General features: G+C 49.9%; 1 protein-coding gene across 1 annotated transcript; it reads right to left on the reverse strand.

Annotated features, from left to right (window-relative positions):
* Positions 1–6068: 6068 nt before the first annotated feature.
* On the reverse strand, positions 6069–41039 carry FGD3 (FYVE, RhoGEF and PH domain containing 3). The gene is made up of 17 exons (XM_082656582.1): positions 40972–41039; positions 39559–40078; positions 29616–29705; positions 28771–28907; positions 27016–27172; positions 25452–25590; positions 24821–24879; positions 21912–22058; positions 21475–21567; positions 20189–20268; positions 18807–18837; positions 17775–17882; positions 16655–16717; positions 8508–8630; positions 8069–8209; positions 7270–7416; positions 6069–7003 (listed from the first exon to the last, which is right to left on the reverse strand). Exons 2-17 carry the CDS (start codon positions 40027–40029, stop codon positions 6761–6763), a joined length of 2229 nt encoding a protein of 742 aa, XP_082512708.1. The 5' UTR covers positions 40030–40078; positions 40972–41039; the 3' UTR covers positions 6069–6760.
* Between the last annotated feature and the right edge of the window lie 30705 nt (positions 41040–71744).

A 71744-nucleotide genomic window follows, 5' to 3' on the forward strand; every position in this document is an offset into this window, starting at 1 on the left:
CTACCGAAGACACAGGGCCCCCTGCTGTGAGCCAATGGGGACCCACCTAAGACATGCCCGCCCCCACCCTGTGAGCTACTGGCAACCCATTTAAGACATAACTCCTGGTGCTGAGCTACAATGTCCCCCTCTGTGAGTGGAGTGAAGATAATGGCCCTTTCCTCTGAGGTTTCGGGAGCACAGAGGAGAGAATGCCGTAGGGCTCTGGGTTTAGGACCACACACAGGGAATGGCCACTCCCTACTTCTGGGAAGCGGGGTGCTTTGGGAATGACCCCAATATTTTTCCTTGCAGTGGATGGGCTACTCTTTTGTCAGTTTTCCAGTGCCCCTTGGGGGCAGATGTCGTTCTGGGGGGCTATAATGTGCTTTCTGAGTTCTGATAGAGCACAAGGAAGTGGAGCTCCCTCTCCAAGATGGAGATTCATGGGATGGTGGCATGTGCATTGTGAGCGGGCAGAACTGGAGTGCTTAGGACCAGGCTCCCGGGGCAGGCCTGGCCCTGGCAGGAAATGGAAGATTTTTGTCCCTCTCAGGGATACTGCCAGCCTGGATTCTGCTGGGGAGAGAGGGTCAAGGCAGGACTTTTTGGAGGGTGCAGGCTGGTCCCTGCAGATGGGGTCTGCGGGGTGGGGCAGGGCCATAGAAGAAATCAGACTCCAAAAGAACTGTATTCTCTCATGGCTGCTTCAGGTGAAGTCAGAGGTGGGTTTCTTCCTGCCTCTGTTCTCCCATCCTGGTTTGGGCTCCCCGGGAGGCCCTTCCATCCCATTCCAGGATGGCCCCCTCCACCCTCAAGCGGGGGACTATCTTAGGTCACATGGCCATCTTGGACCAACCCCAGCAGAGGGAGCGGGAGAGCTGGTCAGTGAGCCTGTGCCACAGGAGGGCTAGCTGGAATCCTTCCCCTGTAACCTTCACTTTCTAGGATCTTGGGGCCAGATGGCCCACCCAAGCCACCAGCTCTTCTCCTTGGCAGGAAATTCCCTAGGCACTACCTGGTATTTGCCATCCTGCTGGTCAGAGAGGACCAAGTCCAGTTTGGGGACAGCACAGAGGGGCCATCAGGAAGGTAAGACAAGGCTGAGAGAGCAATGTGGGTGTGCCACTATCCTCAGGGATCCCTGGTATGCTCCCATCAGTGGGGGGGCCACTGAGGCCCAGCAGACAGCGACTTGAGCACACCTGGGCTTTGAGGGAGATGGCGCGGGTGCCATGGGACAATGGCTTCCAGGGGCTGCAAGGACCTCCATCAGAGCTTTGCACCTGTGAGCAGGGCACCAAGCCCAGAAATTTGTTGGGTCAGCAAGACCAGGCCTGGTGGGCCTTGTGGCCAGGAGGGAGGGGGAGGCCAGCTTTCTAGGACGGAATGTGCAGAATGTAGGGTGGGAACCTGGCTGCTCCCCCATGGCCTGCCCTAGCCCCAGTTATTTCTCTGGCCCTTTTTCTCTCTGTTTTCTCTCTTGTAAATGGGGGGGCAGTGGTGGGTGTGGGAGGGTATGTGACCAGGGAGCAGCCTGGCCTCTTGTCACAGCTGGTTGCCTTGGGACCATCTGGAGCTCCTCAGATCACTTGGAGGACTTAGGAATACCTGGAGCCCCCAGGGGACACCTGGAGCCTCACAAGGACCATCTGGAGCCCCTGGCGACCATCCGGGGCCCCCTGAGACAAACCGGAGACCGTTAAGGATCCCTGGGGCCCTCAGAAACACCTGGAACCCCTCAGGACCACCTGGGGCCCTCAAGACCACCTGGAACACCTTGTGACCACCTGGAGCCCTCTGGGACCACGAAGAGCCCCTTGGAGACCCCGCGAGGAGGGGGAGGTGACTGAAAGGAATGGGCGGTGGGGGGTCCATAGTGCAGCCACCCTCTGTTGCCAGCTGGGCCTCCCAGAAGGATCATTCAGAGAGAGCTCGTCTGTAGAAACATTGCAGTGGCTCTTGGGGAGGTGAGCCCACCCTCTTTCCTAGATGCCAAGCACCTGGACTAGCTGCTCACAGGGGCTTGGATTCTAGGGCCCTGTCAGACCCCAGGAGGTGGGGAGGCCCTTTGAGCATCTGGGGTATGAGGGCTAGAGCCCCCCAAGGCCTGGGCTCTGAGGTTTGGGGTAAGCAGGGACTTCAGGGGCTGATCCTGCCCCTTCCATGTGCACAGTGGTCCGCTGTCCCCTTGGAGGGTGGTGACGGATGGGCACAGGTGTACGGCGGACCCACCTGGGTCCAAATGCCCCTCTGCTGATTTCCTGGGGCATGGCAGCCCCTTTGGGTCTTGTGTGCTGGTTTCTGCAACGGGACCAGACATCTGAGGAGGAATTGGCTGTATGTCCTGGAGACCTGGGGACTTCAGAGGAGGCAGGAGAGCACTGGGCCTTTATGATCTCAGACAGCCTCTGTCTCTCTCTGAGCCTCGATTTCCCCATCTGTTAAAAGAAGATTCCAGACCCAAAGTGCTCTGGGGCTGCATGGCAAGAACAAAGTCTCTGAGCTTTCACCCAAGCTGTTGGCAAATATTAACTGAGCACATACTCTGTGACAGGCACTATTGTAGGTACTTCATTCTGCTCTCAGAACTTCTGTTCTAGATGAGGAGACAAAGGTTAAACAAGAGAGCAAATACCCCAACAAAAAGTAGAAAGACTGGGGCAAGGGCTCTTTGTTGAGGTTCACGGAGCAGACTCTTGCAAAGTCCTGCAGGAAGAAACCCCAGACAGACAGAACAGCATGTGCAAAGTCCCTGAGATGGGAAGGAGACTGGTGTGTTCTGAAGGTCCAGTGGCTGGAGCCTGGTGACCTGGGGTGGGAAAGGAGCAGTGCGGGGGCGCCGGACAGGAGAAAATGAGGCTGGAAGTGTGACAGGGCCAGAGGCTACAGGGCCTGAGTCCAACCCCTGAGTCCCAGAAATCCAAGTGGCCGGCACACAGGAGGTATGCCAGCAGTGCCTGCTGCATGAAGAAATGGACAAAGAGTGAATGAGTGACTCCTGGCTGGGTCCCTAACTCACTGTGTGACCTTGGGCAAGTGTATTTCCCTCCCTGGGGCTTAGTTTCACTGCTACTAAGACACCCTGAGTTGTCATTATTTTCAGTGAATGGCTGGGCTGGGTGCCTGGCTGCAGCAGACCCTTGTGTATGTTGGCTCCTTCCTCTTCCCAGGACTGTGAGGGACATGGCCAGCATCCCCCCTGGGCCTAGTGGGGAATGTGTGTTCCCCAGGCTGAAGAGGAGCAGCCCCTGGGGGCACAGAAGACCCTCAGCTCAGGCCTTTGACTCCTGTGACAGTTGGGTACTTCAGACCCTTTTCCTGCCCCGTCTGGCATTCTTTAGGACCCCAGAGGCCCCAGGGCCCACCTCCTGCTCCGCCCACTGGCCTCCCTTCTCCCTCTGTTCAAGGGATGGCCTCCTGTCCTGCAGGGTTGGGGTCTGGACTTGGGGAGGAGGAGGAGGAGGGACAGAAAAGGAAGGTCAGTGGAGAGGCTGAAAGCCAGTGTGCGTCCAGCCTCCACCCTCTGTGGGTGGGCAGTGCAGAGTGCCCAGGCCTCAGGCTATGGGAGCAAGATGAAGGTAGACAGAGGTGGGCAATGTGCAGGTAGGAAGAAGCCCAGGCCCAAGGGTCACCCAAACACATGGTGTGGAGACTCCAGGCAGGCAGCCTGCTTCTCAAGTCCTTACTGGGGCATCCAGAGGGCCAGGCCAGATGCCCCAGCCGGAAGGGTCCCTGGGGACAGACCTGCCTTCTGGGGCCATGCACCGGCCACCCACCCCATGACTTCAGACTCCACAATAGTTATTAACATTTATCAGGATATTTCACACGAACACCTGAGTTTCTTTCATCTCCTGAAAAGCTGGAAGCTCTGGCCACACAGGTCCATGCCTGCGTGGGGACAGCTGGCAGAGGCTCCCCTATATCACCATGCCTGCTGGCCTCCAGCATGCCCGTCATGGGGGTCTGTGTTGAGACTTGCTGGAGACACAAGGCCCTGTCTCCAGCTCTGCCCTGGTTGCCCCCATCGCAGCCAACTGGATCTGTTAAGACCCCCAAGCCTGCCCCGTGGCTCTTGCCTCCTGGAGCATCACCAAATGAGACCCCGTGGAGACCCCATGACCAGGCCTTGTCTCCCCCATGCTCCCTCTGCTCCTTGCTGTGTGTCACTGGCTCCTCCAGGCCTTGGTGGCCCTGCACTCAACTTAGGCACCCTTCCTGCAACCCCTCCCCCAGGGTGTCCTGGCTGGGAGTGGGGCTCCTAGGGAACTCCTGCCACACCCCCTGCCATGCCCACTCCCCTTCCCTGCTTCTGTTGCTCCCCTGTGGCTGCACACCTTCTCAATGTCTCAGTGGGAATAGCCACTCCAAACAGAGGGATTTCCTTTCCTCTGTGTTCTCAGGGCCCAGCACTGTCCAAAATGGACAGCGAGGACATTTTTCCGGGTCCTGCTGCAGCCACAGCCTTTGGGACGCCTCCTGTTTTCACCCTTGTAGCTGGCCCCAGGACATATGGACTGTGATGGAATATAATGTCCTGGTGTACCCCGAGCTGCTAGGGACAGAATGCCCACCTCGCCAGCCTTCCGATGTGCTGACTGAGGACAGGACCCTCCTGAAATTACTGTGGAAGCTTGCGTGCCGGGCCCCCCACGCTGTTGGCTGGGAGAGGATAGGGCTCAGGTCTGCCCTGGGGCACAGAGAGCTCACTGGGAACCGGCCACGGGGACCCTGGGCAGGAACCCACAGTGGGGGCTGCGGGTGAGGACCCTGGATGGGGGGCCCAGTCTTGCCCCCTCAGACCCCAGCAGAGTGGCACCATGTCCAGCAGGTCAATTCCAGCTGCCCACTAGGTCTGGAACTGTGGGACTCTTGGGGGCATCCTTTCTGTGACTGTTTCCTCAACTGTCAAGTGGGAACATCCTGGGGTTTAGGTGAGACTGGAGTATTACAGAGTTGACCCTGAGAAGGAGCCCCACTAGGCCCATGCTCAGTCAGTGCATGAGGCAGAGAGCAGAGCTCCGAGGGAGAAGGGGCAGGACCAGCGGGAAGAGGCCGGCTGGGATCCAGGTCCCTTCAATGCCTCTGACATCTGCTGTCCCTGCCTTGGCTCCATGGGCAGGGACTTTGCTGTATTTTCTTGAGTAAGAGCACAGTTGGAAGGGCCTGGCCTCCCCTTCCCAGTGGGCAAGTTGCCGGTATCAAGCAGCTTCAGAACACCCACTGCAGGTGGTGAGCTCTCACAGGTGCAGGATTGAGGCCCAGGTATGCAGCAGGTATACAGCTGCAGCAGCATCCAAGCATAGCAGGGTGGGTATGTGGGAGACAGCGCTGACTCACGCCTAAGCTCACCTGTGCCCTGCCCACCTCACCTGGGTCTCTACTTTACCCGTGTCCTGTCCTACTTCACCTGGACCCTGACCACCTCACCTGGGCCCTGCCCACTTCACCTGGGTCCCAGCTCACCTGTGCCCTGAGCACCTCCCCTGTGCCCTGTCACTCCTTGCCTGGGCCCCACCCCTGCCTCACCCATGACCAGTCATCCATTTCTGGCTCCCACAATGACCCTCTCAGCCCACAGGTATGTGCCCTGCAAGTCTGCCCATGGCTGGGCAGTGACAGGCATCCCCGCAGGGTGCCTTGCGGACGTTAGAGGGATGGGGGTCCCAAGGGACTGGACACCCCTCAGTCATCAGTTCCTAGGTCCCTCTGCTCTCCTTCAAGGCCCTCGGGGCTCTGGTGCATATAGACCTTCCCGACATCTTTGTGAGTAGCCAGCACTCCCACGATCCCGTATCTAAGTCTGGCTCCACTTGCTACAGGGGCAAATGGCCCTGTCTACCTCACTAGCATGACCAGGGACACAGAGCAGGTCTCCAGGCATGGTACCTTGTCTGAGGCCCCGCTGTCTAATGCCGCTGCATCCTGGGGCAACCACAGGGGTGTTACTTGCACCCTGCAGGCCTGGATTGGGGTCCAGGGCGTCACTACCGGCTGTGCCCAGCTGTTACCCTCATTCTCCAGCCAACCAGGCCCACTGTGGGGAGACCCTGCCCCAAGGCTGTGTCCACCTGTTGGCTGCCAGCATTTATTTATGTAGATAAGCACTGTCCACCACCGACCAGGGGAGGCAGGCACAAATCTCAGGCCACAGATCACGACGCCTGTGTGGTCCCCCTGTAGTTTCACAGCATGGCTATTCAGGAACCCACCACTCGCTCCCTTAGGCATCTCCAAATGGGGTGGCGAGCTACGAGGTGGCACAGGGTGTGCCCAGTCCCCGGGAGAGGAAAGAGGAGAGAGGTGGAGTCCGGGGGGCCAGTATGGTTCAGCTCACATGGATGTAGATGGTATAGATGGGTGGGCAACCATCAGGAGGGGTGGCACGACTGCAGACATCCACCAGGTGTCCTGGGCACCACCCATGAGCTTCTTCTGTCTTCTGGCGCAGATGACCCCTCACTGCCCACTCAGATGGAGTTTTCTTGACAGTCACCCCACGCCCCGCTCTGGGCCACACTGCTGGGCCTGCAGGCAGAGGCCCGGGTCTTTGAGGGACGTGCTGGGTGACCCTGGGCAATTGGCTGCCCCTGTTTGGGCCTCATTTTTCTCCTCTCTGACGTGGAGGAACCCTCCAGGGCCAAGTGCTATGTGGCCTGTTGGTCCCTCAGCAATCCAGGCTCCCTTCATGCCTGCATGTGGCCTGATGCCACCTCTCAGATGAGTACAGGCCCTGCCACGGTGGCTGTACAGCTAGGAGACACGGCAGAGACTCAGCTCATGGGGCAGCTGGGGCCTGGGGCTGCTGGGCCCCTGGGCTGGCCTGGGCCAGGTGCCCGTGGGCTGCTGAGCTCAGGGCCTCCAACCACTGCTGCTGCAGCTCGGCGGACGGGGCACTCAGGTACAAAGACTGCTGGGCCTGCTGCAGCTGCCACATGTGTCCAGCATCCAGCCTCTCTGCGGGCTCTGGCACACTCACCCTGCAGCCAGAGAGGGGGATGGCATGCAGCAGCTGGCCATCCTGCAGGAAAGGAGAGGAGCGTCAGCACCCCGGCCTCTGGAGTCCTGGCATCACTAAATACCATCTCCCACAAGTGGGCAGCAGAAGAGTGATTCTGGACAGCCGGGGAAACTGAGGCCCTAGGGTCACATGAGCCACCCACCACGTGGGGTTGGGCCCAGGCTGCATGGCCCAGGCCTATCTGGGCGCCTCGGGCTTGAGGCTGTGGGCTGCCGGAGCAGGGTGGACCCCCACCCCCAGTGTGGCCCAGCGGACAGAGGACACACCTGGCTGCCTCCTCGAAGGTGCAGCACCAACTCCAGGGAGTCCGACTCAGAGATGGCAGCCCACACCTTGCTCCAGGCTGTGCCGCCATCCGACACCAGCAGGGGGCCACAGAGCAGGCTGGGCGGGGGGTCCACAGTGGCTGGCTTCTGAGGACACAGAGGACAAGTCAGGTGGAGTCTCCCTTGTAAGAGCCACTCTCCAGGAAGCACCAAGGCTGAAGCTCTTGGGGGAGAGAGGAGGGGGAGACAGACTGGACAAGGCCTGGGCCAGCCTGAGCTTCCCCAGGGTCACTGCAAGGCCACTTGGGATTGGGCTGGACCTTCTAGGCAGTGAGACCACAAGAAGGGTCAGGACAGAAATAAAGATAAGGTAGGAAAAAATGGAACAGCAGGGAACCAGAATGTGGCGGCTGTTGATGATTTCCCTGTACACACACACACCTCTCACACGTAACATCACACACCCCACACACATTCACATCCTCCAGGACCAGGAAGAAATAAGTTTCTGTTGTTTAAGCTGTCCATCCTATGGTATTTGTTATACAGCCTGAGCTGACTAATGCACCATCTAACCCCTGAGTGCAAACGGTTCCCAAGCTCTCGGCCATGACTGGATCCTAAGAGCCCAACACGCACACACATGATATTTGGCATTCAACTGCTAGCTGCTCTCAGTGGCCTATGGACCCAACTGAGCCCTACCAGTCCTGGTCCCAGGGAAGGCGACAGCACTAGGAGCACAGTCTATCAAGGCTTCTGGGGTCTTGTGTCTGGAAGGCTCACCCAGCCCACCCACCTCTGTGCTCTGCTTGGGCTCCAAGGGCTCCTCGAGGCCGGGGCTCGAGGGGGACACCGGCTGGGTCAGGAAACACTCTCCGCAGACACGGCTCTGCCTGCCGTTCTCAGCCTTGAACTCGGAGCACTTCCCACAGATGACCTGCAAGACAAGGGCACCTGTGACCCCAATGCCCAGGGACAGAAGACTATCCAGAAGGAGGCTGGAAGGAGAGGTGTAACGGCATGTGGAGGGGAAGGGCTTGTCTGTGAGACATGGGAGTCGGGAGCCTTGTCCACAGGGCAGAGACCCCAAGTCTGGCCCCTGCTGGGCCTCCAGAGCCTGCCTTCTTGCTCAGAAGTTCCAGGATCCAGGGGTCTGTGTGCATGGAAAGAAGATTTGGAGGAGGAACTAAGCACATGGAGGTCCCAGCAGCTGGCCTCCTTCCACCTGGACTCACCGCCCCGCACAGCTTGCAGTGGCGCTTCCTTTTGGTGATGGAGTTGAAGGTCTCGCCGCAGCTGCTGCAGCCCTGCTTCTCCTTGTCACGTCTGGTCTTAGAGGACCCTCTCCTGGGCTCAAGCTGTGGGAGGCAAACGGCTGCAGTCAGCTTCCCAGCACATGTGGAGTGGCAGCTGTGCGATACACAGGCAATGCACATGCAGGGCAAGAAAGCTGGACGTGCAGAAGGGAATTAAGCAGGAGCCACACTGGCCATGGCCCCCTGCCCAGCCTCACTCCCCAGAAGCTGCCCTGCTGTCACACGGGGTGAGATTCCAAGGGGAACAGGAACTCTATGCTTGGAATGACTTGTCCCACCACGGAGGTCAGTGACTTTGCGTGTCTGCAAAGATAACCACCGGAACCCACACTGGGGGGAACGGTGGCTGCTCTGCACAGGAGCCCAGACGCCAAGGACTGGGGTGTCTGCACCCAGCATCCAGCCAGGTGGCCCTTGCTTCCATGCTCTGCCCTTTATTGGACCCCAGAGCATGGTCCCTGCTCCATGCCAGGCACTCAGAGGTGTGCAGTTGCCCGCCCAACACGTGTGAGAGCACTCTCCAGGGGTGGGAGCAGGGTCAGGGGCTGGACTCCCCTCTCTATCTCCTCCGATGCTGCCTGAATTTCCCACAAAAGAGGGCAGTGATGAGTCCTTTCAGCAAGACAACGGGAAGTCATGAAACATGGTGTGTGTTCAGAGAGGTTAGAAGATCTTTAAGACTAGTCACAAGAACACACTATAAAATGCTTTTACTTCTTTTTTGTTTGTTTGTTTTCTTTTACGTTTAAACAAGCTGTTTTGTGTAAGGTTTCTCAAAAAGTTTTACAAGAACCACATCAAACTCCTTGGAGCAAAGAGGAATTGGAGAGTGGCAGGCAGCAGTGGGAGAGAAGTTTTCATTTTATTCTATCACTTTACTTTTTTTTTTAAAAAAAGTATTTATTCCTTTTTTAGTTAAACATATTTACAAATTTTAAAAAATCTAATGCAGTCTAAAACTAAGGAACAGGTATATAAATCATACATGGGAGGTAGATGTCAAGGCGACATGTTGGAAGACTGTTTAAAGGTGTCAAGTTATATTGCTAAGGGAAACAAGCAAGTTGCAAAATAATGTACAGTAGCGTATAATGTTTATACCAAAAAGAGTACGTGCATGAAAAAAAGACTGGAAGGAAGCACACCTGATGATCTTATTGGCTGTTTGGGGTAGAGTAACTCTTATCTGACTCTCTTATCTGGATTTTCTCAAGTGTTCACCGAGAACAGCTTGTGAAAGAGGAAGAAAACCAATAGACACGTAGAAAAGCAAACCAGCCACTCACTGACCAGCCCCCCTAACCCCCCCACCTCCTGCCTCACATTCCCATTGAGGACTGTGTTCCCTCTGCACTGTGGACAGTGGTTTGAGAGCTGAGTGAGGGAACCTATGTGGTCCACTCTGACTGCCTACCCCTGGCCATAGTGACATCAGTCGTGTCCAGGACCCCAGCCCCACCAGATGCAAGGGCTTGGGAGGTGAGCAGGAGGCAGGAGGGAGTGAAGGTGGGAGTGGGCACCGACCATGCAGGGTGAGGCTGGCGTGGGGGCTCAGTAGCGCTGTCTGATTAGGTTTCCCCATATGATTAGGAGTGGTGCAATTTGGGGGACAGCTCCCAGGCCCTTGCCCTGCCCCTCATCAGCCATGAGACCCTGCACGAGTCACTTCTCCTCTCCAAGCTTGGTTTCCTCATCTGTAAAGTGGGGTGAGGAACCGCCCCTGGCCCTGAACCCCGTCACAGCACAAGAATCCTGACTGGTTTTGCTGATCGCCCTTATGTTACCATGGCTCTCAGGAAATGCCCCGTCCCAGCCCCTTAGCATTTCCTCTCTGTGTGGGTAGGGGGCGCTGGGGTCCCAGCAGAAAACACAGTCAATTCACCACAAACTTAAGATTTTAAGAAATGTCACATATATGTATCAAATTTCCCAGGATGTCAGAACTAGAATGGCTACTGGAAGTGCTTGTCTCAACCTCTCCCTTGCACAGATGGGGAAACTGAGGCCCAGAGACACTTTTTCTGTTTAAAAGAGAAACACTTAAAATAAGTTTAACATTAGTGTTTCTGAGCAGAATAAAATGACGTCTGAGATTTGTTTTAAAATATTCCAGAAGAAGGAAGAGTATGTGGGGGTGGGGTGAGGATAGGGGTGGAAAGACAGATAAAACAGGAACAGCACAAAGCTGAAGTTGCTCCAGGCTGGTGTGGGGGTCTCGCTGTCTGTTAGTTCTACTTGTGTGTGTCCAAAGCTTCCCTAATAAAAATTTGAACAAAATAAGCTAAAAATATGTTTAATATAAACTCTGCAAGTTTAAGGAGAAAGAGATGCACTGGTTGGGGGTAAGGGAGACAGAAGGGAGGGGCTTGGGCATTGGAGGCTGTTACGGGCTGAATTGTGTCCCCCAAAAGTCATAGCTTGCAGTTCTAACCCCCAGCACCTCAAACGGTGACTGTGTTTGGAGAGAGGGCCTTTAAAGAGGTGATTAAGGTAAAATGAGGTCACTAGGGTGGGGCTTAATCCAATATAACTGGTGTCCTTATAAGAAGAGGAGATTAGGACATGGTCACACACAGAGGCAAGACTATGTGAGGACACAGGGAGAAGATGGCTATCTACATGCCAAGGAGAGAGGTCTGTGAACAAAAAAAGAACAAAGAGTGCCACTCATCATCCAGTTATATAAGGGTTAAGATGCACCCACTGCAGTCACCCACGACAGTGCACCCGGGAGGGAATTCAGGATGAAAAAAACAAGATGAGGCATTCTGTGTGTTGGAGAAACAGGCCCCAAGATAGAGGCACATCTCAGAAAGAATTTCAGTGACCCCAGATTCTTGCATCTTCCCATGCAGAGAAAATCACTTAAAAGTATTAACTTAAGATATCTGTTCTTTGTGATATAGCAGGAATCTTTTACCAAAATGTATGCTTGACTACATGTATTTCCTAGCCAAAAAATTCGTACATATACTGGCTCCTCCCCTCCCTCTTACAAGCAGTTCCTCAGAGCTGTCTCCCAGGCTATAGTCCTCAGTAAGATCCTGAGTAAAACTTAAACCCAACTCTAAGTTGAGTGTTTTTCTTTAAGTCGACAGGCCTCAGGAGAAACCAGCCCTACCAACACCTTGATCCTGGACTTCCAGCCTTCAGAACTGTTAGAGAATAAGTGTCTGTGGCACTTTGTTAAGTAGCCTGAGCACACTAATTCTGGCCTGTGCTTCCAAGCTCTGCTGCCTCTGCTCATAGACCCCAGTGCTGGCCCCCTGGTACGAGGAGCCCTGGGACCAGCTGGTGCCTCTGAGGGTGATAGGGACGCTCGCTCTACCCAAGACCCCATCACCCTCCTCCTCCATCTCATGACCCCTGACCCCATGGACACTGGGTGTAAGAAAACCTTGGGCCCCCTCTCAGTTTATTCCATGCAGCTCAGGACCACAGAGCCCTGTGGGTGGAAAATGGGTGGCACAGACCCGACAAGCAATACTGACGCTCCCCACAGCCACATGCCTTACTGGAGGCCACCCCTGTCACCCGGCCTTGGCTGCCAGCCACACTCTAGCCCTGAGGCACATCTGTCTGCCCCACTCAGGGCTCCTTCCCTTGAGACCATCTCTCAGGACTGCTGGGGCTCAGACATGAGAAGAGAGAGGAGGGGCCATCCCTGGGTCTGCTGTGGCCCAGGAGCCTCAGCCCTCTACCAACCTTCATGGTGACCCTGCCATGCCTGTTTTCCAGGTGAGGACACCAAGGGCACTCGAGGTGGGAGTGGTCAGTGGCAGGTGGCTGGATCCGCGTCTTGCCTTCAAGCACTTACATGTGCTGCAGAACCTGGGCTCTCCAGACCCTGCGAACAGCGCTGCACAACTGCTGAGAACACAGGGAGGCCACGGGGGCAACTGGGGCATCCCTGAGGGGCAGGGCTGCCCACAAGATGGAGGAGAGGCTGTAGCGGGTCAGGGGTATGTGGCCAAGAGCTCAGGTGCTGAAGGTCAGCAGGGACCCCGTCCTGGCCAGAGGGACCAGAGAGCAGTTCCTAGAGACGGGCATCTTGGGGCTGGGGCTTGGAAGAGCGACCCATCCTGGCTTCCTTTTTTTAGGCTGCAGTTCGGTGATCAGACAGGGTCTGAGTACCAGCTTTCTTGGCTGGGTACCAGCTTCCTCGGTGCTGAAGACCGTAAGCCACCATGGCCCATGCTTGATGCGGCTCCCCCAGGCAGTTCCCGACACCGAGGGCTGGTGACCAGGTGGCTGAGGTGAGCCCACCTGCATCATTGAGGACAGGTCTTCCTGGGCAACCATACTTCCTTTTTGGATGAGGATATAGAATAAGTCCACCAAAGGGAGGGGCTCAGATTTTCTTTTTGGATGTGGAGACATTGGAAAGGCCTGGGCCAAGTCTAACCAGGGAGGTGTGGCACCGTGGCTTCCCTAGTAACAGCCAAGCGACTTCACCCAAAGCGCTCCAAATGCACAGGCGTGGCCCTGGGAGGCCTGTGCCGAGGGCCTGTTTTACTCAACGTCTTCTCTTCAGCAGATTCACTGACAAAGCAGGGAAGCAGGAGGAAAATTCAGGGAAGAATTGGGTCCCAAACAGTGGCCCTGCCAACCAGCGTCAGAAGATGGAGCCACAGTTATCATCGGTCCTAAAGGGTGTGGACATAGGCCCGGGTCTTAGGCCTGGCCCTGTGGTGGGTGCAGCCCAGGCCCTCTGCCCTTCACAGGCAGCCCTGTCCTGGGCTTGGGGTGGAAGGGCGGCACTAAGTTTGTGCATGCTGAACGACGGGTGGCAGGGATGGGGCCTTTCACGACATCGTGGAAGGGTCCATATGTTGCCATGGTGGCTCTGGAGCCCAGGGAGGCCTTGACAGTTCTGTGCTTCCGTGAAGAGAGACGCAACTTTTGCAGAACGGGGAAGTCTTTGTATTCTGCAAGACTCCCTTGCAAAACTTCCTGGTTTGGGTTTAGCTTTTCTTAGGAAAGAGGGCCTAGTGGGAACTGTGTGTCTGAGGACAACACCAGGAAATCAAATGAGCACACCAAGAGTGAGTTTACATTTCCTCTCCAAAAGCTTACATCTGGCATGTTGTAGCAAAGATCACTCTTTCTAGTGCCAGAATTAAAACCCACTTTGGGGTACTTTCCACAAATATCCACTGAGCACATCTCGGACTTGCCCTGTATGGCAGGAGCTTCACGGAGCTGCCCTCCTGGGTCCACCAAAACCTGTGCTCATCAGAAACACAAATGAGAAAAACCATGGCCGGGCCATCTGTGCTGGGGCCGGAGCTGCAAGTCTGTTGCTGACGAGCGTTTGTCTGTTGTAGGGCCTGGGCCTGGCTTGGGGTGGATAAAGGGACTGGGACAAGGAGACCTGAACTTGAATTGTGATCCCAAGCATTTGGCAAGTCAATGGTGCTGCAGAGCCCTTGGAAGGCTGAGCCCCTGTGTAGAAGAAGGTGGGGTGGCCCGCATATCCACTGGCTGGGCGTCGCCATCGATGTGCAGCAAGTCTGCAGCCTGGCCTGGGCAGACCCCTGGACCGCGCTGAGGCCCTGAGCCTCAGGGGCTCTCAGCTACCTTTTCACCTGTCAAAGGAGTTGGGCAACTAATCGGAGGGGCACCCGAGTGGCCAACAGACACCTGACACAGCTCCTCTCTCTCTTCTCCCCACCCAAGGGAAGGTGAGGGCAGAGGGGGAGGAGTTGCCCAAGGCCTCATGTCAGGACCCACTCCACGTGTTAAAACATTAAACATGGGACCTTCAGGTCCCTTCCAGCTAGAACATTCTCCGATGGGCACTGCCCGTCGTGTGTGCCAGCCCCACCTCCTGCTCCTCTGTCTCTGCCTGGGCACTGGATCTTCCTCAGCCCTGTCTCCCTGACCACACAGCCCACAGCCACTTCTACTTTACCCCGCATCCACGGACTGAGGCCTGCCCGTGGACTCACCCTACAAAGAGTGGGGGTTGCTCACGGCCCTTGATGCCTTCCGGCATGCCCCAGGCCAAGGGTCGGATAGCAGAGGGCCCTGCAGGGGGTCCAGCTCAGCTCCCCTGCAGAGACAGGGAGAAGCAGTGCTTCATGCAAAGGGCCATCATGGAGGTTGTCAGAGACCCTGGCCAAGGGACCCTGGAGCTGATTGGAAAGCTGAAGAGTCCCCATGTGTCATTCTTCTCTGGGCAGTTAGTTACACAGATGAAGCTTGAGTGTGCAAGCTGCTTTTCATGATGTTCCTAGACGTTCCAGAAAGGAGCCCAATAGCACACTGCCAGCCTCACACGCACAGTTTGGTGATTCAGAAAGCTGATGGTGGGTTGCTTCATGTGAGAAACACTTGTCAGTGACTCTGGGGTCAGCTGCGAGGGCTTCACAGATGAGGCCTTGGGGCACAGCAGGCATAATTGAGGCATTCTGCACAGAGGGGATAGCAGGTGCAAAGGCCCTGGGACATGGCCAGGTGAGGTAGGCCAGGGCATGGTGGGGGAGGGTGGGCTGAAAGGAAGGCAGGGCCAGACAGAGCCACAATGCAGGAAGCCCCTCAGGGAGTTTGAGGGGCTGTGACAAGACCATCTCTCCCCTGCTGGTAATGCTGCTTTCAGATTTCCTGACTGAGTTCAAACAAATTAGCACAGGCTCCCTCTGGTTCTCGCAGTGCCACCCTGTGGCAGCAGTAGCACTCAAATAAGGGGGTTCCCTCCTCTCACTTTGTCCCTGAAGCCCATCATGCCCTAGAAATGCTCCATCCCTCCATGGGAGCCCAAAAACTCCTCAAGGTTTTCCCAGTGCCTGGCAGTCAGAGACACTTCGGGTCAGGGGTCGTGTGGTGACCTGGCAAAGCTTCTGCTCTTGTAACAGAGCAGGGGACTGGAGCATCTGGGCACACCTGTTCTGGGGCCTCAGCTGGGGCCCAATGCTACCCAGCAGCATGGATTGTGTGGGAGGAGGGGACTAGTTTTCTTACTAAAAATCTAAGCCAGGACAGGGACATTTACTCCCCGTGAGGAGCTAGACATCCGTCCCTCCCTCTGCTGCTGTCCCAGGAAAGTCAAGTCCCACCACAAGGCCTTTGAGGCAAAGGCCAGGTCTCCTCACCTATCAAGCCCGTTTCCTGTTCCTAAAATGGGTTGACCCTAACAGGTGCCAACCCAGAATGGCTGTGATGACCAGCAGGGTGGCCCTCGTAGCCAGAAAAGAAGGAGCTCTGCAAGTTGGTGCGAAATTCAGGCAGACTTTGCTGTCCAACTGGGGAGCACCTGCCACCAAGGGAGTGCTGGCCCAGATGAGGGATGTGAGAAAGAGAAGTCAGGGGGAGGGAAGGAGAGGCAGGCCCAGTGGAGAGAATGTGGGGGCTGGACCAACCTACCCATGGAAGAAGTTCCGCTTTAGGAGCAAAGCCCCTGTTAGGGGTCAGGCTGGGGCTCAGGCCTCCACTCATTCCTTCTGAGCCTGGAAAACTGAGGGATAGGGCAAAGCGAAGATGCCCAGGAGAATCCCCTCTCAGGATGCAGGGTACAGCACCTCCTTGGTAGTCTAGGCTTATAACTGTCATCAGACTTCACGACTATTAGGCCCAGTGGTTAATAATGATGCTTCCCTGTACTGGATATTCACTGCATGCGAGGCGTACATATTTACCCTGTTACTAATCTCCCAAACTGACAGAGCAGGAGGGACTCCTGCATAGTCCCGGGTCCTGGCCCTGTCGGGGTGGGGACATGCACACAGGCTATCTGACCCTGGACCACGCCTTCTCCGCCCACATTGACTGAGCCTCCTGAGGGCCAGGTACCGCCTTGATCCACATTTCATCCAGGCATACTTTACCTGTGGTAAAGAGCACAAGTCTTCAGAAGAACTCAGCTGTGTAACCTTCACCCACCCAAGGAAATGGACATTTGGGTCCCAGCGGGTTTGCCCCAGCCCTCCACCAACAGGCCCCAGAGGCCATCACTGTGAGGACCCAGGTCACATGGAAGGGGGAGGCTAAACCCTCACCCTCAGGTCACCCTGGTCTGACCCCACCTTCCACCTCCCGCCCCTGTCAAAGCTGGGGGGGTCACTCACCCCTGCAGCACCCCCTCCACCAGTGGGTACCGCTGCAGTCACCTCTGGGTTGGCGCTCACCATCTGGAGGGGACAAGACAGCTGGCATGAGCAGAGGTCTGTGGCCACATGCTGACATCCAGGGCAGTGCTGGAATGCCACCATTCCTTCTGTCTGGTCACAGGGTCAGGAGGAAGACTGTCGGGGCCTGGTGTTTGCTGTGACTTTGGGAATCTGTCCTCCCTGGCCTGAAGGCATCTCAGAAGAGTTATCATTTCCCAGCTGGGGTGGAGGGCGGTGGGCAGGTATGAACCTCCTTGAGGCCCACCAGGCCTAACCAGCTGCATCACACCATGTGAGGTGGCCCTGGCCTCTAGCTGTCCTCAGGCATCTGTGGAGAGCTCGGTGCCCTGCCTTCTACGGTCAGGCTCTGTCTCTGCACCAACTTTAACGGCAGGTATGGGGTGGGGTGGGGGGTTCTGTTTCCAGGTCACCTCTTTTCAAGGTAGGGGACAGTACTTGCCCTGCCCGGGGACAGCACAAAGTTTTCTTCTAAAATAGTCCAGAAAGCAGACAAAATGAAGATTTGATGCAAATATTAAATGGATAATGAGGTGGCCTGTGGCCCACAGACCAGTGAGACCACAGGGAGGGCCACCCCGGCCTGGTGTCTGGGACTCAGGGCTGCTCAACCAGGCTGGGCTGGGTATCTCTTAGCTTCAGGGATGTCCCTGAGGCATGGAGTGAGGGACCCTCACTGTGAAGTCATGTTTGGTTGTACCTAGACAGAGGGGATGGCCAAGGCCTAGGGTGGACCCATCTGGCCCTGGGGGGGGATCCTGCTTCCTGGCTCCCCCCAGGCCTGGGGACAGCTTCGCATGGGGAGCAAGCTACCCCTGCTGACAAGATCACAGCCCCTAGGTGCATGTGATAGGACAATGCCCTCATGTAGCAGCTGTATCCAGGCCTGTCCTTCCCTCCCTCCTGTCCAAGCACTGACCATCCCAGCTATAAGGTACAGGCGTCCCCACATGGATGCCCAATAAAGGTGGGCATGAGGAGAGCATGGGGACCAGCTTCCCCCCCAAGCACCAGTCCTTGTGCAAAGGGCCTGGGTTGCCCCAGGGACACTGGCACTCACAGGCGGGTCTGGAGTGAGAGAGGAATCCTCATCCTGGCCGAAGGAGCCACTGAAGGCCTTGAAAGTCTGGCTGTTCTGCTTGTGCTTCTCAATGGTGGCCTCAATGACCTGAAACAAAACCATAGAGAACAAGGGCCCTCAGAGAGCATTCCAGGAGGGTGAGGACAAGGGTCCCGTGGTCATTGCGTTCTCCCCTGACCAACAGCCTCACATGTCCTCTGAGATGAGGAAACAAGGCTCAGGGATGTGATCAGTGACTGACCGGGTCCCCACTCCAATCTCCATGGCTCCCAGTTCCACCCCACATGCAGTTCTCCAAGCCAAGGGCAGATGCTCTTGGAACATTTTATATGGATTCAAGGCCATGTTTCCACTTCCTGCAACAGCATTCCAAATCTAATATCTGTTTGAATTTCCTTTTTCTCTTCTCACTCAGATTTCTGTCTTATGAATTTTGGGAGCCACTAATGGTGGCTAACCATCACTAATGGTTAGCGTTTGGCCTGGTGGTGGTCTGCCAACCCCGGTCACTGCCTTGGCCTCTGCTCTGATGTGGCCCTCCTGACCTGTGTCCCTACCATGGCTGGTTCTGAGCTGAGCCTGCTCTGGCTGCCCCAGGACACTGCCTGGCCTGTCTTTGGAAGCACAGGCTCCGTTCTGGAAGTCAAGCTGCTCGTCCTGCAAGACCCACCTCTCCTGCCAGCCACGGAGAGAAAGGACAACACGGACCTACCTTGGAGCTGCCAGACAGTGGAGATCCTCCCCAGGATGAGGGCACCTCCCTGCATGTCCACCTCCAGGCCTTTATGTTTATTTGTTTACTGGGGAGCCCCAAATAAGAGAATGGATTCAAAGGTTTGTGGAGTCTGAAGGTGCTTATAAACTTGGTCACCCCATCACTTCAAGGTGGATAGATGGGTGGGTAATACCTGGGGGGCACACGGGGCCATCCCATCCCTTGCTCCAACATGAAATGGCCATACCACTCAAGAATTTGGTCATTGGGTTACTTTAAAACTTTAGGAGCTTCACCTGAATCCATTCTTTCTTTTCCTCTTCTGTCCTATAAAAGCCAAAAGAGTATTTTATTCATTTAGTCTTGGATACTGACTCTAAACCACCTGATTCCTCTCAGCCCTGAAGTACATGCCTGTGCTGCTCACTGCCTGGAAGTGCAACTCACGGCTTGGGAGAGTGGCCCCAAAGGCTCTGGAACACTGTGGCCAGTATCCCCAGGTGCAGTCAGGCGAGGTCAATTGTGGCCAGGTGGAGTTAAGTGTGGCCTTGTGGGTGCAGGTAGGGTCAGGTGTGGCCAGATGAAGTCAGATGTGGCTAGATGTGGTAAGCTTGGTATGCAGAGCCCTCTGCAGTGGATGTAAACCAACACTTCGGTGGGCCACAATGGGTCATTGCAAAGATCTCACGTCATTGGCGGAAGTGAGAGATGGGCTCTCCCAAGCCCCGCCACAAGTCATGCACCATCTTACAGGGTAGTGTGACAACAGCCACCAAAATTTAAAGTGGACATGCTACCCTTTGGCCAGCAATTTTACTTCAGGAATCTACCAGATGGACGTAACGACACATATGTACAAAACTTGGTTCATGGACACTGCTTGCAGCACCATTTGCGACAGCAAGACCCCAGAGGACCTAGGTGCCCGTCAATGGGAACCAGCCAACGATCATACTGGAAAATTATGCTGCTTTAGAAAATGGTGCTCATATATGGGATGATTTCTGATAAATTAAATGAAAAAAGCAAGATGCAGAACAGACTAGATAGAAAATGGTCATCTGTGCTTTAAAAAATAGATACAGGGCTTCCCTGGTGGCACAGTGGTTAACAATCCACCTGCCAATGCAGGAGACAAGGGTTCGAGCCCTGGTCTGGGAAGATCCCACATGCCGTGGAGCAGCTAAGCCCACGCGCCACAACTACTGAGCCTGCATTCTAGAGCCCGCGTGCCACAACTACTGAAGCCCATGCGCCCTAGAGCCCGTGCTCTGCAACAAGAGAAGCCACCGCAATGAGAAGCCTGCGCACCACAACGAAGAGTAGCCCTTGCTCGCTGCAACTAGAGAAAGCCTGCGCACAGCAACAAAGACCCAACACAGCCAAAAATAAATAAATAAAATTAAAAATAGATACATATGTATGGGGACAGAAATTCCGGAAGGATACTTCAGAGATGGTTAAGAATGTCTGCTGGGGGTGGGGAACAGGGGGTGGGCAGAGGCTTAATTTTCATTGACTTCCCCTTAGTACTGTTACATTTTAAACCACAGATAAGCGAGTAAAATGAACACAAACACATCGAAAGTTTATGCAGTTTAGAAAAGGAAGCCATCTGCTAAAATTTCAGGTCAAACATATTCACACAGCGGCAGACACCAAGGCAGCTGAAACCTACCGAGTTTGTAGCTCCAGGGACCTTTTCTTTCCAGTTATGATGAATGTGTAGGCTGCATTTGACTTGACGACATCCTGCACCTGAAGGCATACAACAAAGGACAAAACAAAAACAGTAGGTCACTTTTAGCAGGTCCTGAACTGTGGACTCACACTCTCAGACTTGGAGGTCTTTCCCTGAGAAGGGGGGGCAGAGGTGACCCAGTGAGTCTGCAGGGGAGTGCTCAGCTTAGGGTCATGGTTGCTGCGGGCCACTCCGTGAGTCAGTCCATGGTGGAGGGTGGACCACCGACCTGCTCAGGCAGGGCTGGGACCACTCATTCACTGTTCTTGGAACTGTGCCGGCCAAATCTGCCTGCTCTCAGGGCTTCCCAGGAAGTCAGCCCCAGTGCCTTTCCCCACAAAGGTACCCACAGGCACTCCCGACACAGGGATGGGAATCTTAGGAGAAGAGCCAGGAGGATCTCCACTACTCTGCCGGGGTTTCTGAGGCCCCATGGGCAGGTACCTTCTATCTGCAGGTGTCTGCAACAGGGAGCCTTCCCTCATCCCCTCAACACTCTACTCCCACAGCCCTTGGGAGTAGATGTGGCCCACAGGCTGGCCACTGTCAGAAGGGATTTTTTTTGCATCACTAATGCAACCCTTCACTTTTTAGAATAAAGAAATACTTTGATTTAGCCAGTATTTTTGGAGTGCCCGTTAATTCAAAGCACTCTCCCACAGAAGAGGGGGACTGACTCCAGCTCCAGCAGCCCCACAGCACGAGACATCAATGGACGCAAGGAATAGGGACAGCAGGGACAACAGGTCATCTGGACCTTGGGTACAAGTGCCTGCAGAACCTCATCTGGGCTCCAAATTGGTGCAGGAGTGGAGAGAGCATGGACCAAGGACCAGGGAACAGGCAGGACGGGCACCCCATCTGCATTCACCCCAAGTTTCCCTTAGAGTCTGTAAGTGGGGCCCTTAGGGCTAACTTCACAGGGGACAGGAGATGGCCCAGGTCCTGGCATTGCCCTTCATCCTGCCAACATGAAGCCGGCAGCGCACTGGCCGGTACCCAAGTGGAGGGACAGGGGATCCTGCCCATTCAGCCCAGGATGCTAGGCCAAGGCGCCCTCAGAGATGTTCCCCCATGCCTGGGTCAGGATAGAAGTAAGGCTCAGAGAAGTAGTCAGGCAACCAGTTGCACAGCAGTGAGTACTTTGGTGGCTAAAGCGCTGTGTCCCTACACCTGCTCTGTGCTTTCTCAGGGGAACAGATCGGTGGGAGGGGCTCACCCACCTGGAGGTCGGAAATGTCCATCTTCTCCCGGACACTGAACTTCTGGCCCATGAGCCGCAGTTTGGGCACGCAGTAAAGGATCATGCTGTTGAACTGCGATAGTGACGGGCACGTATGGGGTGAGGGGCGGTTGACTCCACAGAGGAGCACCCCAAGGAGGAGGTGGGGCGTGGCTCTGGCAAGAGTGGGCAGGGCTAGGCGGGGCTGGGCTGGATGTGGGAGTGGTGAGGGCATGCTGGGGGTTGGACTGGGGGAGTGGCTTAGTGGTGGGGAGGGTCTCTGCAACTGGTTGGGCCTGGGTTGGGTGAGGGTGTGGCTGAGTGGCTGGGTAGGCCCAGGCTCTGCCGCTGGGCTGGGTGTGGCGTGGCAGGGGCGTGGTTCTGCAGCTGGGCTGGGCAGGACTGGGCAGGGCTGGGTGTGACCGGTTGGGGGCTCACCAGGAAGAGGTGGCGGTCCTGGGTCGTGCCATTCTTGGCTGATAGCTTCTGGATGTGGCCCTCCTTGATCAGCTCGTTCGCAGGGTTGACGATGTCCTCCTCCCCACCTAGTCTCTCGTATACCTCCAAGAGCTTGTGCATTTTCTCCTGAGAGAGACACGGGGCTCAGGCAGCTGCACAACCACAGGGATTGGAGGCCTGCCAGGGCTGGGGACCCAGAGGTGTGTGGAACCCTGCCCTGCAAGTGTGGTCCAGAACCAAGGAGGGACCACGATCCTGCTGACAACGGTGGGAGGGAAAACACGGGCCTTGTAGAACAGAGGTTCAACTTGCAGAGAGTAATAAATAATAACAACAGTTAGCACCACTGCTATGTGCCACACCCTGTTCTAAACACAATGTGGGTATTAATTAATTTAATTCTAGCACCGGCCTTAAGAGGCAGATGCCATTACTATCCTCAATCTATAGACAGAGAAACTGAGGCACAGAAAAATCAAGTGAGTTGCTGGAGATGTTTCAGCTAGAGAACTGGGACTGGCTCTCTTAGCCTCCACAGTGAAGGGCATTGGGTCAGAGGAGATACGTTGGGCAGCTGCAGCTTTTGCCCTGGACAGTCATCCCTTCCTGTGGTAGCCTTACCTGGTTTCCTGCTCCACCCTCAGATGGCCCAGGGCCATGATGAGACCAGACCTCTGCCTACCCGCAGGTCATCGCCCTCTGTTCTCGAGACTGGTTGTGTGGTCATATGGCCAACCCCCACCCTTGTGGTGTGAGGGGAGAGGGTAGGCAGCTCATTGCTCCAGCTCTGGGCCAAGAGGCCATAGGCCCTGACCAGGGGCTTGAGCCAAGAGTGAAGGAGTGAACTCAGCAAAAGGCAGAGCTGAGCCCACAGGAACCTTAACCCAGCAACAAGGAGCATGGATCCACCATGCTACAGCACCACTGCCCTTGGACCTGACCAATCTTAGCCTGCACTCCCTGGAAGCAGGCTGGTTTGGTAGCTCTTCTGCCTCTGGTATGGAAACAGGTGGTAGATGTGGGCATGGGAGCAGGAGGGGGAGCCAGCACGGAGAGTGAGGAAGAGCAGGCTAGGCAGGGCCAAAGGGCCTTGTGTGTACTGGGGGCTGGGCGTGCAGTGGACATGTAGGAGAGCTTATGTGTGTACCTGTGAGGCAGTGGCAGGCCAGGAGGCTTCTGGACAGGGAGTGACAAAATAAGCAACCCATAGAAAGCTCTTAGTAGAGAAGTACAGACCGGAGACCAGGGAGATTGGAGGTGGGGAGGTTGGGGTGTCGGTCCAGGTTGAGGGGATTAGGGATGGACAGGTGGAAGCATGAAGAGGGTCCCATGAGCCCACATTGATAAGCCTTCCCCCACACCTGACCAGAGCCCCCTGCCGGTCACAGAGGCCTCACCAGACTTGGAGCGAGAACTGCCACACAGTGGACATGCTACTGTGGGACAGGAGTCCACCCCAAGCCCCTCAGAGATGTAGGCGCATGGGGGCTCCTCCATGGGCTCTGTGTGAGCTCATGACCACAGAGTTCCATGAAGCAGCTCTTTCTCCTCCATTAGATTTAGTCTTGGGGAGGAAGAAAAGGGGAGATTAGATAAAAAGTATCTAGAGTGAAATGTCACCTGTTTAGGTTGCCATGGGTGCCCCACTGTGGGCCTGACCTCAGGCGCATCTGGTCTGGGGCCTCCAGACCCAATCCCGGGGACAGGCAGGTAATGAGGACACAGGACGTGGACGACACATAGCAAGAGCTGCCCCAAAACAGGCGGCCCGTCTCTCATTTCTCCTTTTTGAGAGATGTGGGGTCAAAGAAATATTTCACTTTCTTTTTCCTCTCAAACAACAGCAGTGCCCATGTGAAAGTAAATAGGTCTCAGGACTGAGGCAACCAGGGCTGGGTAGGGACTGTGGCGGCCTGGAGAGCCGGCCCACTTAGGGGGCACCTCGCCTCGTCCCAGGTTTTAGTGTGGGCCTGGGGTTTTCAGAGTTTTCCAGTAAAGCCAGGAATTTGGATTCTCCTGTGAAATGACCTGATCTCTAATTCTGGGCAAGGATTTAGAAATTCTTACACCATGTCCAGGCAGTGTGCAGGCCAAACAAGGGCCTCTGAAGACAGAGCCCACTGGGTCAAAAGGCATTGGTATGGGCTAGGAGGCCTCCCCATCGGCAGAGCCTATTACTTGGGGGCGTTAGATCAACAAGAGGACACCATCTCCTCCACCTTCAGGCTGTATTTGGAGGTGAGGCCTTTGGTAGGTGATTAAGTTTAGATGAGGTCATGGTCATGGGATGGGGGAGGGGTGGGGCATGATGAGATTAGAGCCCTATTAAGAGAGACACCAGAGAGCTTGCTCTTTTTTTTTGCCATGTGAGGACACAGCGAGAAGGTGGCTGTCTACAAGCCAGGAACCAAATCCGCCAGCACCTTGGTCTTGAACTTCCAGCCTCCGGAATGGTGAGAGTAAATGTCTGCTGTTTAAGCTGTCCAGTCTACAATACTTTGTTAGAGCAGCCCCAGCTGACAGAGCTTCAGTGAGTGAATGAACGAACAAATGAATGATACTAACACCAAAAGCTAACACTAAGTTATGCCAGGTCCTGTTCTGACCACTTCACGTAGAGTGAATTAATCCCCACAACAGCCCAATGAGACAGATTCTGTCAGTGACCTCATTTTACAGATGGGGAAACTGAGGCATGGAGCGCTATATAACTTACCAGCAATCACCAAGCTAGTAAGGGACAGGCCTGTCTGGCTCTCAGTGGAGTCTCTGTCTTCCTGGGGGACAGGTGGGTGAGTATGCATGCTGACAGTACCTGGCCCACCCTGTGCCCTCCCTGCCCCAAACTACTGGTCCCTTGGGCATCTTCCAGGGTCGCCCACACTCACCATTTTCCGAATGGCAGCGTTGGAGTGGTTGGCAGCTGTGGAGATGAGCTCCAAGGACCCTGCAGGAAGAAGACAGAGTCAAGCTGCAGGGCGCCTGGTGGCTCCTCGCCCCACGAGGCTTAGTGTCAGGTTCTGCCCTGCTCCTGCCCTTTCCCACGGTTGTACCAGGCTGCTCATGAGACCTGGCCCTGGGTGTGGGGGTGTGACCCTGCAGAGGCATCCCATTTGCTGGGGGTCCGCTGGGGCTGGCATGCCACTCCCCTGTGCAGACCTTGCCCCATGCTGCCTGCCAGCTGCTGCCCATGCACCAGGAGCAGCCTTGCCAGCCCCATAAGGTCCTCCGTGAGGGCTAAGCTCTGCCAACACTTAGCAGCCCCCTCCACAGAACCATCATCCACCCCTTGCACTGCAATGGGGGCAGGGGCGGTTTTCCCTTACACTCAGACTCTCAGTCACCTCCTTGTTTAGGGGTCACTTGGAGCTCTCTCCGTCTCTCTGTCTCTGTCTCTCTCTATCTCTCTGTCTCTCTCTTTCTGTCTCTGACTCTCTGTCTCTCTCAATGTGGGTTTTCAGCAGGGGCCCCAGCTCCCACTGCCCAGGAGCCCCTCAGCCTGTGGCCGGCTTGGCTCACTCTCTGCATCCTTCCAGTCTGGGGCATCCTCTGGGAGCCTCTTCAGATAGTCCTTGAGCAGCAGCTCATAGCGGGGGACCCTCTGCACGGGCTCCAGCATATGGTGCTGCAGTGTCAGGTTTCCGCACATCTCCTGCTTCTGTGGGGGAGATAGAGGCAGTGTGGGGCACCCATGGACACACATGTTGATCCCCCAGGAGGCTGCCTGGAGTACTGTACCCAACTGACTGCAGACCACATCTTACAGCAGAGGAAACTGAAGTTTGGAGAGGTTGAACGATGGAGTAAGGAGCTGGACCCCAGGCAGGCCTGCTCTAGACCCAGCACTGGCCTTTTTATACACATCCCCATTGAAGACTGTTCTGTGGGGACAGCTGGGAGGGCCCAGACATAAGTGAGGGGGTGAGCGTGCAAGGAGTGCAGGCAAAAGGGGAGAAGGAAACACTCTGATAGTATCAGAGCTATCCTCTCTGGGGAGGGACAGGGATGCTGAGAGATGCAGGAGGATCTAGGACCCTACGCTGAGAAATCATGGGTGACCTGATTACAGTGGGATCTGGGGAAAACACAGAAAGTTATCAAGGGGCCACCCCAAATCCGAGCCTGGCCTCCAAATCCTCAGCACAGAGGGACTCTGTGCCCATTAACCCTTCAGGGTACAGTGAGGAATGTAGGTGCACGTACGCATGTGTGAACACATGTATGTACACATATTCACATGTGCCTATGTATTACGTGTGCACATGTATGCATGTATGTGCATGTGGCATATACTTGAAATATTTTTTAAAGAATTACTTTATTTAAAATTGGTGAATGTGGCTAATTAAAACCCCAAAATTTTGTATGGAAAACAAAATCATACATAAAGTTAAAAAATAAAACATCAGTGGAGAAAATAATTTGCAACACATTTGACAGTTAACAGCTGACATTCTTAACATATAAAAACCTCATGAATCAGTGAGAAAAAGACCAACATGGCAGTAGACAACAGCAACCAGAGGTGTGAACAGGCTGTTTGCAGAAAAAGAAAAAGAAAAGATCAATGCAACATTTTCCTAAGTGCTTCCACTAGCCATTGAGAGATGCTGTGGAGGGAGACCAGCATGTTTGGATCCAGGTCCTATTGAATAATAGTTTCTGATGACATAGATCGCACAAACTTTTTTTTTTTTTTTTTTGCGGTACGTGAGCCTCTCACTGTTGTGGTCTCTCCCGTTGCGGAGCACAGGCTCCGGACGCGCAGGCTCAGCGGCCATGGCTCACGGGCCTAGCCGCTCCGTGGCATGTGGGATCTTCCCGGACCGGGGCACGAACCCGTGTCCCCTGAATCGGCAGGCGGACTCTCAACCACTGCGCCACCAGGGAAGCCCCGCACAAACTTTTTGAGCCACGATTTTCTCACCCATGAAATGAGAATGATGATTTGTCCCTGGAAGTTATTTTAAGGATCAAAGCATCAATAGAGCATCTGGACACATCCCACAATTTTACTGATTTTCTCCATGTTGAAACACAAAGCCAGCACTGTGCCGGTGAAGCAGAGATGGGACCGCCCTACCTGGATGCCTTGGACAATGTCCTTAAATACCGGTGAGCGCTGGGTCCAGGTGCTCACCAGCTCCACGGCCCGGTCAAAGTTCTTGACATATTCACCATACATCTTGAGGAATGGGGCCAGCTTCTGCAGGATGTCTCCAAGCCGGGGGTTTGTGTCCCTTTGTGGGGGAGTGAGTGAGATCGTCAGGCAAACAGCTCCACTGAAGTGCCAGGGTGAGACAGGGACTTCACCAGGGAGCTATGGGACAATGGCCTGACTCCCAGCTCTGTGTGATGGTGGGCAAACTGGTCACCTTCCCTAAGCCTTAACTTTCCTTCCCTGTATCACATGGGATGGAAAATAGTGTGTTACCTAGAGGATCATGTAAAGTACTTCAACCATGCAGTCATAGAACGATTGCTCAAAACCAGGAGTTGTTAGTAATAATGGAATCACTTTAATGATGAGCCACAGTTATCAAAAAGAATCAAGAAAACCCCATTATACTTCTTCTGTACGAGCGAAGATTAGGAACAATGGGGCAATCTAACTCTGGCAGTGTCATGGGAAAGCAGCACTGTGTAATAATGAATGGTTTGGACAGGGATTTGGAAATAAATTTCAAGGAGCAGAAAATATATTAATAACCTTTGACCTTAGAACTGTGGGGGATTTATCCTAAAGAAATAATCAAAAAGAAGAAAAAAAGGCATATGCATAAAGTCATCCTCTGCAGCATTACTAGGAACATGCACTCAAAGGCCCACCACCTGTGAAGACGGATGGGCAAGCTGCTGGACTCTCTCACCCTTATTATACAAGGGGTGTCTGTGTGCTGACAGTCTCTCCAGGGCTTTGAGGAGAAAACTTATATCTAGCAGGTGTGCACTGCATCAGCCAGAAAGCCAATCTAGCCCTGCGCTTTAACCTCATGGCCTTGGACACAGTATAACCTGCTCTGCAGGTGGAGCATGTCTTTCTAAATATTTACGAATTGCCCTGGACCCCTGCTGAGCCTTGCAGGTGCAGGGACAACCCCCAATCAAGCCCCCTGGCCTCTGTGTTCTCCCTGGCCTGGCTGCAGCTTGGAAATGACCTCTTCTCTTACCACAGAACCACACACTGGCTCAAGCCAGGCCAGTGAAGAGGGGAGACAGCAGAGACCCCAAAGCAAAGCTGCAGCAGCACCCGGAACAGAGGGGGAAGCACATAATATGGAGAATGGCAAGCTGGGGGCCATGCCTGTAATGTTTTATTATCATTTCTTACAGCTGGGCAGTCCCTCTGCTACAAATGAACGGAAGCGGCAGAGGGACAGAGGGACAGCCCTCTGGGGACACTGCTGAGGAAGAAAAACATCTCATTTTTTAAAGCAGAGGTGCAATATACACTAGGAGGGAAAATAAACCAATAAGCACTGTCTATTCACTGGTGTTTGCAGATGGCAAACCTCATTTAAATTCCACAAAGCCCTGAGCAGGTATTAAAGTCCTTTTAATTTGCAGATGAAGAAGCTAAGACACTGAGAGGGCTTGGGGTCAGGGTTGGCCCAGGACCCTACCGAAAGAGAGCCCAGGGCACTATGAGACAGGCTCCCCAGGTGTCTCCTGGCTTTTGGGCATACAAACCCCAGATTTAGAGGCTGCTTGGCAGAGAGTATTCAACAAAACCACTGCAATAGTGTCACCATGACCCTCAACCACCAAGGGCATTGGAGCCAAACTCCCTGGGAGATGCCAGCCCCTACACTTCCCAGGCACCATGAGCTGCACTTACCACTCATTCGTGATCCGTGTCTGCAGCTCAGGAAGGAGGAACTTCCCGTGGAAGCAATAGATGGAGGAGATGTTAGAGAAGATGCCTGTGGTGACTTCCGAAGGGATCCCTGCTTCCATCAGTTGGGTGCAGAAAACCTGGGCACGGAGAAGCCCATGCAGTGGTCACTGAGTGTGGGTCACTGCAGATGGTTACGATCATGCTTCTGCTGCAGGTATGGGAGCTCAAGAGAGGCTGCCATTGCCTTATGTTTTCTTAGTGAACCTTCCACTTCATCAAACTGGCTCAAAGAACCTTATGGTCTTAAAGCAAGCTTACTTATGGCTAAGAATTGGGGGTGAGGCAGGGACAGTCCCCTCTAGATGGGGACAGGCCATCTTTCTTCCATCTGCCCATCAAGGGAAGTGGATGGTCCTGATTTCCTTTCTTTGCTTTGTGAGCTACAAACAGAAGAAGCACCTGTCAAAACCCAGTTTCTGTTGCAGTTTTACTTCCTGTGCTCATAAACCCTACGTTGCCAGGTGGACAGGGAGAGTGCCACCCACTTTCCCAACTATTTATGCAGAAAGATGTCCAGAGGCCATTTACATGCTCAGATAATTTAACTGCCAAGAAGAAAAAAACCCCAAGGTGACTGGATGAGACAATTGCCCCAAAGCCACAAGTTCTGAAAGCAAAAACTAAGACTTTCTGGAGGAGACTTAAATTTGTCCAAGTTTTAGTATTCATGTCAGTCATACTCCAACTGCAAGCCCTAGCCAATGCTAAGAGAGAAAGTTTGCCTCTGAAACTGTCCACTGAAACTCTGGAAGTGGACAAAGGCAGGCCCAAGCCAGGAGGGCTACCTGGTCTAGCAGGTGTAGACGCTTCACGTAGGTCTCCTCAGTATGCAGCAGCTCCTGGGCAATGTGGAGCAGCTTCTGGGGCTCAGTGCACTGTGAAGAGAAGAGCCATAGCTCACCTAGGGGAGATGAGTTTTGGGGAGGCATGATATGACAAAGGCTACCCGCTGTATGCCAGGGATGACCAGGGGCCCCAAAAGACCAGAGGAGGCTGCTGGGACTGGGATGTGGGCTCAGTTCTCGCAGATGGAATTTCCAGGGAGGTTTCTGGGGAAGACATAATAGTTTCTACCAACCCCCCCCAAACCTTCTGCAGCCCAGAGAGAACTCTATCTTCCCAGGGCTTTAACTACAAAGGAGCTGCAATAGCCACATCAAAATATATCGTGGAGTGACATCAGCAAGGTGGCAGATTAGAAAGCTACAGGCCCTCCCAACAGGCACATGAAAAGATGCTCCACATTGCTAATTATTAGAGAAATACAAATCAAAACTATAATGAGGTACCACCTCACACTGGTCAGAATGGCCATCATTAGAAAGTCTACAAATAAGAAATGCTAGAGAGGGTGTGGAGAAAAGGGAAACCTTCTACACTGGGAATGTAAATTTGTGCAGCCACTATGGAGGTCCCTCAAAAAACTAAAAATAGAGTTGCTATATGATTTTGCAATCCCACTCCTGGGCTTACGTTCAGACAAAACTATAATTCAAAAAGATACATGCACCCCAATGTTCATTGCAGCACTATTTACAATAGCCAAGACATGGAAACAACCTAAATGTCCATCAAAAGATTAATGGATAAAGAAGATGCGGTACATATATACAATGGAATATTACTCAGCCATTAAAAAGAATGAAATAATGCCATTTGTAGCAACATGGGCTAGAGATTATCACACTAAGTGAAGTAAGCCAGACAGAGAAAGACCATATGATATCACTTATATGTGGAATCTAAAATATGACACAAATGAACTTATCTATGAAACAGAAACAGACTCACAGACATAGAGAACAGACCTGTGGTTGCCAAAGCGGGGGGAAGGGATGAATTGGGAGTTTGGGATAAGCAAATGCAAACTACTATATATAGAATGGATAAACAACAAGGTCCTAGTGTATAGCACAGGGAACTATATTCAATATCTTGTGATAAACCATAATGGAAAAGAATATTTTAAAAAATATATATATGTATATATATAACTGAATCATTTTGCTGTGCAGTAGAAATTAACACAGCATTGTAAATAAACTATACTTCAAGAAAATATATTAAAAAAAAAAAAGAAAGTTATAGGCCCTCCTTCCCCCACACATGAGTTAACAATATACAAACAAGAATACCTCTGTGGAAACTTTAGAGACCAGCTGAGAAGCTACAGCTTCCAAGGCATTGTAAAACTAAGAAGAGATTCTATCAAATAGAGAATGAAAATTGGCATGTTTGGAACACCCTTTTGTGTTCCTCCCCCATGCAGCATAGCACAGCACAACTGGGAAGAACCGCCCCTCCCCCCAACTAGGGCTCCTCCCTCAGGATGGAAACAAAGGAGTGAACTGTGCATCCAAAATTTTGGCTCATCTGGAAACTGCCTGAGGGACTGGTTTCTGTCTTGCCTGATTTGGAATGCTGTCATGACCAGCGCCAGAGTTTGAAAACAGGCAAGCAGCATGTTAGAGCTGATGTTCTGCAGGCAGATGCCAGGGGAGCAAGAGATCAGAAAAATTTTAATAGGTCTTAGAAATTCCAGCCTGATTGGCTAAGGTTTTCCCTGCACAAAGCCAGCATGCAAAGACTGGAGAGATGGTTGTTTTTCAGATGCCCAAATTCCAGCAAAAAATTACAAAGAAACAGGGAAACATAGTGTGATTAAAGGAATAAAATAAAATTCCAGAAACCAAACCTAAAGAAACATAGCCCTATGAGCTGCCTGTAAAAAATATTAAATACCTGTCATATAGATGCTCAATGAACTAAAAAAGAACACAGACAACTAAGTGAAATCAGGAAAGTGATGCATGAACAGAATATCAATAAAGAGATACAAACTATTTAAAAAAAAAGAGCCAAACAGAAACTCTAGAACTGAAAATTGCAATAACTAGACTGAAAAGTTCAAGCTAGGTCACTTGAAATCATAAATCAGAGAAACAAAAAGAAAAAACAATGAAGAAAGCAAAGAGAGCCTAAGAAACTTATGGGATACTACCCAAGGGACCAATATATGCATTTTGGGAGTCAAGTACAGCATACTTGAAGAATTAGTGGCTGAAAATGTCCCAAATATGAGGAAAGAAATGGATATATGAATTCAAGAAGCTCAGAGAACTCCAAATGGGATAAATCCAAAGAACCACACTGGGACACATTATAATAAAAAAAAAGGGGGGGGGGTGGGAAGAATGGGATGATATATTTAAAGTGCTGAAAGAAAAATAAAACTGTCAACCAAGAATATGTATCCAACAAAGCCATCTTTCAAAAATGAAGAAGATGATACCAAAACCAGATAAACATATCACAAAAAAAAGAAAATTACAGGCCAATATCACTGACAAACATACATGCAAAAATCCTCAACTAAATACTAGCAAACCGAATCTAACAACACATTAAAAAGATCATACACCATGATCAAATGGGATTTATCCCAGGGATGCAAGGATTCTTCAATATACACAAATCAATTAATGTGATACACATATTAACAAATTGAAGAATAAAAACCATATGATCACCTCAACAGATGCAGAAAAAGCTTTTGACAAAATTCAACACCCATTTATCATAAAAACTCTCCAGAAAGTGGGCATAGAAGGAACCTACCTCAACATAATAAAGACCATATATGACAAATGTACAGCAAATGTTATTCTTAATGGTGAAAAACTGAAAGCATTTCCTCTAAAATCAGGAACAAGACAAGGGTGCCCACCCTCGCCAACATTATTAAACATAGTTTTGGAAGTCCTAGCCATGGCAATCAGAGAAGAAAAAGAAATAAAAGGAATCCCAATTGGTAAAGAAGAAGTAAAACTGTCACTGTTTGCAGATGACATGATACTATACACAGAAAATCTTAAAGATGCCACCAGAAAATTACTAGACCTAATCAATGAATTTGATAAAGTTGCAGGATACAAAATTAATTCACAGAAATTTTTTGCATTCCTATACACTAACAATGAAAGATCAGAAAGAGAAACTAAGGAAACAATCCCATTTATCATTGCAACAAAAAGAATAAAATACCTAGGAAAAAACCTACCTAAGGAGGTAAAAGACCTGTACATAGAAAACGATAAGATACTGGTGAAAGAAATCAAAGATGACACAAAAAGATGGAGAGATATACCATGTTCTCGGATTGAAAGAATCCACACTGTGAAAATGACTATACTACCCAAAGCAATCTACAGATTCAATGCAATCCCTATCAAATTACCAAGGGCATTTTTCACAAATTTTACAATTTGTTTGGAAACCCAAAAGACCTCAAATAGAAAAAGCAATCTTGAGAAACAAAATTGGAGCTGAAGGAATCAGGCTCCCTGACTTCAGACTATACTACAAAGCTACAGTAATCAAAACAGATGGTACTGGCACAAAAACAGAAATATAGATCAATGGAACAGGGTCAAAAGCCCAGAGATAAACCCATGCACCTATGGTCACCTAATCTATGACAAAGGGGGCCAGAATATACAATGGAGCAAAGATAGCCTCTTCAATAAGTGATGCTGGGAAAACTGGACAGCTACATGTAAAAGAATGAAATTAGAACGCTCCCTAACATACACAAAAATAAACTCAAAATGGATTAAAGACCTAAATGTAAGGCCAGACTGTATAAAACTCTTGGAGGAAAACATAAGAAGAACACTCTTTGACATAAATTGCAGCAAGACCTTTTTTGACCCATGTCCTAGAGTAATGAGAACAAAAACAAAAATAGACAAATGGGACCTAATGAAACTTAAACCTTTTGCACAGCAAAGGAAACCATAAACAAGACGAAAAGACAACCCTCAGAATGGGAGAAAATATCTGCAAATGAAGCAACTGACAAAGGATGGATCTCCAAAATATACAAGCAGCTCATGCAGCTCAATATCAAAAAAGCAAACAACCCAGTCCAAAAACGGGTGGAAGATCTAAATAGACATTTCTCCAAAGAAGATATACAGATGGCCAACAAACACTTGAAAGGATGCTCAACATCACTAATTATTAGAAAAATGCAAGTCAAAAGTACAATGAGGTATCACCTCACACTGGTCAGAATGGCTATCATCAAAAAATCTACAAACAATAGGACTTCCTTGGTAGGGCAGTGGTTAAGAATCCACCTGCCAATGCAGGGGACATGGGTTCGAGCCCTGGTCCAGGAAGATCCCATGTGCCACAGAGCAACTAAGCCCATGCACCACAACTACTGAACCTGCACTCTAGAGCCCGTGAGCCACAACTACTGAAGCCTGTGCACTTAGAGTCCATGCTCCACAGCAAGAGAAGCCACCACAGTGAGAAGCCCACACACCTCAATGAAGAGTAGCCCCTGCTTGCCGCAACTAGAGAAAGCCTGTGCACAGCAACGAAGATCCAAAGCAGCCAAAAAGAAGAAGAATAAAAAAACTACAGACAATAAATGCTGGAGAGGGTGTGGAGAAAGGGAACCCTCTTGCACTGTTGGTGGCAATGTAAATTGATGCAGCCAGTATGGAGAACAGTATGGAGATTCCTTTAAAAACTAAAAATAGAACTACCATATGACCCAGCAATCCCACTACTGGGCACATACCCAGAGAAAACCATAATTCAAAAAGATACATGCACCCCAATGTTCATTGCAGCACAATTTACAATAGCCAGGACATGGAAGCAACCTAAATGTCCACGGACAGATGAATGGATAAAGAAGATGTGGTGCAATGGAATATTACTCAGCCATAAAAAGGAGCAAAATTGGGTCATTTGTAGAGACATGGATGGACCTAGGGACTGTCATACGGAGCGAAGTAAGTCAGAAAGAGAAAAACAAGTATCGTATATTAATGCATGTATGTGGAATCTGAAAAAATTGGTATAGACGATCTTATTTACAAAGCAGAAATAGAGACACAGATGTACAGAACAAACGTATGGATTCCAAGGGGGAAGGAGGGGATGGGATGAACTGGGAGACTGTGATTAACATATAAACACTATTGATATTATGTATAAAATAGATAACTAATGAGAACCTACTGTATAGCTCAAGGAACTCTACTCAGTGCTCTGTGGTGACCTAAATGAGAAGGAAATCCAAAAAAGAGGGGATATATGTATCTATATAGCTGATTCACTTTGCTGTACAGCATAAACTAACACAATGTTGTAAAGCAACTATACTCCAATTCATAAAATAAAATAAAAAAATAATAAAAAATTTTTAAATGAAGAAGAAATTAAGACTTCCCCAAATAAACAGAAGATAAAGAGTTCATTACCACTAGACCTGCCATACAAGAAATGCTAAAGTAAGTCCTTCAAGTTGTGAAAAGATGGTAGATAGCAACATGAAGCTGTACAAAAATATAAGGTTCTTCAATAAAGGTAAATGCATGAACAAATATAGTAACCTGTACTATCATAATTTTGGCAGTACAGTAACCTGTACTATCATAATTTTGGTAGATAGCAACATGAAGCTGTATAAAAATATAAGGTTCTTCAATAAAGGTAAATGCATGAACAAATATAGTAACCTGTACTATCATAATTTTGACAAAAACATTTAAAAACTATAAATCTATGTGAAAGTGCATACTATATATATAAATACATAATTTGTGACATCAATAACATAGAGTGTCTGGGAGGGGGAGCTGTAAAGGAGTACAGTTTTTGTGTATCATTGAAATTAAGTTTTGTTCAGCTTAAAATAAAATGTTATACAGATGAAAAGATGCTCAACATCACTAATTATTAGAAAAATGCAAATCAAAACTACAATGAGGTATTACCTCACACCAGTCAGAATGGCCATCAGCAAAAAGTCACAAAAACTAAATGCTGGAGAGGGTGTGGAGAAAAGGAAGCCCTCTTGCCCTGTTGGTGGGAATGTAAATTGATACCTCCACTGTGGGGAATAGAATGGAGTGTCCTTAGAAAACTAAAAATAGAATTACCGTATGACCCAGCAATCCCACTACTGGGCTTATACCCTGAGAAAACCATAGTTCAAAAAGACACATGTACCCCAATGTTCATTGGGGCACTATTTACAATAGCCAGGACATGGAAACAGCCTAAATGTCCTTCGACAGAAGAATGGATAAAGAAGATGTGGCATATTTATACAATGGAATATTAGCCATAAAAAAGAACAAATTGGGTCATTTGTAGAGATGTGGATGGACCTAGAGTCTGTCATACATAGTGGAGTAAGTCAGAAAGAGAAAAACTAATATCAAATATTACCGCATATATGTGGAATCTAGAAAAATGGTACAGATGAACCTATTTGCAGGGCAGGAATAGAGATACAGGTGTAGAGAATGGACGTGTGGACATGGGGGAGGGGAAGGGGAGGGTGGGATGAATTGGGAGATTAGGTTTGACATAAATACACTACCATGTATAAAATAGATAGCTAGTGGAAACATGTGGTATAGCACAGGGAGCTCTGCTCAGTGCTCTGTGATGACCTAGATGCGTGGGATGGGAGTGGGTGGGAGAGAGGTGCAAGAGGGAGGGGATATATGTATACATATAGCTAATTTACTTTGTTGTACAGCAGAAACCAACATAACATTGTAAAGCAATTATACCCCAATAAAAAATAAAAAGCAGATGGAAGATCTTTAAAAAAATAAAATACTATAACTATTTTATGTAATTGCAATAGAAAAAATATATAGAATATACACAAGAGGCAATGAGAAAGGATGCAAAACATATTATTACAAAAAAATCAATTAAACTTAAAAAAGGAAAGCAGTAAGAGAGGGACAAAAAAGCTACAAAACATACAGAAAACAATGAAAAAGGCAATAGTAAGTCCTTCCCTACCAGTAATTACTTTAAATGTAAATGAATTAAACTCCCCAATCAAAAGACACGGATTGATTGAACAGGTTAAAAATAAAATCCAATCATATGCTACCCACAAGAAACTCACTTTAGATTTAAGGACATACATAGGCTGAAAGTGAAAGATGGAAAAAGATATTTCATGAAAATGGTAAACAAAAGAGATCATGAGTGGCCATATTTACATCAGACAAATGGACTTTATGACCTTTTTTTTTTTTTTTTTTTTTGCGGTACGCGGGCCTCTCACTGTTGTGGCCTCTCCCATTGCAGAGCACAGGCTCCAGACGCACAGGCTCAGCAGCCATGACTCACAGGCCTAGCCGCTCCGTGCATGTGGGATCTTCTCGGACCGGGGCACAAACCCATGTCCCCTGCATCGGCAGGCGGACTGTCAACCACTGCGCCACCAGGGAAGCCCCAGACAAATGAACTTTAAATAAAAAAACCATTACACAATACAAAGAAAGACATTATATAATGTTAAAAGGACCAATTCACCAAGAAGATATAACAGTTATAAATATTTATTCATCAAACCTCAGAGCTCCTAAATATATGAAGCAAACTTTGGCAGAATTGAAGCAAGAAACAGATAACAACAGAAGAATAGTAGGAGATGTCAGTACTCTACTTTCAATACTGGATAGGACATGCAAAACATCAATAAGGAAGCAGGGGATTTGAATAATACTGTAGAACAAATGAACCTAACAAACATATGCAGAACACTCCATATAACAACGGCAGAACATACATTCTTCTCAAGTGCACACAGAGCGTTCTCCAGGTCAAACCACGTGTTAGGCCACAAAACAAGTATTAACAAATTCAAGAAGATTGAAATCATATAAAATCTCTTTTCCAATCACAACAGAATGAAACTAGAAATCAACAGCACAGAGAAAACTGGAAAATCCACAGATTTGTAGAAATTAGACAATACGCACTTAAACAGGAGTCAATAATAGAGATTAGAACAGAGATAAATGAAACAGAGGGTAGAAAAACAATGGGAAAAAACCAACAAAACTAAGTTGTTTTTTGAAAAGATAAACAAAATTAACAAACCTTTAGCTAGACTTACCAAAAAAATGAGAGAGAACTCAAATAAATAAAATGAAAGAGGAAATATTACAACTGATACTACAGTTGAATACAAGGGATCAGAAGAGACGGCTCTGAACAATTAAATGCCAACAATTGGATAAGCTAAAAGAAATAGATAAATTCCTAGAAACACACAACCTACCAAGACTGAGTCGCGAAGAAATAGAAAATTTGCACAGACCGATAACAAGTAAGGAGGTTCAATAAGCAATAAAAGTCTTCCCAACAAAGAAAAGCCCAGAAACAGATAGCTTCACTGGGAAATTAATACCAATTGTTCTCAAATTTTTCCCAGAAAATTAAATAATAAGGAACACTTCCTAACTCATTCCATGAGACCAGCATTATCCTGATACCAAAACTTTGGGGCCTTGTTGACCCTGGAGGGACTCTCCCTCCCAGGGGTTCGCGGATTCCTAGAGATGTAAAGGATTCGCTGGCAAGAATGTCTTTCAAGTGCAAACCAGCCCATCCAGAGCCCACACCCAACCACCTTCTTTATACTTGCTTTCCCCTATTCCCCTGCCCTAATTACGCGAGCTATCCAGGGACAGCCCCTGTGCACAGAACCCACTGAAATTATTCAAACTGGCCAATCTTAAACCTGCTTACCCTGTCTCACCCATCCCTTTCCTCAGAAACCACAATAAAGACTCTACTGTAACTTACATAGTATTTGTACATCAACTATACTTCAATTAAAAGAATAAAATAATTACATGATTAAAAAAAGACTCTTGCTCACAATTTCCACTCCCTCTGCCTCCTGCCCTACCCTGGTGCTTTTCCCTCTGGTTCCCCATGGTGTGGTGTGCCCCCTCCTCTCGGGAACTATGAGTAATAAACTGTCTTTAAATGGCAGTCATCTCCTGATTTGTGGGCTTCACCATTCCTGAATAATAATAAAACTTAGCTTAAAACATGCCCCCAGCCCACTCGCTGACAATTTGGCTTTCAACAGTGCAGGCCTGTGGCTGCCCTTTGCCCACGAAGCCCGCCTCTTGATGCGGCCGTGTTAGTCCATACCATCTCTACCAGGAGCCAGCAGGTCCGACCCTGGCCAAATGCCACTTGTGCTTGTCTTGGGACCCAGTCACTCGCAGCTTACCTACGCTGTTCTCCTCCCATGCACAGGTGGTCTCTCTAAGCCGGGGCTGTCGGCTTTACTTCCATGTCCCCACAAGTCCCAGTGTAGAGCCCAGAGCCCAAAACGCTAAAGGGACACAGATGAGCTTTCTTGCAAGACCGAGCCCCCACAGGTGGGCACGCCTGCTTCCCGGAGCCATTTGCACGGGGCTCCCCTCGTGTGCCTGGGCTCCCTTCCTGCCTCTGCCACACACCATGGGAAACCCTGGGGTTTCCCCATTCATAAAATAAGGTGACAAGCATGCTGTCTTCCTCATGGGGGCTCTGCAAGGCAGGCAGCAAGCACTGGCAAAGAGTGGTGGCAGCACTGTTTCCGCTAAGTTGGACCGCCACAGCCACCCTGGGGTGGGGTCCCTGTGCCACCGTGGGGCCATGGAACTAGGGCTTGGGAGTGAGATCATTGTCTGATATGTCAGGGAGATCCCTGCCTGTGTGGTCCTTCCCCAGAGCCTGCCCATCAACCCATAGCAGGGGCTTCTCTGAGCATGGTGTCTGAGTGTACACCCTGCTACTGGCACCAGGCCTGGGTGATGGCACTGTAAACCTCAAATACTCTCAGAGGAGAGCTCTGCAGCCCCTGACACCTGGGACGGGAAGGTGGCCTACCTTGGCTGGATCCGCGTCAGCCCTCAAGGGGCTATTCTCGGGGTCTGGCTCCTCACTGCTGCCCTCGCCCATATCGCTATCGGCCTCCTCCCGTGGGGCCTTGCCACCTGGGGCTGTCTCCAGGTGCAGCCCTTTGATGGTGGGGCCTGGGCCCGCCTCGCTGCCGTCCTCACAGGAGAAGTGCTCGCCGACCACGCTGCAGGAGGGGCTGTCTATCCCGCTGTCCCGGTTAGGGATCTTAGTGCCGCTGCTGGGCTCACTCACAGAGCCCACGTCCCCCGCAGAGGCCTGGCTGCCAGGGCTCCCGGAGGCAGGGTCACCACAGTGGGCTCCAGGCCCAACAGGGAGCGCTCGGAGCTTCCCCGGGTCTGTGCTTGGATGCTCCAGGGAGGAACTGCTAGGCCCAGCATCTGGCTCCCCCCGGGTGGCAATGGGGGCTGGGGGCATTGAGGACACCCCTCCTGGCTCCATCCTCAAAGTTGAGTTCTCTGAGCTCTGTGAGGGGCTGGCCGGGGTCTTCCTGTCAGGGAGAAATGAGCATAGTCAATGCCAGCTGGGCCATGGACTAACCCCCAGGTGGGGCCCTCTGGAGAAAATCAACATGGAGGAGGGGTGCTGGGGCTGAGTGTGAAGTGAACACCCTGGTCAGCCTCAGCTGGGTCCTGACTAGGCAGGCTTTGGGGCAATGGCAAGTGGAAAGCATTTTATTCTAAAAATAAATTTCTTCATTAAAAAAAGAAGGAAGAGAGAGAGGGAAGGAGGGAGGGAGAGAGTGAGAAAGAGAGAGAGAAAGAAAGAAAGAAAGAAGGAAGGAAGGAAGGAAGAAGGAAAGAAGGGAGGAAAGAAGGAAGGAAAGAAAGAAAGAAAAAAGAGATAGTGAAAGAAAAAAAAGGAGAGGGAGGAATGAATTCTGTAGCGTGAAGCTACCTGCCCCTCAGTGAATTCAGAATATATGTGTAAACGAACAGCAATAACCACCGTGAGCACAGTGAATCTGATCTGTACTGTGCTTGGGCCTCCGTGGCACTCTATCCTACCATGTAGCTCTGAGGTGAGGCAGGAGCCCCATCGAGACCCTCCCTCAATATCACTGTCGATATTCTGTCTGACAGGTGACCTGTCATTTTCCAGAGACCTGGAGGCTGAGGAGGCTGGATCTTGGTTCCCAATTCCTCTTCCTGCTAAGCACCGGAACTACTTCATGCCCTCACATGGTGCCTCTTCTGGAAACCTTCATGGAGGAAAGGCACCTTCAAGTGTCAGTCTAGGTGCACAGAGAGGGTCAAAGGTGAGACTAGACTGGGAGGAGATTGACATTCCCCCAAATCTTCCACTTGAACCCCCAGTGGAGCTGCAGAGGAGGTCAGGGACCAGGAGCGGCAGTCACTTATTCCTGGGCAATAGGTGGGTTACCTGAGGTTGTCAGACTCTGCAAGGACACTGAGGTGGAAGGGTGGGTGCCAGGCTCCCTGCTGGCTGTGTTCCGGGTCCTTTGAGTTGGCCAGCCCAGGCCTTGCACAGGGTTGGAGGGCTGGGAGGATTTGCTGAAAATCTTTTTCTTGCCCAGCAGTTTTGAAGTGGAGCAGTTCAGGAGGTTCTAAAAAAAAAACGTGAAAGGAGAATGAAAACCACCTTCTCCACTGGCACTTGGAGCAGCATGGGTGACAGACCCAGTGCTCAAGGGAGAACATGGAAGGGCATCTTCATGCCACCACCCAGTGCAGGAGACCCCCAGGCAGGTCATAGAGGTCTGCGGGTGGATGGAGCATGGCTGAGTCCCTGGCCCCCGTGCAGCAGCTTCTAGGCCCTGGCTTAAAACTGGGGCCAGAACTGAGCTTGTCCCCAGTCATGCAGTGACTCAGGGAGAAAGGATCCTCTTGAGTGTGCAGTGCCCACTGTGTCTGAGGAGAGCTGGCTGGCATCTACACGTGCCCTCCCAGACACAGGCACTCACTCAGCTCTGCTGCCAGTGGCTTCTTCACACATTCCCCTCCTCCCTTGCTAAACAAAATAAAGAACCATCAGTGGAGATGCAGTTTCCCCTCCCTGCAACACACACAACCAAAAAGGTGTCCTGAAGCCTGACCCTCGGCCACCCATGCAGCAGAAGGGCCTCTGGTCAGAGTGTGCTCAGAAGAGAAGCGTGAACCACCTCTGCGCGTGCGTGGCCTTGAGGGCTGGCGAGGCCCCCGGAGTCAAGCACCAACTCCAGCCCCTGTGATAGTCTCCTACGCTCTTGCCTTCCAGTGCAGTCAGATTTCTTCTGAGTGGACCTTTTTTTTTTTTGCGGTACGTGGGCCTCTCACTGCTGTGGCCTCTCCCGTTGCGGAGCACAGGCTCCAGATGCGTATGCTCAGCGGCCATGGCTCACGGGCCCAGCCGCTCCACGGCATGTGGGATCTTCCCGGACTGGGACACGAACCCATGTCCCCTGCATCGGCAGGCGGACTCTCAACTACTGCTCCGCCAGGGAAGCCCTGACCTTTCTTTAAGTGACACCAAAACCAGTGCGGGTTGCACATTTAGTATTGGCTACTGCCACATTCTTAAAGAGCTTAATGGGGAGAAATATCAAGATTTCTAAACAGAAAATGCATGCTTTGCTACATTTTTCTCATAGCACAGGTGATAAACTCCAGTTTCCGGAAATCAGACATGACACAGCAGTCAAAATATGCCAGATGGAATGCAGGCCACGCTCAGCTTTGGTGTGTCCAATGCAGCCATCTGGTGCCAGGTGGAGCCTGCTGCAATCACACCTCAGGGATTCCTGCTTCTGGTCAAGATGGAATAACAGAAACTGGAGATACTCTCTCACTGGAAACAACCAAATCATGGATAAAACATACGAAACAACAGTTGACAGACACCTTACACCAGGCAGCAAAGCGCGGTGCTCCTGAGAGGTGGGTACAAGTGCAGTGATCCCTCTCTTACCCCAGCTTCCTGCCCAGAGAAGGGGATCTCAGGTAGACCCCTGAGTAAGGAGACAGAGCTGGGAGTCCAGGAATACGAAGGCAGCTGGAGGTCAGAGGATAGAGCACTAGAGAGAGAGCTGCACAGAGAGAGCGCAGAGAGCTGACAAGGGCCCTCGGAGATGGCTCAGTGCATGTGTGAGGAAACTGCAATGCTGGAGAAAGATCTACTTGAGAGGGTCAGAGGGAACATTACCTGGTGCTCACACAGGGCAGGGAATATGCCTGTTTCCACCAGCTAGACTGGAAACCCCAAGATCCACAGGGAGTTAGAGAACTTGGAAGGGTCTTGCCTCAGTGTGGGGCATAATTAGCCCCATGGTGAGCTCTGCTCAGGTCCCACCTAACAAATACTGATGAATTTTAACAGGAAAGTCCATCTGTTTACAAATGACTTAACTGCCTCCCTAAACAATGCCTAAGGACAATTGTAAGAGCACAAACATATTCAGCATCCAGTAAGGTGAGATTTATAGTGTCTGGCATCCAACCAAAAATTACCAGACACAGAGGGCAAGAATACACAACCCAGAGTGAGGAGAAAAAGGCAGTGAGTTGAAATTGAACCACATATGTTACAGATGTTAGAATTACCAGACAAGACAAGGTCATTAAGGCAGCAGCAGTTATCCGCATTATATTTAAAAGGTCAGTAGAAACATGAAGAATAAAAAAAAGATGCAAATCCAACTTGCAGAGATGAAAACCACACAGTGTGTGATCAGACCCACTGGAAGGGATTGATGGCAGATTAGATATTGTAGAAGAAAAATTAGTGAGTTTAGAGAGACAATAGGAGCTATCTAAAATGAAAGAGCGAGAATGAATTGTGAGATGTGGAAAAACTTTAAGCAGCATAATATCTGTGTAACCAGAATATATATGTGGAGTCTCAAAAAAGGAGTGAGCTTGAAAAATATTTGAGAAAAATAATGACCAAAATTGATACCAATTCTACACAAATCTTTCAACCATTGAGGGGAAAAGAGAATACTTCTGAACAACATGGATGAATCCAGAAATAATCATGCCAGGTGAAAGAAGACAGACAAAAGAAAAGGCACCTACTTTTTTCTCATTTACATAGAATTCTAGGAAATGTACACTAACAGGTGCTGCCAGAAAGCAGACAGGGATGTTGCCTGGAAGGAGGGGTAGGTGTGGTGTGGGGGTTACAACGGAACACAGAGAAGCCTTCAAGGGGTGACAGCTATGCTCATCATCTTGGCAGTGGCGACACTTTCACAGGTGTATATATGTATGTTGAAACGTCAAATTGTACATTTTAAACATATGCAGTTAATTGTATGTTGATTATACCCTGTGGAAGGTGATACCTCTGAGCTGTGCAAACTTGGTGAGTTGCTGACACTCACCAAGTGTCATTTTCCTTGTTACAGAAGGGACAATGAATCATGTAGAGGAGGGTGGTGAGGGGTGTGGCAGGCCCAGAGGCTGGGGAGGCTGGTCTGCCTGGATGCCCTTCAAAGGGAGGAAGTGTGCCTTTCCTCTGGAGGCCCTTTAGCCATGACCATCTTATCTTCCAAGGGTTTTAGTGCAAGGGCAGCTGAACCATGCTCGGCCAGACTGGGAAGCCCAGGGCTCAGCATAAAGACATCCTCCAGGGAGCAGAGTACGTGGTGGAGGAAGGTCCTCGTTGCAGAGCAACCTTCCTAAAGATCAGACGACCCTCTGATCTGATTTGGGAAGCCACAGGATACAGCCCACAGCCTCGCTTACCTCAGGACTGGTCTCCCTGCTGCCTGTCCAAGGCCAACGTGAGTGCAGGGCAGGCCAGTCCAGTTCCAGCCTCCCCTCCACACTGCTCAGAGGAGCCGGGGGCTAAGGTAGGGTTGGGGGAGAGGAAACACATGTTCAAAGGTGCCCAACATACACACATATAAACACACACATGCCTCCACACGTGTATACACATATGCACATGCACACATACACAAATACATATAAACATATATCCAATTATACATACACACCCACACACCCCATGTGCCAGGAGATGTGCTGAATGCTTTTGTACCCTTGCTCAGTCACAATCACCAAGGTGGGTGACATTCCATGTTTCAGACAAGGACGCCAAGGCTGACCCTGGCCATGCTGGCCTGGGGTAATCAGCACCCAGGAGCTGGGTCCCCCAGACATGCTGCTCTGAACCCCCTGGACTGGGCTCCGGGCTCATTCTGACATGCCCAAGGCCAGGGACGTGTAATCACGGAGGAGCCAAGGAGCATTTGTCATTTCTGTCTTCCCAGCCACTCAGCTCTCCCTTTAGAAGCCCTGAGCTGAGGGAGCCCACCCTAGGTGAGTTGAGCCTGCTGCCGAACTCAGGACCCAGGGCCCCTGACACCCGAGGCTGCCACCACCTAGCATCAAAGGCCCCAAACCTGGGACTGGGGGAGGTGTGGGGACTGGAGAAGTACAGAGAAATTAAATGTGCCCCACTCTCCAGTGCGTTGTGGCCCGTTAAGTGACTCCATCCACAGTAGCCAGTTGGATGGGGTGGCATGAATGCAGTGGTGTCTGCCCTGGAGTCTCTGAGCCACTTGGTAGCTGCCTGAGATGGGCAGGGATAGTCTTACAGATGGGCCACAAGTCCGCTCCACCTGCCGCTGGACGTCCCCACCTTGGAAACAGTATAGGAACCCCCACTAAAACCACCATTATGCCCATCTCACTTGCTGCCTGTCACCTGGTACCCTGGAGGCCCCACGTGGGCAGAGACCTCGGCTGTCTTGTCACTGACATGGCTTAGTGGCCCCGGCACGTGGGGCCCCAGCTGACAGCTGGCAGCAGCCATCAGATGTGTGAGCCTGAGAAGAAGACTTTGAAACAGTTCCAGCCCTCACTGGCGACAGTCCCAGAGAAACCCTGAGTGAGAGCCATGGGAATGCATCCCACGAGCCCCAGAATCATGAGAGATGACAATCCTTGGTGGGGGTGCTCTTTACCCTACCATGTCCAGGTAGTTGGTTACGTGAAGGAGGTAATTCAAACAATACTGGAAGCACCATAGGGCAATACCAGAAACTTCTGTGCTGCACACACCTGCACGCAGGTTGCAGGCTGGGAGACAAAGCTGCAGAAACCCACAAGGCTGTATTAGCAGTGACAGAGGTCTGGCTGCGCTGGCCATGCCAGATGTAACAATCAATGACATGTCAGCAAAGCTGCCCAGGGACCCAGGGGTGCCTGCACTCCAGTGTCAGGATCCAGAAGCGCAATACTTGCCTTGGGGCCTCAGCCCGGGAAGCGCTCTGGCTGCAGCTGGTACAGTCTGCGTTCTCCATCCTGTGTGCTGAGAACACAGAGGTGGACACAGGTACTGTGGGGTGCCACATGCTTCAAAATTCGCTGGGGTCAGTGGGACCTCGGGGTGGGATGGGGCCAGCAGAGTGGGGAGGAAAGGAAACGGATCAGCACAGCACCATCCCAGCTTGCTGGGACGCCCTGACCAGATGTTCCCCAAACAGTTCACACCATCACTTTAAAAAGTTACGGTTATTTTTTTAAACCTCATGAGTGATGGGTCATTTTTTTTTTTTAAGAAAACCTAGATATTATGGAAAAACAAAAAAGAAGCAAAAGTTACCTGTCCGTTCTAGTACTGGGATACTGGTGAGTGGGCAGGGGCCTGTGGGCTGGACAGCGGGGGTGTGAGGTAGGTGGGGGTCCTAACGCTCCTAGGTATGCTGCAGCTTTTCTTAGAGAAGCTGCATTTGTTTCAACACCAAATTCCAACATGAATCCCTTATGTCCTCAAGAACACATTTCTCCCAGAAGAATTGAAAGCAGAGACTCGAACAGATGTTTGCCCCCTGTTCACATGTGAACAAAGGTTCAGAGCAGCATTTTTCACAGTGGCCAAAAGGTGGAAGCCTACTTCAACATGAATGAACCTCGAGGAAGTGCTGAGTGAAACAACCCAGACACAAAAGGATAGATATTAAGATTCCGCTTGTGTGAGGTAACTGGAGGGGGCAAATCATAGAGACAGAAAGTAGAATGGTGGAGCTGAGACTGGGAATGGGGAGTTAGTATTGAATGGAATAGATTTTCATTTTGGAATGATAAAAAAGTTCTGGAGATGCATGGTGGCGATGGTGCATAACAACGTGAATGTGCTTAATGCCACTGGACTGTACACCTAAAAGTGGTTAAAATAGTAAATTTTATGTTATGTGTATTTTACCACAGTAAAAAAAATAAAAAAGCTTTTAAAAAAAGGAATGCATTTCAGAAAGGTTTGCCTAGAAAGTTCTATAAATTAGGGTTAAAGTGACAGTGATTCAAAAGCACTGAAAACTTACTCCCTGCCCTGCATTCCTGTCACCCTGGGCCTCAAACCCAGGCTTTTTCTCCACTCACCCCCCCGGAAGCCTCGAGGCCCACAGTGACGTGCGGTTGTGGAGAGGCCTGGCCCTGAGCAAGAGCTGCCTGTAAACCTCTCACCCCACTGCTGATGCATCGTCACCCTACACTGCCCACGCTACTCCTCAGGAAACATGGCCCCCAGGGAAGGGCCTCGAACAGACCTGGGGGGTGGTTGGATGGTTGGACTGTGGCCCACGCTCTGCGTGGCTCCGGCTCTGACCTCGGCCTCCAGACCATCTTTTGGTCCCCCACCTGATGAGGTGAGGCTCAGAGACAGCTCATGGCCCAGCACAGAACATGGGTATCATTATTAGAGGCTCAATACATGATTGTGGGGAAAAGGCAGGATGATTTCCCGGTTGATTACACTCCTGGGACCACAGGTGCCTCACTGGGAGGGAGGTGGGAGGGCTAGAGCCCCCTGCCCACCAGGGAGGGTCAGCCAACTCCAGCTATGGAGGCCCTGCCTGGACTCCTCCCTGCTCTGACCCCAGGCCGTCTTCTTGGGCCTATGGGGGCATGACAGCCCCCATGGATTGCACGATGCATCTTTGGCCCTCCTGCGTGGATCCAGGGAGGCAGCAGCACAGTGGGCCTGAGGCCCTGCATACAGAGTGATCAGTTTCTACCACTGATTGACCCAGTAACCAGAGATAAGCTCAACTTCCCCAAACCTCAGTTTCCTTGTCTGTAAAATTGGACCCAACAACAGTCCTGCAAAGGTTCTTAAAGCTTGAGGCAGTGCACAACACTCTACCCTCAACTGACCATGTCATACATTTTTAGTGGCCCTAAATGACAAACATGGGCAGGACACCTCACCAGGGTGATGGCCTTCAGCCATTAGCATCGCCTGAAGCTCCCAGGTCCCCTGTCACAGGGCCTGCTCAGCTGCAGTAGGAGTTGTGTGAAATCACACAATGAGCCCAGTAGTGATGACGTGTGCCCAGAGCTGGATTGACAGAAACTCAGGGAACGCACTGGGTGCAGTGTAAGGAGCTATGACAAGAGGGGTTACATGCAGGGCTGCACTGTGCGCAGGGTGGTTGTGCCTGGGAAACAGACCACTGCACTGTTTCTTTCTTTTTTTTTTTTTGGCTACGCTGCGTAGCATGTGGAATCTTAGTTCCCTGACCAGGGATCCAACCCATACCGCCTGCGTTGGCAGCATGGAGTCTTAACCCCTGGACTACCAGGGAAGTCCCTGCAGTGTTTCTACTTAATCTTTTTACTTATGTATTTACTTAATATTTTTCTTTATTTCTTATTTTTAAATTTTCTATACTTATTTCTGTTTCATATTTTGTTTCTGTTTTTATTTTACTTTCATCTAGAAGGAGTATAAATATAAACACTACGGACACTGTACATTACCATACATTAAAAGCAACTATAAAAATAAAGTCACAACCTTTGAAATAAAAAATAAATCCTTCCTTGCATAGGCAGGTAGATGTGTGATAAAGCAAATAGAATCTCAGGAGGGGACATTGTAAAATTCTTGGAGCTTTGCTGTATGTTTGAAATGTTTTGTAATAAAGCTTTTGGGGAAAAAAGTTGATCTCTGCAGTACCCAAGACCTCCAGGCCCACACTTGGGGTGGGGCAAGGGGGGGTCCTTGTTCCATTCTGACCTCCTCCATTGGGCACCCTGGGCTCACTACATACTTCTCTCTACTTTTGATTATGTTTGAAATTTTTATTTAAAAAAGTAATGAAACAAAACAGATAAGAACTTTCCAACAGCTTTCGATTGACACTGAAATCCTTGAGCACAGATGTAACTCTGCCGCTCCTTCCACACTGAGCCACCTCAGGGGCCTTTGCAAGGTGCTCCCTCTAGAGGAACAGCCTGGCGCAGCTCCCTGAACTCACTCCCTGCTCTGTGACAGGCCTTCCCCCCAGATAAGGCCGCCCCTCCTCCATCCCCGCTACTCCTCCAGGCTCACCCACACCTCCCACCTCCACTCCCCACTGGCTGCAGCCCACACAGGTGGAAATCTCACCTCCTTCACGTGGTCCCCCACCTGGCAAACAGCAGGACTCAGTAAGCATGTTCGGTGAGGAAGTGAATAGATGAATTTGAATCGGCATCGCAAGCGGTCTTATTTCCCTTCTAATATGTACGTTTACATAACCATACAAAAATGTCCTCTGGCTGAGTCCAAATTTTGAAAATATAAAATGCAAATCAATATTACAGAAGGTCAAATCCCACCTCCTACAGTCCATCACTCGACAGCCCCACGGTCGTCTCATCTAACTTCACAGTGACCCTGTTAGGTAATTACAGCGAAAGGGACACCCAGACAATGGATTCACCTTCCTAAAGCCACACACCTGCACCAGCAAGAGCTCTGTGTCCTGGGCACCGAGGGGCTCCAAGTGGGCCCCACCAAAACCCCCAGAGCTGATGTGTAAGGACAGCCACCATCCACTTCACTGGGGACCTAGGTGACCAGTCATCACACATCGGGACTCAGACAGAGGGGACAGTATCCCAGACAGATGGAACAGCATTACAGACAGAGGAAACAGCATCCTAGGCAGAGGAAACAGCCTCTCAGGCAGAGGGAACAGAGCCTCAGACAGAGGGAACAGCATTGCAGACAGAGGGAACAGCATCTCAGACAGAGGAAACAATGTCCCAACAGGGGAAACAGCATCCCAGACAGAGGGAATAGAGTCTCAGACAGAGGGAACAGTGTCCCAGGAAGAGGCAACAGCATCTCAGGCAGAGGGAACATTATCTCAGACAGAGAGAACAGCATCTGAGGCAGAGAGACCAGTGTCCCAGACAGAGGGAACAGCATCAGATACCATCAGACAGAGGGAAGAGCACAAAGCAAATAAGAGTCAGCCAGGCCATCTGAAGAGCTGACAGTGTGCCTAGGTGGGTGAGCCCAGAAAGGGAGGGGATGGGACCTGGTTGTTGGAGCCAGGATGGATCTCATAGCTGTGGGTAGCCAGGGGGTCATGCAAGTGAGTGACACCCCATCCAGGTTTGGATTTCACATCTCGGCTATGGTTAATACTGCCCCAAGGTTACATTTTTACCCCTATGTTCACCCACTTTTTCATGGACCTGTTTCCTCATCTGTCAGTAGAGTCATCAGAGCCCACCTGAAGAAGGTGGCAATGATGCCGCAAGGCAGGTGCTCCTGGCACTGGATCAGCGACTCTTCCATGGTCACTGTTCTGGGTCCAGGGACACCCGCCACCCTAGGTTCTCAAGGGGCTCCGGGCAGCAAAGCCTCACCCTTCCTCTGGGGCCTCACTACCACATCTCAGCTTTAACCCCAACAGACCCACCACAGTCCAGGCTTCTGTGTGTGCAGAGCACACAGTCTTGTCCAGCTTTGTGAGGCACTGCATATTTGGAGGTGCTGGTTTTTGTGCGGAGACAGACATCAGCCCAAGGAGCGGAACCAGGGCCTCTGGCCTCCTGCACCCAACCAGCTGGAGACAAACCACTTCCTCCCCTTCCGCACCCGGCCCCACCCAGCCCCAGGGCCACTTGCCAGTCAAGCTGTCAGGCTCCAAAGGTTTGAGTTTGCCCGGCTTGGCGTCTTGCAGTCCATGGTCTAGGGCAAACGGTGGGCCTCAGTTTCTCTGTGACCTTCAGCTTCCTCTCCTGAAAGAACGGCGGAGCGAGGTCACCCTGGGCTTTGTCTGAGGACTAATCCGAATAATAGCAGAGCTGCCCCAATCACATCCAGCCTCCAGGGGGCTGTGCTCACCTCCGGAGCCCGGCACCACTCAGACCCCGGTTCACATACAGGAAAACTAAGTGGTAGAAGCATCTGCCCAAAGTCATAAGCTGGGGGAGGGGCTGCAAGCCAAACGTCCCAGTTGGCCACGAACACCAGCAGGGCACCAGCCACCTGCTGCCCCATGCTCAGTTTCCCCTCTCCAGTGGGGTCTCAGAGAACCCCAGGCCCAACTTGCCACCTCCCAAGGGGACTCCACAGCACCTCACCGACTGCAAGAAGCTGTAAATGGGCTGGTGGTCAGCAACCACAGGGACTCCCACACTACAAACCCCAGAGGGTCCTGGGAGCCAAGTGTTCTGAGTGCAGTCGCGCCCTAGAACATGTCCACTCTGTACAACGGGCACAAACACAGCTGCCTCTGGTACCCCATGGCTGCCCATGAGCCTCCCCCAGTCTGCGAGCCTCTCACAGGTGGTCCGCCCACCACCCTGCACTATCTGGGCACAGTGTGGGATTCTGAGGAGGCCCTGATGGGCTTGGCCTTCCTTCCTAGTAGCACTATCATGGACAGGCCCTGTCTGTCAGTACCTAAAATGCAGATTGCAGAGGAATCTTCTGGAGCCCCCACCATGTGGAAAGACCTAGCCCCCTAAGGACCATGTTTGGGACCCTTCATCTGTCCTCCGTAGGCCCAGCCTACGCAGGGACCCTGGCCTCAGGTTCATCTTTGCTAGAGTCTAAGCCACTGCAGATGACACCCAACACTGTCCTGGCAAGTGTGCTTGTTTGCTGTTCGATGATGCCCACAATAACCTGACTTGTTACAAATCATGCCAGAGGCACCACAGGAAAACAAAGGGACACAAGACATCACTCAGCGGCACCACGGCAGCTTCCTGCCTTGAAAACATCCGACCCCGAATGGGTCCTGCTCTGAACTTCCCCTGACCCTGAAAGTACCCCTTACAGGACCAGCACAGGCTCTCAGGGCTGGCGAAGACCCCAAAGCCAGCACCACTCACCTGTCTTCTGCGGCACACACACTTCTCTCCAGGACTGACTTCAGACAGCAGCAAAACACAACTTCCTTTTGCTGGTTTTCGCAATATGGGTCACTAAACGACAGTGCATTTGCATTTCCGCACTATCACACATCCAAGCTCACTGGTTCTCCCCCTGCCTTATTTGCAAAAATACAGCCCAAACCGGCTGGAACGCTGTCCAAGGCCCAGGCCATCCTGGCCTGTGTTGGTTTAAAGTTTAACAGACTGCTTGGGTGTCCCTGAGTTGTTCTGGGCATGGAGGCTGCAGCCATTCTGCCTCTGCCTCTGTGGGTTTTTCTAAGCAGACCTCCAGGCGCCTGTCGCTCAGACCCTCAGAGAGGGGTCGTCAGTGGGTTCAGTGCCTGAGCGGTGGGGCTGGCCCCAGACCACACAGGCAGTGGCCCCTAGATCAAAGAAAGGGCCCAATGGGCCCCCAGAGGCTTCTTCAGGTCTTCTTTGGTGGGAACGGTGAAAATGGCCACAGACGGTTGGAAAATTGAGAGGTCCCACTGAAAACAGATTATTTCAAGATGCTCCCGGAGTGAAGCCACTTCCTGAGGAGACCTTCCCGCCACTTCCTGTGGAGACCTTCCCGCCACTTCCTGAGGAGACCTGTTCCACAACGGATGCTCCAGCCCCACCCCAGCACCCACAGGAAGGGCTCCATGACTTCTAGGGTGAAAGTAAATATATAAAGATACAGGATTCCTACAAGGCTTAGACCACGAATTCTGACCTAATTTAATTGATGGATTCTTCATCCAGGCTTACATGCTTTTTAAAAAACAAAGCAATTTCTCTGGGCCTTAGTTTCCTTGTTGTTGCAGGGGTGTCACCATAGAGCCCCCCTCAGAGGCAGTACCTAACACACAGGGATCATGTGAGTGTAACGAATGAAACAATCGAAAGGGCCAGTTAATGAGATAATTTCTCCAGTCCACCCTGACCTCCCTTGGCAGGGCACACAGCCATGTTTCTCCATGAGTTCCTAAGTGATGCCCACACCAGCTGGAGAAGGGACTTGCTTCCGCCCTCAGTTCTACTAAATATTTACCCGTTGTTTGGGAGGGGGTAGGCTGAGACATGCTACCCACTTTCACCTCCAGATAGTCTTCCTTTCAACCAAAGATCTGAAGAATTGTACAGCTAGGACACTGATGAGCTCTTACTCACCTCCATGAATAATTGCAGTGAAAGCCACCATGCGCCAGACCCTAGGAGTATGGCCACCCTGGACCCAGGCCCAGCTCTAGGATACCTAGGTTCATCTCCCTCCAGGAATCTGAAGACCAAGGTGAGGATGAGTTCCATCTGGCCCCCAGCCATTGCTGAGGACTCAGAGTAGCCTGGCCAGCAGGTGACAGAAGACAGGGTGGCCTGTGTTTCAGGGGCACCTGGTTTCACATCCTGGCTCACAGGTTGTGTGACCTCCACACATCACTGAGCCCCTCGGAGCTCCAATTCTTCTCATAAAATGGAGATAATACAGGATGCGTGGTTGGAGTTTTTGTGAGGAACGAGAGCCTGGCCTGTGGCAGATTGACCACTGGAATGCTTCCAGCCCAGGCTGGGAAGGACAGTGCCTGCCACCATCCTCCAGCACAGCCCTTCCCCTTGTTGACATCCCTCAGACAAGAGAGTGGCAGGGGGACTCCATCAGGACATGGAGACCCAAGCCCAGACTCTGCTGTACAGAACTGGCCTAAGAAAGCAGAGATGAACCCTGGCAGCACAGCATCAGACCAGGTATAATGACCCAAAGGTCATGTGGTGGCGGGGCTTGGCCAAAAAGCAGAACTGGGGTGAAGTACCCTCTCACCCTGAGATGGGGGTCTCCACTGGGGGGTGACACCATCCAACAAGAAGTGTGCTTGTGGCAGTCGGCTCCCAAGATGGTTCCTGGTGATACCACTCTTCTGCAGCCACGCCCCCTTTGAATAGGGTTGACACAGTAATGCAGCCAATAGGACACTGCAGAAATATCGAGGGTGACTTCTGAGGCCAGGTCACCCATCACATCGCAGCTTCTGCCTTTCTCTCCTGGGTCAGTTGCTCTGGGGGAGCCAGCTGCCATGTCATGATAGTGCTCAAGCATCTCAGAGGAGAGCCCCATGTGTGGAGGAGCTGGGCCCCCAGCCAACAGCCAGCACCAACTTGCCATGAGGGAGTGAATTACCCAGAGTCAAGTCTCTGGGTAAGACTGCAGACTCACAAGAGACCCCAAGCCAGAGATAAACTGTATCCAAATTGCTGACCCACCAAAACTGAGTTGGTAAGTGTTTACGGTCTTTTTAAGCCACTAAGGTTTTGGGCATTTCGTTATGCAATAATAGATAGATCTGTTATGCAATGATATAATATGGTCATCAGGAAACGGGCATCACCTTAAGGTCAGGGGGCATCAGCCCAAAGTGAAGAGGTGACTACAGGGTATTAATGGTACACATTCCTATTTCTCTATCCAGTTATTTCATCAGTGACCCAATGGTCCAAATTGTTTCCTCAACCCTGAAGGGTTCCCTGGTAACAATGGTGAAGATTCTGTCATTCACTCTCGATGGCCCTGAATAGCTTCACAAATCAGAGGCTCTTCAGGGGAAGGCCAAGTGCCCCAAACCGTCATCCCTCTGCCCGTCCATCCTCCAAAGGGGATGCTCACTCCTCCCCCAAGCAGCTCACTGCACAGGGGGCAACACTGATCAGGAGGGCTCCCCCTACAGCTCCTGCTCTGCCCCAGAAACCCCCAGGCCCACCTACCAGGACAGCTGGCAAGGACCTGGGGGCGGCCCTAGGTCTGAGGCAGGCAGAAGAACCCTGAAAGCAGTCACCGAAAGGGACTTGTGTGGAACCAAAGGCTGGAGAGAACGGGTGAGCAGAGACCTTTCTACCAGGGGGAATGTTCACTCATTTCACTCAAGAGGTGATCCAAAGGGAGAGTGCCTCAGGCCAGCCATAAGAAACTGGTCTTGGGGACATTGAATGGGGCAGAGCCCACATCCCAAGGTGGGGCTGCTGCCTAGCTCTCAGCCCTCACAGAGGAGAGTATGGGGCAGTCTCTTGGAATAAGGGACAGGCCGGCGCGGAACCCAGGAAGGTCTTGTGATACGATTTATTTTGTGTTATGATCCCTACTCATCTTGTGTGAAACGCATAAGATTTAAGCTACATTAAGTAATTCAAGATGGAGTCACAGTGGTGAACGTGAGTTTCCATACTGGTTGTTTTGAAACGTCCAATACAGGACTGTGAGCGTGATACACTGAGAGTGCAATATAGATAAGGAGCTTGTTTGGCAACATCCTTGGAAAGATTTCGGGAACAGAGGGGTGACTAATAGAGACAAAACTCCCTGGGGTGTAACCATGACAACTTACTGACTTCTTAAAAGTTGAGACCACTGAACCAAATGACTTAAAGGCTCTTTGCTGGAGGACCCGCCTCCACGCTGCTGAGAGCTGTTCCAGACGGACCTGCCGGAGGCTCTGTTGGAGCAGAAGCGACTTTCCACTCACACTTGTCAAGACACCCGTTGCTGGACCAGAGACTGCTGCTGGTGCTGAGATGCCTCCTTCCGGGACTTGTCCCTGGAGTGGTTCATTACCCCCTTTCCTGTTTTCTCCCTACTTTGACTAAGCTCTGTTGTGTGTTGATTGTGTGCAATAAACCGAGTGATTCGTGAATTGAATGTTAGCTACGTTTCATGTATCTCCAATCCCGTGATTCTTACCTGACTTTACTGTTGTGCCCTTCAACAAACAGGTCTGTACGAAGAACAGTGGAAAGCGTGAAGAAAGAGGCCTTGGGGGTTAAGTCCAGGGTTTATGGAGTCTCTCTATAAATTTGTTTGTCTCTCTGTACATCTGTACATTAATTTCCTGCCCAACCCTGAACTCCCTGGTTCTCCATTCACTCCGAGAGTGCTGTGTCCCAGCTTGAGGAACAGAGGTCATCCAAAATGAGTATTTTTTGTGTGTGTGTGGTACGCGGGCCTCTCACTGTTGTGGCCTCTCCCGTTGCGGAGCACAGGCTCCGGATGCGCAGGCTCCGCGCCCATGGCTCACGGGGTCTAGCCGCTCCGCAGCATGTGGGATCTTCCCGGATCGGGGCACGAACCCACCTCCCCTGCATCGGCAGGCGGACTCCCAACCACTGCGCCACCAGGGAAGCCCGAAAATGAGTATTTTTATAGTATAAAATATTGAACATGAAATGGCCACATCTGGTTGTTTCTTATTTGCACTTCCTTGAGTGTGAGGAGTACAGGACAGTACCGCCTCCACTTTCTTCTGGAGAGTGTAGTGACCACATCTTATCACTCCCGACCTCCCCGGCTGATGGTGGGCCATGTTGTCAACACTGGACAATGGGAACGACATGCCCCCTTCAGGCCTGGCCTCTCAAAAAATGCCCACGCAATCTTCCAGCTCCCTCTTCCCCATCTGCCAGGCAAATGCATGGAAGTCAGGCCAGGAGCCACCAGATGGAGAGGACTGGACCCCAGACTGTCGATGAGCTAAGCTGGACCTTTGTCTCCCAGAACCCATTCTCCCTGGGGACCCGAGTTAGGGCTGGTCACAAGGGAAATTTGCCCATGATCGGGGAGATGAAAGTGAAACGGTGCCTCCCTTTCTGGAAGTCATTGTGATTAGATGAGAGAGACCCAAACAGGAGTGCTAGCAGGTTCCAGTTCATCCCCATTCCTCTCTCTCTCTGTCCCACTCCGCATCTCCCAACAACCACCATCAACCCAGCCCCAGAAGCAGGGTCACAGCCTTCCTCGAGTATCTCCACCAGTCCCCCTTCATGGTTCTGGTCTGCTGGTAGGACCCTTCTTTCCCAGCTGGTATTTAGTAAGCACATGCCTGAGCAAGACTCTGCCTGGGCTGGATTTGTGGGGTAACTTGGCACCCACAGGCCCACCCCAAATGCTGCTCAGAATAAGATCAACCACCAGGGTGCATCCTCCGGTCATGCAAGGGTGTCCCTGGCTGTGGACATCAGATGGCCCCAGAATGTGCAGGATCAAATGTGTGGCCAGGCCTCACTGAGGTTTTCCTGCAGACACAGAGGCCAGGGGACAGCAAAGGCACTAGCTCTGGGCAAAAGTTACCTCTCACCTATACTGTATGTGTCATTGAGCTTTGCGATCATATCTAAGCCCCGTATGAGACTCTGATGTTTAAGACTCTTTCCCATGGGGACAAATTCAGAGTTTACTCATAGCCGCCAGCAATGGAAAAGCCCCTGTTAGAAAAGGGGGTGCCTAACCCACCTGCGTACATTCTGAGTGGACGCTCAGAGATCCCATCAAATCCTCTGTCTCTAAGCAGAGCAGAGAACAGAGCCTCCAGTCTCGTCACCAGGAAGTGGCAGGGCTGGGGGTAGCCCTGTCTTCTTGCCTGTGCTGATCTGAGATGACCTAGCTCTTGCTGTCCTTCAGTACTGTAGGTGCCAGCGACCTCTCCCAGGACACTCTTGTGAGCCATCAGGTGGACACTCTGGACCAAGGGTGTTGGGCAATTGCTGCTTCAGTACTGGGCAACTTGGGAGACACACGGAGCAGCCACTCTTCTGGGTCCTCCAAGAGCTGTCAGCCCACTGGTCTCCCATCAGAGCCCCTCAGCACTGCTGCTGGCCCCTGCATGCACTCCCTGCCCCACGGTCCTCTCTGTGTCCTTGGGGATCAGGCCAAAACCACACGCCAACACCACTTCAGTGTCCCTGATGGCGTATCCTGTGCCAACACAATGACCCAGAGCAGGCATCAACAAATCCCTCCTCACCGGCCAGGCAGCAGGCAGTCCTCACGGCACAGCAGTATGGAACCAAGAAAATGGCCTGCAAAGTGGTCCTGACCAAAGGGGAAAACTACCATTTTCCAGGACCTTTAAAAATGTTTTTCAGAACATTGAAAATCTCTCACTGTTGCTATAAATATAGAAAGATGAAAAATGGTAAAACCAACATTTATTCAATATGCCGTGACAAGACATTAGAAACATTAAGACAAGGTGTTTTATTTCCTTGTATAAAAACTTATACAAAGAGAACCTAATTCTCTCTTCTATCATTTAGTAGAACTCTGGGCACGTATAACATTAAAATCCAATATACTCCAAGAGTGAAACCTAATGTAAACTATGGACTTTGCATGATTATGACCTGTCAATGTAGGTTAGTCAATTGCAACAAAGGTACCACTCTGGGGGAGGTGCGGGGGTTGTTAATGAGAAGGCTATGTATGTGTAGGGACAAGGGGTATATGGGAATATCCCTTTTCCCTCTTAACGTTGCTGTGAAAGAAAAACTACTCTTAAAAAATAAAAGCTTAAAAAAAATTTTTTTAAATACAATACACTAAATATAATATGGTACCCCAGATTGGATGCTGTGAAACCTGACTACAGACTGCAGTTTATGGTATTCTACCAATGCCAATTTCTTGACAAATGGAACCTGGTTTTGTAAATGCCCGTGCTGGAGCAAGCTGGGTGAAGGGTATAGGAACTTGTATTATCTTTGCAGCTTGTCTGTATATCTAAAATTACTCCATAATAAAGAGATTATAAATTCAGTACTGGATATTTTAATGAGATGGAACAGTCCTGTTGCGAGGCCATGAGCAAGTTAGGCTTTCTCACAAAATCTTGTCTCTTATGGCATTTCACATTCTAAATAACTTGCTGGCTCATGTGTCAATCAGTGAGGCAGCATGAGGGACAAAAGGATGATAAAACCAGCTACCAGATGTAAAGTAATTTGTTTGCTGTTTATCAGACTTATACATGTGGAGTTAGATGAGTTAATCTGACAAAACCTAAATTTGGTTTTATTCCAAAATGGTTCAGTTTTTTTTTCTGTTTTTTTTTTTTAAGATTCAGATGGCTGATCTGCCATCAGATGAGTCATTCTCCATCATTTAGTCCAAATAAGGGTGTTGGGGGTGGGGGGTGGTGAGTGGAACTGTGGAATGATCCAGAAGCCAGTAACTCTGGGCAAAGAGCAGGAATAGATAATCATAGAAAAGGAAATGTGAGTGGTTCTTAAACGCCTCACACATAATGAGAGAACTACAGATTACAGCCACACTGAGATACATTTTCTCCCCGTCAGATTGGCAAAGACTGGAGGAGGGGGGAGGTGAGGCTGTGGGAAGAGGCTCCTTCCACATGGTGGATGGGAGGGTGAAAGGACACATATGCCCTGAATTCAACTCTCCGGAAATCAGTTCTGCAGGCACACAGTGTTGCCCAGGTACACAACAACAGTGTGCCAGGTGGTTCCCTGCATCGGGGCTGGTAAGAGCAAGTCTGGAAACAACAAAGACCCACCTAGAGAGGACTTGCTAATAAATCACATGGCCACCTGCTAACTGCAGAGGGAAATTTACACAATGGGGGGATCTGGCAAAGCGACCTCAAAGGATGATGCAGCTAGTCACTAAAATGAGATGACCAGAGCCTGAGTGACACAATGGGAAGTACCTAGCCACAAAACGTTCCATCCGTGAGCTATGAAAGGTTTTTTTTTCAAATGGTTCTGACAAAGAAAAGTCTGCCTATGTATACAGAGAGAGACAGCAAATATGGGGAAATATTGACACTTGGTGAATCAATTCTTACAATTTTTCTGTAAGTTTGAAAATGTTTAAAAACAGTTTAAAATGGTTATCTATAGAGAACAAGAGGAAAGGGGTGAATGAAGATAGGGGTGGGAGTGAGACTTCTCTTGTAGCTTTTTGTTTTTTTAGCCATATAACCATATAACCTAATTTTATTTTAATCATTTTGTAAGACTAAGATAATTAAAACAAACAAAAAGATTCTACTTCCTCTCATGGCTGTCTCTATGACAAAGCACAGAGCCAAGACATGAGATAGCACTCCACAGGCACCAAACACTGGAGGTTGGCTTGGAAAGGGTCAGAGTAGTGCCTGAGGTGCACCACTCCCCCACCCCCCACCACCTTGTGGGAGGCAGTCTGGAGCCTAAACCAAAACAAGGATGACAATACACAGGTCACCCCCTTCCACACAGCTCTGCCCGCTCCAGGTGTCAATCCTTCATGTTCACACAGATGAGCAAGGACATGCAGTACAGTCATATTTGTAATAGGGGAAAATTGGAGGTGTTCTGGATGTCCAACAATAGAGAACCAGTTCAATAGATTACCACAGCACAAGTCTTACTATAAAATATAAAATGATTTAATTTATTAAGTAAAATCATTACTATAATAATAAGATTAAATTAAATAAAAAATCAAGACAGTGTGATATTAGCATAGGGATAGAGAAATAGATCAATGGAACAGAATAGAGTCCAGAAATAGACTCACATTCACATGATCAAGTTGATTTTCAGTGAAAGTGCCAACACTTGTCAATGGGAAAGGAAAACCCTCTCAATAAGCTGGAATAAGTGGTTATCTACATGGAAAAATGAACCTTGACCCTCCATTCACACCACACACATAAAAATAACTGGAAATGAATCACAGTCTTAACTGTGAACAATAAAACTAAAAAGGTTCTAAAAATAAATAGTTGAAAACATTCATGCATTCAAGGTAAGCAAAGATTTCTTAGGCTATAAAAGGCACTAGCCATGTAAGAAAAACTTGACGAACCGAACTTCATCAACATGAAAAACCTGTGCTCATCAAAAACATGTGCCCATTAAGAAAATGAAAATGCATGCCACAGACTGAAAGCAAATATTTGTAATACATCTATCTGACAAAGGACTTGTGTCCAGAATATATAAAGAATCCCTACAAATCAATAAGAAAAAAGACAAATGATCTAACAAAAAAATAAATTTGAGGAAAAGACTTAACGAAGCACTTGACTAAGAAAAGTTATCTAAATGGGCAAAAAGCACATGGGAAGGTGCTCAGCATCACCTTTATCAGGGAAATGCAAATTAAATTCACAATGAGATATCACCATGCCCTACCAGAATGGCTACAATGAAAAATACTGACAATACTAAGTGTTGACAAGAATGCTGAGCAAACAAAACTCACACAGTGCTGGTGGAAGCATAAAATTGTACAACTGCTTTGGAAAACTGCTTGGCATTTTCTTATGAAGTTAAACATACATTTGCCCTGTGACCCAACAATTCCACTCCTAGGGGAGTCTACCCAAGAGAAAAGAAAACATCTGTCCACACGAAGACCTGGTCACAAATGTTTATAGCAGCCCTATTCATAATAATTCATAACTGGAAAAAACCCAAATGGCCACCAACTGGAGAATGAATAAGTGAAGTGTGGTATAGCCATAATATGGAATTAAAAGGAATGAATTACTGATATACCAGTGATACAGATGCATCACAAAAGAAGCCAAGCACAAAAGACTAATTTAGATGAAGTTCAAGAACAGGCAGAACTCGTCTATGAAGTTGAAGTGTGGTTTATCTGGGGCTCTGTGGTGAGGGTGGGTATTAGTTTGCTTGAACTGCCATAACAAAATTCCATAGAAACAACAACAAAAATTTATTATCTCAAAATTCTAGAGGCTAAAGTCTGAGATTCATGTGTCAGCAGGGCTGGTTTCTCCTGAAGCTTTTCTCCATGGCTTGGAGATGACAGTCTTCTCTCTGTGTCCTTACATGGTCTTCCTTCTGTCTGTGTGTGTCTATGTCCTAATCTCTTCTTCTTATAAAGACACCAGTCATATTGGATTAAGGTCTACCTGCAAGACCTCATTTTAATTTAATTACCTCTTTCAAGGCTCAATCTCCTAATATAGTCACTTTCTGAGGTGCTGAGGATTAGGATTTCAACATATAAATTTTGCAGGACACAATACAGCCCATAACCTCCCTTAAGAATGAGAACAAGGCAAGGATGTCTGCTTTCACCATTCTTATTCATCAGAGTAGTGGATTCTCTAGCCAGTGCAATAAGGCAAGGCAAGGAACTAAAATGCATACAGAACAGGATGGAAGGAATAAAAACATCCATATTTACAGATGACATGATTGTCTACAAAGAAAATTCCAAGAATCTACATCATACTCACTGGTGAAAAACTGAAACCATTTACTCTAAGATCAGGAACAAGACAAGGATGCCCACTCTCACCACTTTTATTCAACATAGTATTGGAAGTCCTAGCCACAGCAATCAGACAAGAAAAAGAAACAAAAGGAATCCAAATTGGAAAGGAAGACATAAAAATGTCACTGTTTGCAGATAACATGATATATACAGTAAGTCCCCTACATATGAACCTTCAAGATGGGAACTTTCAAAGATGAGAACATGCATTCCACCAATGTTAGGTGTGAGTGAAATTGCAGCTTGCTCTTTGTCTCCTATTGCTGATGGTCTTTCAGTTCTACTATCTCCTACCTCCTCTCCCTCCTCCAGTCAGTAACTCTTCTTGCCTGTTTACTTGATGCCAGCCCCTGTATGCCAGCTGTTGTACTGTACTTTTCAGTTACTGTATGATTAAAAAGTGTTTTCTTTGTTTTTTTTTTGTTTGCTTTTTATGTATTATTTGTGTGGAAAGTATTATAAACCTATCAAAGTACAGTACTATATAGCCGATTGTGTTAGTTGGTTACCTAGGCTAACTTTGTTGGACTTACGAACAAATTGGAGTTATGAACGCGTTCTTGGAATGGAACTTGTTTGCATGTTGGGGACTTACTGTATAAAAAATCCTAAAGATGCAACCAAAAAGCTATGGGAACTAATGAATGAATTCAGTAAATTTGCTGGATACAAAATTAATATATGGAAATCTGTTGCATTTCTATACATTCACAATGAACTATCAGAAAAAGAAATTAAGAAAACAATTCCATTTACAATTGCATTAAAAAGAATAAAAATACCTAAGAATAAATCTAAACAAGGAGGTAAAAGACCTGTACTCAAAAAACTCTAGACATTGATGAAAGAAATTGAATACAACACAAACAAATGGAAAGATATACTGTGCTCATGGATTAGAAGAATTAATATTGTTAAAATAACCATTCTACCCAAGGCAATCTACACTTTCACTGCAATCCCTATCGAAATACCAATGGCATTTTTCACAGAATGAGAACAAATAATTCTAAAGTTTGTATGGAAACACAAAATACCCTGAATAGCCAAAACAACCTTGAGAAAGAAGAACAGAGCTGTAGTTATCAAGCTCCCTGACTTCAAACTACACTACCTAGCTACAGTAATCAAAACAGTATGTTACAGGCACCAAAACAGACACATAGATCAATGAAACAGAATAGAGAGCCCAGAAATGAACCCACAATTAAATGATCAGTTAATCTATGACAAAGGAGGTAAGAATATACAATGGGGAAAAGATAGCCTCTTCAATGAATGGTGTTGGGAAAACTGGACAGATACATGCAAAAGAATCAAACTGAACTATGTCACACCATATACTAAAATAAACTCAAAATGGTTTAAAGACTTAAATGTAAGACCTGAAACCATAAAATTCCTAGAAGAAAACATAGACTGTACCGTCTTTGACATCAGTCTTAGCAATATTTATTGGATATATCTCCTCAAGCAAGAGAAACAAAAGCAAAAATAAGTAAAAGGAGATGCATCAAATTAAAAACTTTTGCACAGTGAAGGAAACTATCAATAGAATGAAAAGGCCTCCTACTGAATGAGAGAAGATATTTGCAAACAATATATCTGATAAGGGGTTAATATCCAAAATATACAAAAAATTCATACAACTCAACATCGACCCAATTAAAAAACAGGCAGACACTGAGGTTGCTTCCATGTCTTAGCTATTGTAAATAGTGCTGCAATGAACATTGTGATACATGATTCTTTTTGAATTATGGTTTTCTCAGGGTATATGCCCAGTAGTGGGATTGCTGGGTCATATGGTAGTTCTATTTTTAGTTTTTTAAGGAACCTCCATACTGTTCTCCATAGTGGCTGTACCAATTTACATTCCCAGCAACAGTGCAAGAGGGTTCCCTTTTCTCCACACCCTCTCCAGCATTTATTGTTTGTAGATTTTTTGATGATGGTCATTCTGACAACAAATACCGTACGCTAACACATATATATGGAATCTAAAAAAAAAAAAAAGGTTCTGATGAACCTAGGAGCAGGAAAAGAATAAAGACACAGATGTAGAGAATGGACTTGAGGACATGGGGAGGGGGAAATGTAAGCTGGGACGAAGTAAGAGAGTAGCATTGATATATATATACTACCAAATGTAAAATAGCTAGCTAGTGGGAAGCAGCTGCATGGCACAGGGAGATTAGCTCCATGCTTTGTGACCACCTAGAGGGGTGGGATAAGGAGGGTGGGAGGGAGACGCAAGAGGGAGGGGATATGGGGATATACGTATGCATATAGCTGATTCACTTTGTTGTGCAGAAGAAACTAACACAACACTGTAAAGCAATTATACTTTAATAAAGATGTTAAAAAAAAAAAAATGGGCACAAGACCCGAATAGACATTTTTTCCAAAGAAGACATACAGATGGTCAACAGACACATGAAAAGATGCTCAACATTACTAATCATCAGGGAAATGCAAGTCAAAACCACAAAGAGATATTACCTCACATCTGTTAGAATGGCTGTTATCAAAAAGACAACAAACAACAAGTGTTGGCGAGGATGTGGAGAAAAGGGAACCCTCATGCTCTGCTGGTGAGAATGTAAATTGGTGCAGCCACTGTGGAAAACAGTATGGAGGTCCCTCAAAAAATTAAATATAGAACTACCATATTGTACAGCAATTCTACTTCTGAGTATTTTTCTGAGGAAAACAAAAACACTAATTTGAACACCCCTATGTTTATTGCAGTGTTATCTACAATAGCCAAGATATGGAAGCAACCTAAGTGTCCATTGATAGATGAATGGATAAAGAAGATGTTTCATACACACACGCACACACACACACAATGGAATGTTACTCAGCCATAAAAAAAGGTGAAATCTTGCCATTTTCAATAACATGGTTGGACTTTGAAGGTATTATGCTATGTGAAATCATTTGGACAGAGAAAGACAAACACTTGCACAAGTGAGCCCTGTGCCCGTACCCCTTCCACTCACTGGTCACATGGGGCACACATGCAGCAGGAACTGGGGGCACCTGTCAGACTCCAAGGATAGGACAAAGTGTCCAGTACTGTCATTCTCCTTTCCACAAGGCAGGCGAGAGCCACAGAAATGATAAACTCGCCAGGCGGGAGGCTGGGATGAGACTCCAACAGGCTTTGGATGGGGAGGCAACTTAGCTTTCAGGCCCCAAGACAAATCCTAATGAATATTCTACTTATCAATAGACAAGACCCAGGAAAGGAAAAGGGGAATCTTTCCAGACCCTCAAAAACCTCGCCATCTTTGGGTGGTGAGCTTCTGGGAATTTTCATTCTCCTCTTAATGCTTCTCGGTAATATCTAAATTTCTACGAAGTACATTCATTGTATTTGCAATTGGGAGAAAAGTCAACCTATTTAAAAATAAAAGAATAAAGGCTTCTCCATTGCTGTTTTGATATTCCAAACCTCCAGCTATTACATAGTCAGAGCCAGCTGTCTCCACGTCTGTTTACGTATGGAAATTTTAATTTCTACTTAGCTGTCCTAAATCTCTCTTAGGAAAAATGCGGTCAAGAAACCCCAAAAGAAGGGACTCTGAGTGTAATTCTGCTTTCTGAAAACACGTTTTTACAAAAAGTTTTCTATGTTGCTCTAAACTGAAAGTGTGTTTTGTTCAAAGGCCTAAAATATTTCCTACATTGGGCACTGCCTTGAACGTCACCCACCTTCACCAGCAGTCAGGCAGCTAGGAGGGTGAACAGACCAGCACCTGGAGTCTGTGAGGCCACATCCTGGGCAGGTGACAGTGGGAGAGCCCCTTCACACCAACACAGGGCTACGGGGTGGGCAGTGAGGAGCTGATTAATCATCATTCGCTTTACTTTCTTATTAAAAAAAAAAAAGAACTGCTCTAAAAATATTTGAGACGAAACTTAGCCATCTCAGCCAAGAGGAGCCTTTGGCATTGCACTGGAGAAGCAATCTCAGCCTCAAACCCTTGGACGAAGTGGCTTTTAAGAGCTTTCCAGACAGCACAGGATAATTACAGAGAGGCCCTGGTGTGGGCTGCAATGACATTCAAGCCTGAAGTGGAAGCAACCTCTTATCTTTAACAAAGAGCTCTGATGATCTACACTGAAAGGAAAGTGCTGTGTCCAGGGTACATTTTTTTTTTTAATCCTGTAAGAAAAAAATATCACTGTGTAAACAGAGAGCTATATGAAGGAGTAAGACAATAAGAGTGGCTTTGCCCCACTCTTCAGGTCTAGGTGTCTGGATACAGGGTGATTCCAACATTGTTCTGGCAACTGCACAGCCTCAACCAGAGCATGGCCGAGCCCAGAGAGGTGCAGGGTCTCCCCTGTGTGCTCAAGATCAACCCACATTAGAGTTAGCCAGGTGGCATTTGCACAGTCACTTGGACCCTTCCTTTCTTGTTCAGCTCCTTAGTCTCCGCTCCTGATTAACCAAAGGCAATTCAGAAATCAACAGCTCTGCTTATTTAGAGGACTTTGTTTCAGGGCACTGCTGTGCTGGAGACTCTGGGAGAAGGTAACTAGAGAGAACTGGAATCTACTCACAGCACCACTGTCCTAGTGAGAAAGGAGGGAAGGGAGGGGAGAATGGGGAGAGGGAAAGGGAGGGGAAGGGGAGAGGACCTGAGTGTCCCTTAACAGAGGTCTAAAGCTGAGGGATAGTGTCAGGAAGCGATAGCAGGCTGGGAGCATCTGCCCAACCCCCTGCAATTGATTATTTCTTAAGCAGCATAGTTTATTTTGCAGACAAAATTTTTTGGAACTTGGTTTAAGACAAAGGATCATGGAGAGAATAGAGAACAGATGCTCCCTTTGCCATGGAAGATCTTAGACTCCCGTACACGTGGGGAATGGGGAAGGGAGGAGGGACCTTCTCTGCAGCAGCTCCTGACCTTAGCAAGGTTACCATTTCAATGGTTTCCTGCAGACACTCCCTGCAAACGCTGCACACGCACAGTTGGACACAGGCCAGGCTCCCCCCTACACCAGGGTTCCCTGACCAATCACCTAGGACAAAAAAGCGACAGCCACACTCTCCTGGACCCACGCCGGAGAAGCAGCACAGGCCGCTGAAAAGTCACAGCCTGTTGACCAGGAAGCTTACATCTCAGAGGTCAGCGGTTTTATCCAATTTGCAGCCTGAGCACCAGCTATGAGGGGTCCTTTAGACACGATGTTAAGAACATGGGAGTCGACAGATATAACCCCACATCTGCATGGGACAGCAGTTTCTTTTAGGATGCTATAAGTTCAGTGTAAGATGCATTCAGCAAAAAATTCTAGCCTCATCCAGCTTAGTCCACGTGAAATATTCTGAGATGCAAAATTATGTACTAGGAGAACACAGGCCTTCTTCACTTATCCATTCAAGCATATATCACTAGTAACTTTTCATTTTAAAAGCCCCAGGTGGATCTCTAGAAAGCCAGTTGGAATTCCCTCTAAACACGCTCAACGTAGCCTTTATCTCCCAGCCAGGCCAAGGGGGAGCGAGTCGTCCACCCCCACGGTGTCCCCTCTCCCTTGTTCCTGCAGGGGACAGGGGACAGAGTGCTGGGAGGGACAGCCAGGAGGATGGTCATTTAGGGTCTCCCACTCCTCAGACCCCCTCTGAGTGGGCTCCTTGGGTCTGTTTCTGGGTTCCATTCTTTAGACTGAAGAATGTTCACAAGCTCTGATAGCTCACAAGGGCCTGACCTGGAAGTGGGGAGGAGGCTCGGAGTAAACTGGCCAACACTGAACTCACAGGTACAGAGCCTTCTCTCTCCCCTGCCTTCTTCCAACACCCGGGCTCTCAGATGGCTAGGCTCAAGTCCAGAACTCCCACAGAACTCGGTCATGGGGCTTCACGCGCCCGCCCCCCTCCCCCCACACACAAGTTCTGTCTGCAAATACAACCAGCTCTTACACTGTATTCACCTGCTTCTCTCTCTCTTTTTTTTTTTTTTCAGTACGCGGGCCTCTCACTGTTGTGGCCTCTGCCGTTGCGGAGCACAGGCTCCAGATGCGCAGGCTCAGCGGCCATGGCCCACGGACCCAGCCGCTCTGCGGCATGTGGGATCTTCCCGGACCAGGGCACGAACCCGTGTCCCCTGCATCGGCAGGTGGACTCTCAACCACTGCACCACCAGGGAAGCCCCGCAGGGACCTGCTTCTCTTTATCCTGAATACTTTAGGCTAAACCAAATCCTTTCTGGAACAAGATGGGAAGGAAGGAAGGGAGAAAGGGAGGACGAGAGAGAGGGAGGAAGAGGGGGAGAGGGAGGGAAAGAGGGAGGGAAAGAAGGGAGGAAAAGGGAAAGAAATGAGAAGGAGGGAGGTCAGCTAGCTGGTTAGTGGTTGGGTAGTAGCTGGCTGGTCAGTTAGTCAAACCCTAACAGGGATCTTGCCTGTGGCTCTGGGACAGAGGATGGCTGAGAGCCTCTCAGGGAGAGTAGAGGGAGGGCAGGGGGGACCGCACCCCTTGGCAGCACACAGAGAGCGAGGGCACAGCAGTGCACACGAGGAGGGTGCTGGCTCAGAAGGGATGGCTTCTCGGTTCTTCCCGGGAAGATTGCTGCAAACACTGGTGCCTCACCGCTCACTGGACACAGTTGGCCCACGCAGACATCTGGCGGCCCTGGGTGGGCTGGGAGTAGACAGCTATGGCCGAACTACAAACCTGGTTCTGGGGAACCCCTCCTCTGGGTGTCCTGGAGAAGGTGGATACCCCCAAAGCTGGCCCGAAGCTACTGGACTGAAGCAGAACTGGAGCCCAGGAGCTTGGGTTGGGTGTCCCCTCAGCCCTGGCAGGTACTTCAGTCAGACAGACTCCACCTGCCTTAGATTGTATCCCTCAGCTCCTTCTACACACAGCAAGCCCCACTGGACAGCTGGGGGAACTGAAGCACTAGCCTAAGGTCATGTGGTGGCAGGGGCCACCATCACCTGGTTGTGTGCCCCCCCACCAACTCGCTTGGCAGGCAGACGTGTCCTGCTCTGAGCCCCCCAGACCTGTGTGAGCTGGTCTGTTCCCAGTGCCTAGAGCAGGGCCAGGCCCCCCACAGCCCCAGCTGAGGTCACCAAGTGAGCCACTAAGGGCCTGAGGACCAGCTGTCAAGACCCCCTGAAGTGCAGATGAGGAAACTGAGGCCCAGCCCAAGCTCTTCTTCATGGGGTCTCTGTCAGGATCCAGCCCAATCCGACTAAGCTTGGACCCTTGCCTACACAGAGCAGACCCTGCATCCAAAGCCAGCTGGCCTTCAGCTGACCAACTGGCTAGACATAGGGGCCTGGAAGGAAAAGTCACGCCTGCCAAGACATGTTTAACTTTTCTGCACAATGTAACCTCTCGTAAACAACCTATCTGGAGCTGGGGTGTGCTGTCATTTGAATTGAGTCTGTGTACATGTGTGCACAGACACAACACACATAAGCATTCTTTTCACTTCAAGCTGATTCAAGCAAGCTGATTCAACCCAGTCACCCTAGAAATCCACAACAACAGTAAAGAAGTTCTCACTGTCCCGATTCACAGATATAAAGCAGGAAACACATCACCAAAGAGCCAGGGACAGCCTGGGGTCACCAAGGACCCGGGAATGAGCACCTTACAGCCTCTTTAAAGAAAAAGTCCCCTTGCCCACATTTATCTGAACGGCTGGTTTTCCTCATGTAAAAGAAAGTAAGTAAGTAAGAGAAATAAAAAGAAGACAACCGTGGAACCTAAAATGCATATTACTAGGTGACAGAAGCCAATCTGAAAAGGCTACATGCTGTATGATTCCAACTGTGTGACATTTCAGAAAAACTACCGGAGTTCAGGACTTGCCGGGGTTAAGGCAGGAGGGATGAATAAGTGGAATACAAAGGATTTTTAGAGCAGTGAAACTACTCTGTACAATATTATAAAGGTGGATACCTGCTATGATACATCTGTCCAAGCCCATAGAATGTACACACCAAGAGTGAACCCTAATGTAAACTGTGGACTCTGGGTGATTATGATGTGTCAGTGTAGGTTCATCAGTTGTAACAAATACACCACTCTGGTGGGGGATGACGATAATGGGGGAGGCAGGGAGCAGGGGCAGGGGAGTATATCAGAAATCTCTGTACCTTCCCCTCAATTTTGCTGTGAACATAAAACGACTCTAAAAAAAATAAAATCTATGTTTTTTTAAAAGACAATCCTGACATCTGAAATGGGGTCCCTGTTATCATGGCAACCTCAGGAAGTGGTATTTCTAAAGCACACACTCTATTCCTTTCCCATCCATTTAAAAAGAAAGGAGAAGACTGAGGGAAATCCAGAATTAGACCACGTCCCATTACAGAATCCAACATCCTGCATTTGTTTAAAAAATATTCTGGACAATTCCATTCAAGAGCCAGGGACCCTTCAGCAAAGCCAGCCCGGGTCGTCAGCCTAGACCCAGTGTGCTGAGATGCAGGGGGACCCCCTCCTCAAGTCACGCGGCAGCAGTGTTCCATCCCCCAGCCCTACAGCCCTGGAGAAGAAGGAGCACCCAAGGAACCCAGAGAAGTGACCCACCTAGGACTTCACCACCCGAAACGAGAAAAAGTCTCCCCTTTTCAGACACCCGTCTACTCACCACCTTCCCTTGAGGAGGAAAACCAAGAAATACGGAAACAAGCAGAGCCAGGGGTTCTCCACAGGCCTGTGCAGCGCCATCAGCCACTCCTGCCTGGGACAGCTTGCAGGAGGGGACCCCAGGCAGATCACCAAGAAGCAGGACACCGCCCCAGGTTCCCACACTGGGGTGGGGCTGGCCTCCTCCCTCTGGGCACGCTGTGCTGTGGGCAGTCAGTCCAGGGTGAGGCTGGCAGGGACCCCACAAACTCGGGGCTGGTGGTCTGGAGTGGCCCTGCCTGCCGGTTTCGGCCCTCAAGGGGCCTCAGTGGCACCCACGGCAGCCTCTTTTCTTCTCCGTCTTGCAGCTGCAGGGAGACGCTGAGCCCTGACAAAGCCCGCCTGCTCCTCCAGAGCCAGCAGGAGGGGTGAGGGGAGTGCAGCCCGCAGCCCGCAGCCTGGGATGCCCACTGTCACCATGGCAACAAGGAAGGGTGTGTGTGGGGGGGGTGACAGGCTAGTGGGACCTGTAGGGCCAGGGAGTCCATACAGTCATGGGCTAAGGAGGGGGCCCCGGCAGGTTGGGAGGGGCCTTGTTTCTTGTTCTGAACCACCACCCTCCCTCTTGCAGACTTTTTAGAAAGTTCTGAGGCAACAGGGCATTTAAAATGTTTCATCACCACAATGAACCCCCTTTTGTAGTGTGTGGACACTTAATACATGCCTAGGTAAGCATACAGGGAATATGCATCTGCTTAAAGAGTTCTTTGGAGACCATGGGGTGGGTGGGTGGGTGTGTGTGTGTGTGTGTGTGTGTGTCCCACACTCAGGCTTACCTCCACCCTCACATTTTACCCTCACACTTGCCTGCACCCGTCAGTTTGGGGGATGCTAACTGAAACTTTGATCCTTAGGGCATGTCAGCTCCCCTGAGCCCTGTCTGTGAATGTGACACAGACTTGTTTATTTCCTGTCGCAAACCTGTAAGATGAGTACTGTTATCACGGAGTTTTCTGCCAAGGAGCCAAGGAGATAAGTGCCCCCCTGAGGTCATTCCCTCTGTAAGTGACAAGCCTGGACTGAATGGCCACGTCACACACTGTTGTAAGTGCCGAAACCACGACCAGCAAGCACTGAGCAGACATAGGGCGTGGGCGTGAAGCAGGCAGCCCGGCCCAGGCCAGCCATCGTTCCTGGCCTGGTACCTGAAGCCTTGAGCAGCTGCGCCTCAGCTTCCCACCAGGTCTGTCCTTCACCCCCCATGCCTGAGATCTCACTAAATATCTTCGTAATTCAATGTCCAAGGCCTTCAAATGCCCACTGAGGTCCCCTTGGCGAGGGACCTGGCAGGACACAGAGGGTCTGAAACCCCAAAGTCTTCACTTCTCACCCT

This window comes from Grampus griseus (assembly GCF_964374135.1).
Source record: "Grampus griseus genome assembly, chromosome: 6".
Classification (NCBI taxonomy): domain Eukaryota; kingdom Metazoa; phylum Chordata; class Mammalia; order Artiodactyla; family Delphinidae; genus Grampus; species Grampus griseus.

What these genes read in the sequence shown, in the direction of transcription:
- FGD3 (XM_082656582.1), bottom strand. Translation starts at nt 40,029, where the DNA reads ATGGAGCCAGGAGGGGTGTCCTCAATGCCCCCAGCCCCCATTGCCACC. An exon ending in AGACTGGAAGGATGCAGAGA is followed by an intron (nt 24,880 to 25,451) that starts GTGAGCCAAGCC and finishes TTCTTCCTGCAG; the next exon opens with GGTCCTTGGAGCTCATCTCC. An exon ending in AAAAGAAAGAATGGATTCAG is followed by an intron (nt 17,883 to 18,806) that starts GTGAAGCTCCTA and finishes GTTTTGTTTCAG; the next exon opens with GTCATTGAGGCCACCATTGA.